This window comes from Nycticebus coucang, chromosome 6 (assembly GCF_027406575.1).
Source record: "Nycticebus coucang isolate mNycCou1 chromosome 6, mNycCou1.pri, whole genome shotgun sequence".
In the NCBI taxonomy this organism is placed as follows: Eukaryota; Metazoa; Chordata; class Mammalia; order Primates; family Lorisidae; genus Nycticebus; species Nycticebus coucang.
In genome coordinates this window covers 57,595,173-57,660,350 of record NC_069785.1, presented here as the reverse complement: position 1 = coordinate 57,660,350, position 65,178 = coordinate 57,595,173, and the positions used below count along the sequence as shown (strand labels likewise).

At 43.2% G+C, this 65,178-nt stretch overlaps 1 protein-coding gene, 1 non-coding gene and 2 pseudogenes across 3 annotated transcripts; 2 read left to right on the top strand and 2 right to left on the bottom strand.

Moving 5' to 3' along the window:
• The first annotated feature begins 9,397 nt into the window (after window positions 1-9,397).
• DNAAF4 (dynein axonemal assembly factor 4) lies at window positions 9,398-64,176 on the top strand. 2 transcript variants are annotated; one of them, XM_053593349.1, is made up of 9 exons: window positions 9,407-9,570; window positions 9,929-10,076; window positions 26,069-26,202; window positions 32,807-33,038; window positions 39,222-39,367; window positions 43,988-44,097; window positions 55,589-55,742; window positions 60,906-61,011; window positions 63,678-64,176. In XM_053593349.1, the coding sequence occupies exons 1-9, from the start codon at window positions 9,448-9,450 to the stop codon at window positions 63,785-63,787; spliced, it is 1,263 nt and encodes a 420-aa protein (XP_053449324.1). In that variant the 5' UTR covers window positions 9,407-9,447; the 3' UTR covers window positions 63,788-64,176. The 2 variants fall into 2 exon arrangements, with proteins under 2 accessions (XP_053449325.1, XP_053449324.1); XM_053593350.1 differs by lacking the exon at window positions 60,906-61,011 and having other exon boundaries at window positions 9,398-9,570; window positions 63,678-63,761.
• Window positions 41,126-41,260, bottom strand: LOC128589475 (small nucleolar RNA SNORA70). Its single transcript, XR_008381043.1, has one exon. It is a non-coding gene; the product is annotated as a small nucleolar RNA SNORA70 (small nucleolar RNA).
• Window positions 47,015-47,112, top strand: LOC128589528 (uncharacterized; annotated as a pseudogene).
• On the bottom strand, window positions 57,563-58,444 carry LOC128587329 (glycine cleavage system H protein, mitochondrial-like; annotated as a pseudogene).
• Window positions 64,177-65,178: the final 1,002 nt, after the last annotated feature.

Below are 65,178 nucleotides of genomic sequence, written 5' to 3'. Positions count from 1 at the left end.
TGTAATCCTAGCACTCTGGGAGGCTGAGGTGGGTGGACTGCTTGAGCTCACTCATGAGTTGGAGACCAACCAGCCTGAGGAAGAGGGAGACCCCCTCCCTCTAAAAAAACTAGCGAGGAATTGTGGTGGACGCCTATAGCCCCAGCTACTCTGGAGGTGAGGCAACAGGACAGCTTGAGCCCAAGAGTTTGAGGTTGTTGTGAGCTATGTCACCAAGCACTTTACCCAGGGGGGCAAAATAAGACTCTGTCTCAAAAAGAAAGAAAAAGAAAAAGAAAAGGAATCAACCTGAGCAAGAGCGACACCCTGTCTCTACTAAAAATAGAAAAAATGAGGCAAGAGGATCTCTCAAGCCTGAGTTTGAGGTTGCTAGGAGCTATGAACCATGGCATTACCCAGGGTGACAGAGTAAGACTCTGTCTCAAAAAAGAAAAAAAGCCAGGCACAGTGGCTCACACATGTAATCCCAGCACTTGGGAGGCCAAAGCGGGTGAATTGCCTGAGCTCACAGGTTCGAGACCAGCCTGAGCCAGAGCAAGACCTCATCTCTAAAAATAGCCAGCACTGTGGCAGGTGCCTGTAATCCCAGCTAATAGGGAGGCCGAGGCAAAAGAATCACTTGATCCCAGGAGTTTGAGGTTGCTGTGAGCTATGATGCCACAGCGCTCTACCAATGACAACAAAGTGAAACTCTGTCTCCAAAAAAAAAAAAAAAAGGTAACTGCTTTCCAAGACTAACCACATGTAGAAGGCAGAGTTTGGGAGGAGGGGAAGAAATGACAAAGCCCTACTGGTGGAACATAGGCCCGTGCCTCACCCCCAAGCACAAAGCAATAGTAGCACATCCCTAGGAAATGTGAAGCTTAGGGTACACGAAAGTAACTGTAGCTATGACAAACCCCCAAACCAGCTCAACCGAGACAAACCAAAACTGAGAATTCATTGCTACCAGACCTGTGCTACCCAAAAGATTAAAAAGACATTCTGCAGGCAGAAGGAGTGTATCAGAGAGGAAATGTACATCTACACCCAGAAATGAAGAGTGTTGGAAAGGGTAAAAATGAAGGTAAATATAAATTTTTTTTCGTATTTTTAATTGCTTTGACTCATACACATACGATTGATTTCTGAAAATGTTGCCAAGGTAATTCAGTGAAGAAGTAATACTCTTATGTAATCTAAATATTGTACTCTCATATTAATTTGAATAAAGCTTAAAAATATATATGGGCTGCACCTGTAGCATAGTGGGTAGAGCCACATAAACTGAGGTGCAAGGCTTGGTGCCTGTAGCTCAAGTGGCTAAGGCACCAGCCACATACAACAGCTGGCGGGTTCGAATCTGGCCCGGGCCTGCCAAACAACAATGACAACTACAACCAAAAAATAGCCAGGCGTTGTGGCGGGTGCCTGTACTCCCAGCTACTTGGGAGGCTGAGGCAAGAGAATCGCTTAAGCCCAGGAGTTGGAGGTTGCTGTGAGCTGTGACACCATTGCACTCTATCTAGGTATAACAGCTTGAGGCTCTGTCTCAAAAAAAATAAAAATAAATAAAATAAATAAATAAATAAAAATAAGGGTGGCGCCTGTGGCTCAGTGAGTGGGGTGCTGGCCCCATATACCAAGCGTGGTGGGTTGCAACCCAGCCCTGGCCAAACTGCAACAACAAAAAAATAAACATAGCTGGGAGTTGTGGCAGGCGCCTGTAGTCCCAGCTACTTGGGAGGCTGAGGCAAGAGAATCGCCTAAGTCCAAGGATTTGGAGGTTGCTGTGAGCTGTGATGCCATAGCACTCTACTGAGGGTTAATAAGTGACACTCTGTCTCAAAAAAAAAAACAGGGCGGTGCCTATGGCTCAGGGAGTAGGGCACCCGCCCCCCACCCCTCGTATACCGGAGGTGATGGATTCAAGCCCGACCCCAGCCCAAAACTACAAAAATAAATAAATAAATAAAATAAAAATAAACAATAAAAGAGCTTTGCACCTCCTCCTTGGGACTCCTGTCTTTGCTCACCATGTGTGTGACACGCCTGCTCCCCCTTCAACCTCCTCCTTCACAGGGCTCCTTGAAGTCTTCACCAGTAGCAAATGCTGGCACCAAGGTTCTTGTTCACTCTGCAGAACGGTGAGCCAAATAAACCTCCTTTCCTTATAAAGATACCTGAAAATATGCAACCATCTTTGGAGTTGGATAACAGGCAGAGGCTGGAAGAGTTTGAAGGGCTCAGAGGAAGACAATGTGAAGTAAAATAAGGTCTTTTCTCTGCCCAGCACGGTGGCTCATGCCTATAATCCTGGCACTCTGGGAGGCCGAGGTGGGTGGATTGCCTGAGCTCGCAGGTTCGAGACCAGCCTAAGCAAGAGTGAGACCTTTGTCTCTAAAAAACATAGCTTGGGGGTGGTGCCTGTGGCTTAAAGGAGTAGGGTGCTGGCCCCATATGCCAGAAGTGGCGGGTTCAAACCCAGCCCGGACCAAAAAAAAAAAAAAAAATGGCTTGGCATTGTCTGTAGGGGCCAGGACAGCTTGCATAGTCCCAGCTCCTTGGGAGGTGGAAGCAAGAGAACCACTTGAACCCAAGAGTTTGAGATTGCTGTGAGCCATGACAGCACTGCACTCTACCAAGGCAAGAAAGTGAGACTCTGTCTCAAAAAAATAAAATAAAATAAGATCTTTACCTCCATAGCTACTGCCTGGATCCCCCTCTTAGCTAAAGGAGACCCCAGAAATACCCTAAAGCTGAGTTGCTAGCCATGAGAAAGGTCAGGCAGGCCTCCTCTTCTTGGAGATATTCTTTATAACTCATTAACAGGCCTAAGGCTATGCAAGACAAAGCTTAAACTGCACCTGCAGGTGCCTGATTCACTTAACAGATCACTTGAGGCTGGTATAAGGTGGGGCTTGTCTCTCTTATGCCTAATGTTCCATTATTGGAATGGTGTGGCAGTATGTGAAAGTTATTTGCATCCTGTTGTTCAAGGTCATCACAGAGGTCTGATTTTTCTTCTTTCTTTCTTTTTTTTTTTTTTAGGAACAGAGTCTCACTTCGTCGCCCTTGGTAGAATGCCATGGCATCACAGCTCACAGCAACCTCCAGCTCTCTTGCCTCAGCCTCCTGAGAAGCTGGGACCACAGGTGCCTACCACAACACCCAGCTATTTTTTTGTTGCAGTTTGGCCAGGGCCGGCTTCAAACCCACCACCCTCAGTATATGGGGCTGGCGCCCTACTCACAGAGCCACAGGCACCGCCCAGAGGTCTGGTTTTTCACACCTATCTGCCTCCTGAGGGTACCTGTTATGTGGTGCACAGAGTTCATCACTGCTGCAGATACTGGTGTGCTGAGAGCTTATCAAAAAGTGATGTGAATTTTCAGAAAAAATTTGAAGAACCATCCAAAGTCAGGTAAATACAACTTTACAGCACTACATTTTATACTAGTAACTTTTTTCTGTTACTTCTCTACTCTTTATCCTATTGTACTGTAAAAAGAAAGTGCTGAAATTGTAATTGTTCTATTAGTTATGAATTTGACATTTTGCATGTTCCATTTTGGAGCACTGGGACTAGTAATGTTTTTTTACCTTTTTTTAGTTGAAATCATTTTCTAAGTCTCAAGGTGTCTCGAGCTCTAAGTTGACACGAAATAAGTGATCTGTTAGAGACAGACGACAGCAGAGAAGCAGGTGCTATAGAGACACACCATTCTAACATGCTACAGCACCTGTTTCTGATGCGGACTCAAGAGAAGAAGGTGGGAACAATAAATCATCCACCAGGGTCTTTGTTGCACACTCCTGCCTATCTTACTCAAGATGGGGTTCCAGTCTAGGAGGATCTCACCAAAATTTGCTGGAGTTTGGGTTTTCGGGCTGCTTTTGGGCTAGGGAGTTCTTTGTAGGCTTCCTTGTGGTTATGCAGGGATTCAAAGATACTGGAGGAGCTTACAGCTGTGGTGAGACTGGGATGGACCCATCACAAATGCTTGATCCAACCTTGATTCCAGAGTCTTCACAAATATTCACTGAAGATTTCCAAGATGTTTCAGAGGTATGTCATAACTTCTCCAAAACATTCATAAAGAACCTTAGTAGGGCGGCACCTGTGGCTCAGTGAGTAGGGCGCCGGTCCCATATGCCGGAGGTGGCGGGTTCAAACCCAACCCCGGCCAAAAACCACAAAAAAAAAAAAAAAAAAAGAACCTTAGTAAATTGACTCTCAACACTGGCACCAATTTCCCTCAGAAGGTTTTACCCAACAACAGGATAGCAGAGAAGGGATCTTCCAAGAGATCAGAGACGGCTTGTTTTCTGTTAACAGGAACGACACTGACATCTGTGGGGAAAGAAAGACTGGTAAGACTGAGATATCTTTTACTCAACAGGTTTTTTTGGCTTAAAAGAGAAATAACAGACATTGACTTAAGGGAGTTCAGAACGAATATGGAAGTGAACCATTCAAATGTGGCTCCAATTTCTGCATGTATCACAAGTGAGATCTTTCCGAAAATGCTAGAATAGGGAATTATGATACTGAGCTGATTTCACCATAAACCTTATTCTGGTACTTTTGTTTTTTGTTATTAATTTTTTGCAGCGAGTTGAGAAACCTACTCTTTGCTAGAATAGGCTGTATGCCAATAATTTTGGTAACTAAATAACTTCATATAGTTATTCTTTCTAAATATTTGCTGTCCTAAATTCCTAAAGAAATGTTTCCCTTTTGAAAATACTAAAAACTGGGCGGCGCCTGTGGCTAATAGGGCGCCGGCCCCATATGCCGGAGGTGGCGGGTTCAAACCCAGCCCCGGCCAGAAACTGCAAAAACGCTGTACACTTAGGCTAAAGTAGACTTATATATATATATATATAAAAAGAAAATACTAAAAACTAAGTTATTTTGTTGTATTGTGTTATAAATGGGGGGAAAAGGCCTTGCTGGAAGTACAATAAATTGACTTGTTTCACTAATAAAAACTTCCATTTCTCCTTAAAAAAATAATTTTGATAACATATGGTGTGTTTTGTGGTATCTTTTCTTGTATCTTTTTTTTTTTTTTTTCTGTTTCTGGCCGGGGCTGGGTTTGAACCCGCCACCTCTGGCATGTAGGGCCAGCACCCTACCCTTTTGAGCCATAGGCGCTGCCCCTTGTATCTTTTCCTTATTACCTCAATACTAGTAACTTATAAGGAATCTGTATAGCTTCAATGTATTTTAATAACTTCAGCATACTTTTTTTAACTTCAGTATACTTTAGCTCTACTTTTTGATTTGACCCAAAGATTCACTGATAGTGCTCAAATATTCCCATGTGTTTTAGAAACCTGAAGTTGGTGAGGTAAAACTCAACACCAAGAATTTGAAGCAGGCTGGGTGTGGTGGCTCACACCCGTAATCCTAGCACTCTGAAAGAATGAGACAGATGGATTGCTTGAGTTCAGGAGCTCGAGAACAGCCTGAGCAAAATGAGACCCTATCCTGTCTGTACTAAAAATAGAAAAAAAAAAAAAAAAGAAAAAGACTAGCTGGGTGCAGTGGCAGGGGCCTGTAGTCCCAGCTACTCAGGAAGCTGAGGCATGAGGATTGCTTAAGCCCCAGAGTTTGAGGTTGTTGTGAGCTATGATGACTCCATAGTACTCTACCAAGGGCGACAGTGAGACTGTCTCAAAAAAAAAAAAAAAAAAAAAGGAATTTGAAGCTTACAGCTTAATAATTGATTAGATTTTCTAGTTTTAAAAAAATGGCAATAAAAGGAAATTTTGATGTGCTGTATAGATAAACAATAAAATTGACATACGAGTATTAACCTGGATGGAGATGAAACACATCTTTCTTAGTAAAGTATCACAAGAATGGAAAAGCAAATGTCCAATGTACTCAATACTAGTGTGAAGTCAGCAGACAATCTAATATTAGTATTAGTATTGAGTACATTGGATATTTGCTTCTCCATTCTTATGATACTTTACTAAGAAGAATGTGTTTCAACTTCATCCAGGTTAATAAAAAAAGATGTAAAATCTCTATCTTTTTTATGGCTGCGTAGTATTCATGATATACATATACCATAGTTTTGTTAATCTGTTCCTGGGTTGATGGGCATTTAGATTGATTCCACGTATTGACAATTGTAAATTGAGCTGTGATAAACAGTCTAGTGCAGATAATGATAAAAGGATTTTTTTTCTTCCGGGTGGATGCCTAGGAATGGGATTGCAGGATCAAATGGGAAGTCTAATTTGAGTTTTTGGAGGATTCTCTGTATTTCTTTCCAAAGAGGTTGCATTAGTTTGCAGTCCCCCCACCAGTGTCAAAGTGTTCCTCTCTCTCCACCATGCCAGCATTGGATCTTTAGGACTTTGTGATATGGGCCATTTTCACTAGAGTTAGGTGATATCTCAGGGTGGTTTTGATTCGCATTTCTCTGATGGTTAGGGATGATGAGCATTTTTTCATTTTTTTTTTTTTTTTGAGACAGAGTCTCACTATGTCACCCTCCATAGAGTGCTGTGGCATCACAGCTCACAGCAATCTCTAACTCTTGGGCTTAAGTGATTCTCTTGCCTCAGCCTCCCAAGCAGCTGGGACTACAGGAGCCTGCCACAACACCTGGATAATTTTTGTTGCAGTTGTCATTGTTGTTTAACTGGCCCAGGCTGGGTTTGAACCCACCAGCCTCAGTGCATGTGGCTGGTGCTGTAATCACTGTGCTATGGGCGCCAAGTCCATTTTTTCATGTTTGTTAGCCGTTTGTCTATCTTCCTCAGAGAAGTTTCCGTTCATGTCTCTTGCCTAGTGACAGAAGGGATTGTTTGTTCCTTTTTTAAAAATTAATTTGAGTTCTCTGTAAATTCCAGTTTTGAAGTCTTTGTCAGATTCATAACATGCAAATACCTTTTCCCATTCTGAAAATTGTCTATTTGCTTTAACAGTTGTGTCCTTAGCAGAAGGTTTCTTTCTTTCTTTCTTTTTTTTTTTTTGAGATAGAGTCTCACTTTGTTGCTCTTGGTAGAGTGCCAGCTATGGTTGCTTATAGCAACCTCAAAGTCTTGGGCTCAAGAGATCCTCTTGCCTCAGTTTTTCATTTTAGTAGAGACAGGGTCTCTCACTCTCGCTCAGGCTGGTCTTAAACTTCTAGTTCAAGCAATCCACCCATCTCAGCCTCCCTTGCAGAAGCTTTCTTAAGCAATTATAAAATATGTCAGTGTAAATCCTACATATACTGTAGCAAAGCATTTGTTAGGTAAACCATAGAGTCTGCTAAAAATCACACCATTTATGAATTTAGAAAGAAAAGCTTTATTTCTTTTAAAGGGTTACAGCTGCAAGGTGGCCAACAATGGGAAGCACAGTCTTTGGCAAAGCCTGAAAACAGGCACTTTGTGGGATGTGAACAGAGATTTATGTTGAATGGGTTGGCCAGTATACATATTCAACAGGTTAGAGGAGGATCTATGAATATTTATGGTGGTGGTCCCAATTAACACATATTGAACAAACATACGTATTACATAGTGCCATGTTCACCTTGGGATGGAGATTTAATATATTACATTAATATATTATTTAATGTATTACAATTAGGCCCTATAAGTGCAAAGGTCTTTTCAGGACATAAAGGCAGTCAAGAGCACAGCCTCTGTAAACGGACCAGAACCAGTCATGGTCAGTGGTCTCTCTCATCAGAAGAAAGGTGTTGAAATCAGTCTCTCGTCCAATCAAAGATCTAGTTATGGCTTGTAGAACAGAGTGTTGGTTAGTCTGATGGTGCACTGCAATTATTTTAACATTGCATATCTTGAGGCCAGGGCTTATTTAGCTGCTGGAGAAAAAGATAAACCTTGTGGCAGTGACAACATGGTTTAAAGTGTAGGGGTGCATGATTTAACTCTTATCTGGTATGGCCTAATTAATAATTTGGTATTATTGCCACAATGTCTATTATGTCAGTCTTAAGATCTCTATCTTAACATTAATGCTGGTAAGTTGTTATGTCTCTAAACTGCAAATGAGAGAAGGTATACTGAGGTATGTCCAACCTCCCTGTCACGTCTAGGAACTCGGTTTTTAAGGATTCTTTGGCATCTTCTTAGCCAAGAGGTGGTCTGTTCAGTCCATTGGGGAGCATAGGATTTTATTTTTAGTTTACAGGTTGTTTTGCCCCAATTCTCAAGCCCTGGAGCAAACCCTATCTAGGTGTCTTGGCAGCCTTTCATCTTATGGGATTTAGAGGACTACAGAAATGTAGGCAAGCTCCCTGTAGCCTTGTGAACAAAAGTTCTCTGAACAGGAAGTTAGAGGAAGGGGGCTTTATTCCACTGAACAGTTTCCAAACCAGAGAAACCCAGCCATGAGTGTAAAACAAAGGTATGTTCCAGAGAACAAAGGGTAGGTTCATGTTTTGTAGCAAAAGTTCCTGCCCAGGCCCATTTATGGAAATGAAGGATTGAAGGTCCTTTAGTTATTTATGATTGGTTGAAAGAAGTGAGCTCTCAATGTCCTTTCATGTGAGCTCTGAAAATCCCAAAGTTGAACAAAGATATGGGTTTTGGAGGAACTTAAAAGTACACGAGTGATCTCTAGTCAGTAAATGGTCACTTGTCTCTATTTTAAATTTAGGTCCACTAAGCCAAGCAGAATCTCTCTTTGAAAGATTAGCATTCAGGTTCCCATTGGTTTAGAGTCTGTAGGAAGGAGAAATTTCTAAAACAGGAACATGAACATAGTGTTAACTTTTTTTTTTTTAAGTTTTAAAACGTCCACTTTATTCCATATAATGCTTAACCAAGTATCATGTAGAACTGAAGAAGAGATGGCCGGTGAAATCTGTTGGTAAAACACTCCAAGAAATGTAGTCCAATTTTATACATTTCCAGGCATGGCTAGACAAGTGTATCACCATGCAGAAATATGGGTATCACTACCACATTTTACATAAAAGGGAAGTATCAATAAACTTAAGAAATAGTAAATTCACTTGTCCCTTAAAATATGGGTATGCAATTGTTACAAAGCCACAGTAGCTCCCTCAGAACAAAGTAACTCAAGCCCAATGAGCCAATGGCAATGGGAACCGCGCTTGTTGCTTCTCATGGGTTCCGCCTTCTTGCGCCTTATTAAGCCCACATCCCAGGTTGCCGTCTCAGGCTTGAAGCACTTTTCTTTCTTAAGGGGAAGATATGGGCCTCCTTCTCTGTACGTTCGCTCAGACTGTAAAGCAGAAGGTAACCCCCAACATGAGGAATCACGCCTTTGCTCATCAGGGGCCTAGACAGTCACCGCCGAATCCGCCAGGTGGTGACAGAGGCGCTCCCAGAAGGCTCTGGGACCGCAGGGCGCCGCGGCCGGCCTGACCCGGAAGAAACTGGCGCTGGTAACCCCGGCTTCCCTAGCAACCAAGCCGGCGCGAGCAGCAAGCAGCCGCTCGGTCAGTGTGTGCAGCCGCAGGGATGCCCCTGCAGGTTAGCGATTACAGCTGGCAGCAGACGAAGACCACGGTCTTCCTCTCTCTGCCCCTCAAAGGCGTGAGCGTGAGAGACGCGGACGTGTTTTGCACAGAGAACTACCTGAAGGTAGGAACACGAGTCTTGCCCGCCGGGTCTTCAAGGGTGTGGTCCGAAGCTTCCGGGAGTGCGCCGCTGAGCACGCGCAACAGGTGCCTCCTTGCAAAGGAGCATCCTACACTTTAAATCCTATTTTCCAAAACAAAAACAAAAACGAATCCCTTACGGGTGACATCTCATCCGTAGACAGATCACTGAATCAAAGATTACCTTTATCCAGGGCTTCTTCATATGCCTTTCTAATCTTTTGCTACCTGAAATAAATGTAGTGAGCCTTTTTGAAAATTATTTTGGACTTTATCACATATTTCTTAGTGTGCTTAATTCCTGTACCTAACTTAGTTTCCGTTTTCACCCTTCCGAACAGGTCAACTTCCCTCCATTTTTATTTGAGGCATTTCTCTACGCTCCCATAGACGATGCGAGCAGCAAAGCAAAGATTGGGAATGACGCTGTTGTCTTCACTTTGTATAAAAAAGAAGCGTCCATGTGGGAGACTCTTTCTTTGACAGGCGGTAAGTTCTTTATTAAAAGATACTCGTCTGGGCTCGGCGCCGTTTGCTCAGTGGTTAGGGTGCGGACCACATACACTGGGGCTGGCGGGTTCGAACCTGACCCGGGCCTGCTAAACAACAACAACAAAATAACCAGGCGCGTCTGTAGTCCCAGCTACTTGGGAGGCTGAGGCAAGAGAATCGCTTAAGTCCAAGAGTTAGAGGTAGCTGTGAGCTGTGACGCCACGGCACTCTACCAAGGGCGACATAGTGAGCGTATATATCAAAAAAAATAAAAAATAAAAAAAAATATATATCCATCTGGTGGTGCTTTGTGTGTTTCATACTTTTTTTTTTTTTTTTTTGTAGAGACAGAGTTTCACTCCATTGCCCTCCGTAGAGTGCCGTGGCATCTCACAGCTCACAGCAACCTCTAACTCCTGGGCTTAGGCAATTCTCCTGCCTCAGCCTCCCGAGTAGCTGGGACTACAGACGCCCGCCACAACGCCCGGCTATTTTTTTTGTTGTTGTTGCAGTTTGGCCGGGGCTGGGTTTGAACCCGCTACCCTCGGTATATGGGGCCGGCGCCCTGCTCACTGAGCCACAGGGGCCGCCCCTTTTTTTTTTTTTTTAACAAGGATGGACATTTAATAGCACTTAAAACCAAAATGAATTAGATTACTTAATTTTGGAGGACCATTTCTTGAAAACAGTACATTCAAGCAGTTTCATACTTAAAAATATATATATATCATTTTGGGCAGCACGTGTGGCTCAGTGAGTTGAGTAGGGTTCCAGCCCCATATACTGAGGGTGGCGGGTTCAAACCCAACCCCGGCCAAACTGCAATAAAAAAAATAGCCAGGCATTGTGGCAGGTACCTGTAGTCCCAGCTACTTGGGAGGCTGAGGCAAGAGAATCGCCTAAGCCCAAGAGCTGGAAGTTGCTGTGAGCTGTGACACCGCGAGGGTGATAAAGTGAGACTCTGTCTCAAAAAAAAAAAAAAAAAATTCTCATTTGAAACAACTACATTGTGTAGGGATTTCCTTTTAACTCCTAGGTTTAATAGATCTATGAAATAAACTAACAACAGGTGGATTAATGGAAAAAATTATACAAGTTTATTAAATTTTTTTTTTTTTTTTTTTGTAGAGACAGAGTCTCACTTTATGGCCCTCGATAGAGTGCCGTGGCCTCACGCAGCTCACAGCAACCTCCAACTCCTGGGCTTAAGCGATTCTCTTGTCTCAGCCTCCCGAGTAGCTGGGACTACAGGCGCTCGCCACAATGCCCGGCTATTTTTTGGTTGCAGTTTGGCCGGGGCGGGGTTTGAACCCGCCACCCTCGGTATATGGGGCCAGCGCCTTACCGACTGAGCCACAGGTGCTGCCCATGTTTATTAAATTTTTTTTTGAGATAAAGTCACACTCTGTTGCCCAGGCTGGAATGCCATGGCATCACCCTAGCTCACAGCAACCTCAAACTCCTGGGTGCAAGTGATGCCCCTGCCTCAGCCTTCTGAGTAGCTGGGACTACAGGTGCCCATCACAGTGCCTGGGTAATTTTCTTTTCTTGTAGGGATAAGATCTTGCTCTTGGTCAGGCTTACCTCCAACTCCTGAGCTTAAGCCATCCTCCTTCCTCAACTTCCCAAAGTACTTGGATTACTTGGTGTCAGTCTCACTCTGTTACCCCCAGCTAGAGTGCTGGAGCATCATAGCTCACAGTATTCTCAAACTCCTGGGTTCAAGTGATCCTCTTGCCTCATCCTCCTGAGTAACTGAGACTACAGGAACTTGCCACAATTCCCAGCTAGTTTTTCTGTTTTTAGTAGAGATGGGGTCTCGCTCTTGCTCAGGCTGGCCTCCAACTCCTGAGTGCAAGCAATCCACCCATGTTTGCCTCCCAGAGTGCTGGGATTACAGGTGTGAGCCACTGTACCCAGGCTGTGAAATTCAATTTTTAATCTCCAGGACCAGGGCTGTGGTAGAATTTTTTTTTTTTTTTCCAAGATCTGGTATTCAGCTTAGAGAATACATAGCCAGGTTACTTTATTTCTTCAGTGAGTCCCAGACTACCTAAGGAGTTTTTAAGAATCAGATCCATGCTTTCCCACCCCTGCTTTCTTTTGTGACTCAGTGAGGCTGTGATGGGGCTTAGAATGTCATAAAACACACCCAGACTGTTAATGACTTCTTACCTAAGATTAAATGTAAGTATTTTTCATTTAGTTTGACTCTTGCTGATAATCTTAATTGTAAGGTAGATGGGACTAGAACCATCGTGTATTTTATCATTATAGTTTAATTACATAGTAAAATAAATGATAGATGGATAGCCGGGCATTGTGGTGGGCACCTGTAGTTCCAACTACATGGGAGTTTGAGGCAAGGGAATCACTTAAGCCCAAGAGTTTGAGGTTGCTGTGAGCTGTGACACCATGGCACTCTACTCAGAGTGACAGCTTGGACTCTGTCTCAAAACAAAAATAAAAACAAAAAAAACAGACAGATGGGAGCTAGTTGGGTGAAGGTGAACTCAAATTCTCAGGTGATTCTGATGACTGGCTAGGTTTGGGAACCACAAACTTAGATGCTTGTGTGTGTATGTCTCTCTCTCCTATGGTGGCCAATGAATTGCCCCAGAAAATGTTTTGTCTGCCATCTTTTTGGAATATAAAGAAAAGTCATATCAGAAAACCTGTTAACTCTTTCCCACAACATATCTTCTGACATGAAACACTTTCTTCTATGTCAAATTCCCTTAACCTGGTGGCAAACTTATCCAGGAGTGGAAAGGGAATTTTCTTTCCGAACCAAGATCTATTTTGTTCATCTGCTTTCATCAAAAAGATACTTGTTTCTCTTCTTTCATGGGAGACCATATGGGCAACTATTCCAAATTTTGACTCCTTAAACCAAGGATTGGCAAACTTCTTCTGTAAAGGACCAGGTTAGTATTTTAGACCCTGCAAGTCGTATGGTCTCAGTCACATCTACTCAGCTATACCATTGCAGTACAAAAGCAGCCATAAATTATTGGTATTGATGGAGACTGAAATTTGAATTTAATCTAATTTTTATATGTCACAAGATATTCTTTGGATTTTTTTCTCAGTCATTCAAAAATGTAAAAATTATTTGTAGTTTATGGGCAGTGGGAAATAAGGCAGCAGGTCAGCCATATTTTGCCAATCTCTGATTGAGACTAATCAAAATGGTCTATTTATGTTTTTTTTTTTTTGAGACAGCATCTCACTTTGTCACCCTGTGTAGAGTGCTGTGGCGTCATAGCTGATAGCAACCTCAAACTCCTGGGGTCAAGTGATTCTCTTGCTTCAGCCTCTCAAGTAGCTGGGACTATAGGCATCCACCACAATGCCTGGCCATTTTTAGAGAAGCGGGTCTCGCTCTTGCTCAGACTGGTCTCGAACTTGTGAGCTCAAGTAATCTACTCATCTGAGCTTCTCAGAGTGCTGGGATCAGAACAGTCTTAAAACTAACTTTTGGCGGTGCCTGTGGCTCAAGGAGTAGGGCGCCGGTCCCATATACCGGAGGTGGCGGGTTTAAACCCACCCCCGGCCAAAAATCACACACACAAAAAAAAAGGTAAAAACTAACTTGAATAATACCTTATGAAGATTGATTCTACTTAAGAAACCAAATTTGAGATTCCTTTAGAAGTCAAACTCAGGTTTACTTGTAATTCAGTGTGATTATTTATTTAATAATCTTTTTTCCCACAAAAAGTGTATGGAACTCCAGTCTTTACTCCAGAAGCTTGTCTGCTTGATCACAACATATTTGCTCCATGTTTTCTAAAGTTCCTTCTTTTTTAATCTTTTTTGAGACAGAGCCTCACTCTGTTGTCTTGGCTAGAATGCCATGGTGTCAGTTTATTTCACAGCAACCTCAAACTCCTCTGGCCTCAGCCTTCCAAGTAATTGGGACTGAAGGCATCAGCCACAGGATGCTGGGCTGATTTTTCTATTTTTAGTAGAGACTGGTCTCATTTTTGCTCGAGCTGGTCTTGAACTCCTGAGCTCAAGGAATCCTCCTGCCTCGGCCTTCGTGTTAGTTAGGATTATAGGCATGAGCCACCACAAGTTCCTTCTTTTTTTTTTTTTTAAAGAAATTATTTTAAACACTTTTATTTTTTATTTATTTATGCTGCAGTTTTTGGCCGGGGCTGGGTTTGAACCCGCCACCTCCGGTATATGGGGCTGGCACCCTACTCCTTGAGCCACAGGCACCGCCCACAAGTTCCTTCTTGATACACACTTTATTTCTATTAGGTGTGGAACATTTCATTTAGAAAGTTGATATTCTCATAATTATTTCTGCCCCTGAAGCTAATCCTGCTTCTAAATAGGAAGAGGGTTAGGGAGAGGCTACAGATCTAATTTCAGTCTTAATTCCTAACCAGAATCTTGAATGAATAAAAATTACGTATTTTTGCTTACCTCTATTTGAAATTTAACATTCTTTTCATGAATGTAGGCAACAAATAATAGTAGTGTCTTAGTCTGGATTGCTGTAACAGAATACGTAGTATCATAAACTGGGGAGTATGTAAATAGGAATTTATTTCACAGAGTTTCATAGGCTGGAAAATCTAAGATCAAGGTACTGGAAGATTTGGTGATTGGTAAGGGCTCAGTTTCTCATAGATGGCACTTTGTCACTGTGTCCCTTACATGGTTGAAGGAGTAGATCAGCTATGTGGAGCCTTCTCTATAAAGACACTGCATCTCAAAAGGCCTTACCTCCAAATACCATCATACTAGTAGTAGGTCTTTGTAATATGAATTTTTGGGGGGACACAAACATTCAGACCACAGTAAGTAGTATCAGTGAAAATCACAAATATGTTCCTATCATAGAGAGGTCTTTTATACTCAGCACTACTTTTATTTACTTAGAGACAGAGTCTCAATATGTTGCGTGGTGTCACAGCTCACAGTAACCTCAAACTCTTAGGGTTAAGCCATTCTCTTCCCTCAGCCTCCCAAGTAGCTGGAACTACAGGCACCCGTCACAACACCAGGCTATTTTTTTGTTGTAGTTGTCATTGTTGTTTAGCAGGACTGGGCCGGGTTCCAACCCACCAGCCCCAGTGTATGTGGCTGGTGTCCTAACCACTGAGCTATGAGCGCGTAGCCCTCGGCACTACTTTTAATTTTTATTTTTTTGTTTTGTTTTTATTAAATCATAACTATGTACATTGATGCATTTATGGGGTTCAGTGTACTGATTTGATATACATTGCGAAATGCTTACGTTGAAGTAGGTAACACATCCATCACAATTATACTTTTTTTTTAGAGACAGAGTCTTACTTTGTCACCCTTGGTAGAGTGCTGTGGTATCACAGCTTACAGCAACCTCCAGCTCTTGGGCTTGGGTGATTCTCTTGCCTCAGCCTCCCGAGTAGCTAGGACTACAGGCGCTCACCACAGTACCCGGCTATTTTTTTTGTTGTTGTTGCAGTTTGGCTGGGGCTGGGTTTGAACCCTCCACCCTTCGTATATGGGTCTGGTGCCCTACTCACTGAGCCATAGGCACCGCCCCATATACTCTTTTCTTAATAGTTTGAAATGTATCATGCACATTAGGTGAGATTCCCCCCAAATACCGTTTCACTTCCCTCCCCTCCCCTTTCACTTCCCTCCCCTCCCCTCTCTCTCTTCTTCTCTTCTACTTTCGGGACTGTAGTTATGTTTTACCATTCATATGAATGTGTAGGTGATTATATATTGATTTCATAATAGTATTGCATACATTGGATACTTTTTTTCCATTTTTTTTTTTTTAGAGACAGCGCCTCACTTTGTTGCCCTCGATAGTGTGCCATGGCATCACAGCTCACACAACCTTCACTCGTGGGCTTAGGCGATTCTCTTGCCTCAGCCTCCCAAGTAGCTGGGACTACAGGCACCTGCCACAAGGCCTGGCTATTTTTTTGTTGCAGTTTGGCTAGGGCCAGGTTCAAACCCGCCACTCTTGGTATGTGGGGCTGGTGCCCTACTCACTGAGCCACAGGCACTGCCCTTTTTTTTTTTTTTTTTTCCATTATTGAGATTCTTTACTAAGAAGAATATGTTCTAGCTCCATCCAGGTATACATAAAAGATGTGAAGTCTCCCATCTTTTTTATGGCTGCATAGTATTCCTTGGTATACATACACCACGATTTGTTAATCCATTCGTATGTTGATGGGCACTCGGGCTGTTTTCATGTCTTGGCAATTATGAATTGGGCTGCAGTAAACATTCTGGCACAAATGTCTTTGTTGTAAAATAATTTTTGATCATCTGGGTATATACCTAGTAGAGGAATTGCAGGATCAAATGGTGGGTCTACTTTTAGTTCCTTGAGTGTTCTCTAAACTTCTTTCCAAAAAGGGCATATTAGCTTGTGTTCCCACCAGCAATGTAAAAGCGTTCCCTTCTCTCCACATCCACACCAACATCTGAAGTTGGGATTTTATGATGTATCCTAATCTTACTGGAGTTAGATGATATCTCAAAGTGGTTTTGATTTGCATTTCTCTGGTGTTTAAGGATGATGAGCATTTTTTCATGTGTTGTAGGCCATGTACTTGTCTTCATCAGAGAAGTTTCTGTTCAAGTCTCTTGCCCACATAGAAATGGGGTTATTTGTTCTTTTCTTTCTTTTTCTTTTTTTTTTTTTTTGCAGTTTTTGGCTGGGGCTGGGCTTGAACCCACCACTTCCGGCATATGGGGCTGGTGCCCTACCCCCTTGAGCTATAGGCACCGCCCTGTTATTTGTTCTTTTCTTATTGATTAGTTTGAGTTCTCTGTGGATTCTAGTTATCAGACCTTTCTCAGAAGCATAACCTGCAAAAATCTTCTCCCATTCTGAAGGTTGTCTGTTTGCTTTACTTACTGTGCTCTTGGCTGTGCAAAAGCTTTTTAGTTTGATCAGATCCCAGTAATGTATTTTTGGTGTTGCTTCAGTTGCCCGGGGCGGGGGGTGGTCCTCCTCATAAAATATTCTCCCAGGCCAATTTCCTCAAGTGTTTTCCCTGTACTCTCTTCTAGTGTTTTTATAGTTTCATGTCTTAAGTTTAAATCTTTTATCCAGTGAGAATCAATTTTTGTTAATGGTGAAAGGTGGGGATCCAGTTTTAGTTCACCCGGCACCATTTGTTAAATAGAGAGTCTTTCCCCCACTGAATAATTTTTTTTTTTTATAAAGATGAGATATTTATTTCTGTTTCAGTCTTGAGTTAAACAAAAGTACGCCTTTTTTATTAAATCATAGCTGTGTACTTTTGTGCAATCAAGGGGTACAATGTGCTGGTTTCATATACAATCTGAAATATTCTCATCAAACTGTTCAACATAGCCTTCATGGCATTTTCTTAGTTATTGTATCCCACTGAATATTTTTGATAGGTTTGTCAAAGATCAGATGATGATAAGTAGCTGGATTCATCTCTTGGTTCTCTATTCTGTTCCATAAATCTACCTCTCTGTTTTTGTGCCAGTACCATGCTGGTTTTTTATTTTATTTTATTTTTTTGTGACAGTCTCACTATATCACCCTTGGTAGAGTGCCATGGCGTCGCAGCTCATAGCAACCTCCAGCACTTGGGCTTAAGTGATTCTCTTGCCTCAGCCTCCCAAGGCTGGGACTACAGGCACCTGCCACAATGCTCGGCTATTTTTTGTTGCACTTGTCATTGTTCTTTACCTGGCCTGGGCTCCAACCCGCCAGCCTCGGTGTATGTGGCTGGTGCCATAACCGCTGTGCTATAGGCACTGAGCCAGTACCATGCTGTTTTGATCACTACAGATTTTATAGTATAGCCTGAAGTCTATTAATGTGATACCTCCTAGTTTGTTTTTATTTCTGAGTAATGTATTTGGTATTTGAGGTTTTTTCTGATCCCATATAAAATGAAGCACTATTTTTTCAAGCTCTTTAAAGTATGACAATGGTGCTTTAATAGGGATTGTATTAAATCTGTAGATTGGTTTGCGTAGTATGGACATTTTAACAATGTTGATTCTTCCCAGCCATGAGCATGGTATGTTTTTCCATTTTTTAACATCTTCAACTATTTCTTTTCTCATAGTTTCATAGTTCTCTTAATAGTCATTTTTCATGTCCTTTGTTAGGTAAATTCCCAGCTATTTCATCTTCTTTGGCACTACTATAAAAGGAATAGAGTCCTTGACTATATTTTCAGCTTGACTATTGTTGGCATAATAAAAGCTACTGATTTGTAAGTATTGATTTTGTATCCTGAGACACTGCTGTATTCCTAGATCACTTTTCTAAGAGTTTTGTAGTTGAGTCCCTGGGATTTTCCAGGTATAGGATCATATCATCCACGAAGAATGAGAGTTTGATCTCCTCTGACCCTATTTAGATACCCTTGATGGACTTCTCTTGCCTGATTGCAATGGCTAAGACTTCCATTACTATGTTTAATAGCAGTGGAGACAGTGGGCATCCTTGCCTAGTTCTTGATCTGAGTGGAAATGTTTTCAATTTTATACCCTTCAATATGATATTGGCTTGGGTTTGCTGTAGATGGCCTCCACTAGTTTAAGAAATGTCCCTTCTCTGCCTATTTTCTTAAGTGTTCTGATCATGAAAGGATGCTGGATCACATCACTGTCATCACACTAGCATCACTGCCATCACACTGACATCACAAGGAATGAAAATGGGTCCTGAAAATTCTTCTGATGGATTTCTGAAGGTCTACAAAGTTGGACCTACAGATTGATTCATCCTCTAATCTTTGTCTTTATGTTTATCTTCATGGATAACCCTATCATTAAGTTCCTCTTTTTCGGGGCGGTGCCTGTGGCTCAGTGAGTAAGGCGCCGGCCCCATATGCCGAAGGTGGCGGGTTCAAACCCAGCCCCGGCTAAACTGCAACAAAAACAAAAAAATAGCCGGGTGTTGTGGCGGGCGCCAGTAGTCCCAGCTGCTCGGAAGGCTGAGGCAAGAGAATCGCATAAGCCCAAGAGTTAGAGGTTGCTGTGAGCCGTGTGACACCACGGCACTCTACCCGAGGGTGGTACAGTGAGACTCTGTCTTTACAAAAAAAAGTTCCTCTTTTTCACTTGAACAAGGGGTGAAATTACCAAAGATCCTTTAGACAAATTATAGTCAGGCTTCTGACCCTTCTTCTAAGCCCATCTGTATACATCCTTATAAAATTCAGTTTTTGTAAATAATGCTGCAAAGATAGTGAGTGTAGCAAGAATCTCCATGCTTAATACCTGATCTCTTTGAATATCTGATCAAGATTCTCCACTCTCTGTTCTTTGTATGTATCTAACCACTCTGGCTTGCTCTCAGCAGAAATCTTGTTAAGTTGATTCAACCAGAATTTCTCCTAGACTTAATTTCTCCTCTTACTAATTTTCCTTTCACTGACTCCTTCTTGTTCCTTGGCTGCAAATCTCCACTTGTTCCTGCATTATTTAGAATGCAGCCCAGTTCTATACTGGAGTCTTTTTTCTCCTGTGACAACAGTCCTGACTAAAATTCATCTTTAACATGTTAACTTTTATCCTCTCATTTTCTTTTTTTTTTTTTTTTGTAGAGACAGAGTCCCACTTTATGGCCCTCGGTAGAGTGCCGTGGCCTCACGCAGCTCACAGCAACCTCCAACTCCTGGGCTTAAGCGATTCTCTTGCCTCAGCCTCCCGAGCAGCTGGGACTACAGGCGCCTGCCACAACGCCCGGCTATTTTTTGGTTGCAGTTTGGCCGGGGCCGGGTTTGAACCCGCCACCCTCGGTATATGGGGCCGGCGCCTTACCGACTGAGCCACAGGCGCCGCCCTATCCTCTCATTTTCTTAGACACTACTTTAGTGCCTAGCCAGATGATACATTCTTAGAAATTATATTTTCTTTCATATTTAGGATTTTCACTATTTTCTGCCTCATTTATTCTTGAACATTATCTTCATCCTTTGTTAGTGTTATGAGTGCATCAATAATTTATAATGAAATCAGGGCAAGTTGGTGGAAAAACAAATAAACCAGTGCCCTTCTTTTGATGTTTGGATTATGTTTAAATAAAATAAAATATGTATGTGTATATATTAAATGTATATATGTATTATATATTATATTTATGTGTATATGTATTATGTATAAGTATGTATGTGTACATGTAATATATAATAGATGTACATGTATCTGTATTACATGAGTGTATATTTTAAATATGTATATATGTATTGTATGTCTATGCACATTTGATGATAGTTAAGTGTTGTAAAATTGTCAACCATCTTTAACAATTGTTCAGTTGTTTAATTGACTGAAAGAATATATATGGGTATTAGTTGTAAAAAAAAAAGAAAGAAAGAAAGGATGCTGGATATTATCAAAAGCTTTTTCTTGGGCGGTGCTTGTGGCCCAGTGGGTAGGGTGCCGGCCCCATATACCGAGTGTGGCAGGTTCGAACCTGGCCCTGGCCAACTACAACCAAAAAAACAGCTGGGTGTTATGGTGGGCACCTGTAGTCCCAGCTACTAGGGAGGCTGAGGCAAGAGAATCACCTAAGCCCAGGAGTTGGAGGTTGCTATGAGCTGTGACACCATGGCATTCTGCCGAGGGTGATAAAGTGAGACAGAGTCACTAAAAAAAAAAAAAAAAAAAGCTTTTTCTTCATCAATGGAGAGAATCATATGATCTTTGTTTTTTATTTTATTGATGTGATGTATTATATTTATAAATTTGTGTATATTGAACCAACCCTGTAACCCTGGAATAAAACTAGCTTGATTATGGTTTATAATTTTTTGATGTGTTGTTGAATTCTGTTTACTAAGATCTTATTGAATATTTTTGCATCAATATTCATTAATGATATTGTTCTATAATTTTCTTTCTTTGTTGGATCCTTTCCAGGTTTGGGGATCAGGGTGATATTTGCTTCATAGAATTTGTTAGGAAGTATTCCTTCTTTTTCTATGCTTTAGAAAAGGTTGTATAATATAGGCACTAGTTCCTCTTGAAAGGTTTGATCGAATTTGGATGTGAAGCCATCTGGGCCCGGACTTTTCTTTTTTGGGAGATTTTGTATTGTTCATGCTACTTCAGTGATTGGTATAGGTCTATTCAAGATTTCTAATTCTTTCTGGTTGAATCTAGGAAAGTGGCATGCTTCTAAGTTTTGGTCCATTTCCTTCAGATTTTCATGTTCCTGGGAATAGAGTTTTTTGTAGTAATCATTGAGGATTTTTTGAATTTCTGAGGTGTCTGTTATTTCTCCTTTATCATTTCTGATAGATGATATTAGAGATTTTACTTTTCTGTTTCTGGTTAGGCTGGCCAAAGGTTTATAAATTTTATTAATCTTAAAAAAACTAACTTTTTGTTTCATTGATCTTCTGAATGATTCTTTTGTTTTCAATTTCATTTTTAATTCTGCACTAATTTTGGTTATTTCTTTTTTTCTCCTGTTGAGTTTGGGGTTAATGTTATTCCATTTCTGGTTGCTTGAGATAATCCATTAAGTTGTTGGCTTCCTCTTTTCTGATCTCTTTTTCTTTTTCTTTTTTTTGAGACAGAGTCTCAAGTTGTCATCCTGGGTAGAGTGCCTTGTGTCACAGCTCACAGCAACCTCAAACTCTTGGGCTTAAGCAATTCTCTGACCTTAGGCTCCCAAGTAGCTGGGGCTGTAGGCACCCGCCACAATGTCTGGCTATTTTTGTTGTTGTTGTTGTTGCAGTTGTCATTGTTGTTTGGCAGGTCCAGACTGGATTTGAACCTGCCAGCTCTGGTGTATGTGATTGTTGCCCTAGCTGCTGAGCTACAGGTGCCGAGCCTCTTTCTGTTTTCTCGATGAAGGCTTCCAATGCTATAAATGTCCCTCTTAATACAGCTTTTGTTGTATCCCACAGGTTTTGATAACTTGTGTCTTCATTATCATTTTGTTTCAAAAATTTGGTGATTTCCTTCTTAATCTTGTCTTTGACCCAGCTTATCATTCAGCCTAAGGTTATTCAGTTTCCATGACTTTGTTTGAGTATGAAGATTGCTGTTGCTGTTGAGTTCAACTTTTATTCCATAGTGGTCCAAGAAGATATAAGGAATACTTTATTTTTTTCTTTTCTTTTCTTTTTTTTTTTGTAGAGACAGAGTCTCACTTTATCACCCTTGGTAGAGTACCGTGGCATCACACAGCTCATAGCAACCTCCAGCTCCTAGGCTTAGGTGATTCTCTTGCCTCAGCCTCCCGAGTAGCTGGGACTACAGATGGCCTGCCCCAACGCCTGTTTTTTTGTTGCAGTTGGCTGGGACCTGGTTTGAACCCGCCACCCTCAGTATATGGGGCCAGCGCCCTACCCACTGAGCCACAGGCACTGCCCAAGAATAATTTCTATTGTTTTAAATTTGCTGAGGTTAGACTTGTATACTATGATATGATCAATTTTGGAGGATGATCCACGGGCTGATGAGAAGAATGTATATTCAGTTTTATTGGGATTAAATGTTCTGTAGAGGTCTGTTAAGTCCATTTGTTCTAGGGTCAGGTTTAAGTCTAATGTTTCTTTGTTTAGTTTCTTCTTGGAGGATCTATCCAAAATTGTCAAAGAAGTGTTAAAATCACCAACTATTATAGCATAGGAAGATATCAAGTTGTTCATATCCATTAGGGTTTGCTTTATAAATTGAGCATTCTGGTAGGGTGCATAAATGTTAATTATCAAAATCTCTTTATGTTGGGTGTTTCCCTGGACAAATGTGTAGTGACCATCCTTATCTTTCTTTATCTTTGTCAGTTTAAAGCCAATTGTATCTGCAACTAAAATTGTAACCCCTGCTATTTTCTAGTTTCCATTTGCCTGTATTATAGATGTCCATCCCTTCACCCTGAGTCTATTTTTATGCTTTAAGGTAAGATGAGATTCTTGTATGCAGTAAATATCTAGTCTGGGTTTATGTATCCAGTCAGCCAGCCTGTGCCTCAATTAATGTGAATGGACAATTTAACCATTCACATTAATTGAGAGAATTGATAAGTCTGGTTGTGTTTTGGGTGTTATGTTTTTTGGATGTCCAGTGGGCATTTTTAATCCTTTCACCACTGTGGAAGTTGGGTTTTGTTCAAAAATTTCTGAGTGAGCTTACTTTGGTGGTAGAGCATTGTGCTGGTCATTGTGGAGGATGGGTCTGAGAATATCCTGGAGAGCTGGTTTAGTTATGGCAAATTTCTTCAACATGTGTGTTTCATTAATGTATTTGATTTCTCCATCACAGATGAAACTCAGTTTAGCTGGATAGTACTGCTTTTGTTGTATCCCACAGGTTTTGATAACTTGTGTCTTCATTATCATTTTGTTTCAAAAATTTGGTGATTTGTTTTGAGAGATTGAAGGTCGATGACCATCCTTTTCTGGCTTGAAACGTTTTTGGTTAAGAGATCTGCAGTCATTCTGATATTTCTCCCTTTGTAGGTGATATTTTTCTTACATCTGGCTGCTTGCAGAATTTTCTCCTTCGTCTTAACTTTGGCAAAGTTAATCACAATGTGTCTAGGAAATGCTTTATGTGAATTGAATCTTGCTGAGGTTCTGAAATTGTCTACTGTCTGAATTTCTTTTTTTTTTTTTTGGCCGGGGCTGGGCTTGAACCCGCCACCTCCGGCATATGGGACCGGCGCCCTACCCGTTGAGCCACAGGCGCCGCCCTACTGTCTGAATTTCTATATCTCTTGCAGTGCTTGGGAAATTCTCCTCCATAATCTCTTGGAGTAGAGCATCTGTACCTTTAGAACCATCCTCTTCTCCTTCAGGAATTCCTATAAGACAAATGTTTGAAGGTCAACCTTAGAGTGTTCCCGGGTGGACAGCCCCAGACATGAGTTCCAATTAAATTGTCTCATGCTGTGAAAACCCTTCTCAACAGAGAGGGATCCAAGGGTCTCCAGCAACACAATTGGAGCCAGGGATCCACATCCCCACCTGCCAGACTCAGTCCACATTGTTGTCTGCTTCTCTGCTCACAGGCCCAGTTGGAGCCGGGGACCACACCCCCACCCATCAATCTCAGTCCATACCCAGCAAGCCTCTGCTTGCCAGACCAATTGGAGTCAGGGGGCTTCGCCCCCACCCGCCCGTCTTAGTCAACATCCAGCTAGCCTCTGTTCTTAGGCTCTGTTGGAGTCAGGAGACCATGCCCTTGCCCTCAGGTCTCAGTCCACACCTGGCAAGCCTCTGCTAGCAGGGCACAACCCGAACTGAGGGTCAACAACACCACTGGCCGAGCAAAGTCATAACCAGGGCACTGCTCCTCCTCCCACTGAGTGTCCCTTTCTTCCCACACCCTCTTTCTTCTCCCACTAGTCACAGATCTGTCTTGATAGTTTGGCGGTCCATGCTATGCCCAGATCTCTCAGAAAAAGACCAAACATTCTGCACTCTGCAGGGGGCAGAACTTCAGACTGCCATGTGAGGGGGAAGGGTGGACTGGGAGTTTGGAATTGTGGGGGAAAATATCTGTTCAATTATATGCCTGATGGGGTGGTGTCTAGGTTCATAAGTTGGACCTCCCTGTAATTTGTTTTCTTGAATGCTCTTCCTTGGAGTTACAGCTTGCTGAACTTCTTTCTTGGCTCAACTCCCCACCTTGGCTTCATGGAGTCCAATTCTGTCCAGTTTTTCTCCCTCTGGTCAAGAGCCTTTGCCAAGGGTAGCTACCAGTTGGCCATCTTCCCAGAATTCCTCAGCACTACTTTTAAATTATAATATTTATTAAACTTGTTGCTATATATTATTTAAATAATAAAGTACGCAATACATCAGAATTTTAATCTTTAATATTTTGTAAGTATTTTAAGTTTCTTTGTAATATTGTATATTTTATTTTATATGTTTTAAAATATTATGAAGGGATTTAGGCTTCACTACATGGCCAAAGAGTTTTCTGTACAAAAAATGTTAACAACCCATGCCTAGGGCATGATTTATTTTCCTACCCAGTCTCCCTAATCTGTTCTCTGCTACTTAACCCTATCCACCTCCCCAAGTTTTCTCCTTTCCCTTATGTTTTTTTCCTGCTTAAAGACTAGCTTCTTTACCTCAGGGCCTGATCTTCCTTAAGATGATTTACCCACTAATGGATCACAGCCTGCAGTTTGTGGAACATTGAGGCACAATGAATATAAAAATAATTATGAAGGGTAAAGATCTATATATATAAAACATGTCATTTTTCTTTGCAGTTTTTCCTAGGGCTGGCCCTATACCCTTCCATATATATAAATTACCACTTTATGTTTGTGAAGATGACAGATCATTTCAGGTGATCTCAACCCATCGTCTCTTCTAGGAGACTCCATAGTGATTATTTATTGTTATCAAGTTTATAAGCAAATAGCCCTTGTTTCTCAACAGGGAAGAAGAAGATAAATGTGTTCTTATGCTCCCTCCCCCCCGTCCTCAGCCTCTCCCTCATATTTTCCTCTTCCCTCTCATTTCTTCCTCCTCTTGTATCCCTCCCCATCCCTTTCTCGTCTTCCACAATCCACCCACCGATTCTGTAGTAATTCATTATTATTACACTTAATTGCTTACCTTTTAATGTTAGCTTCTTAGGCCGTTTAATATTGAAAGTTGTTTTCACTTCTTGTGGTCAAAATAACTCATTCTTTTTTTTTTTTTTGAGACAGTCTCACTATGTCTCACTTGGTAGAGTGCTGTGGCATCATAGCTCACAGCAACCTCAAACTCTTGGGCTTAAGCAATTCTCCTGCCTCAGCCTCCCAAGTAGCCCAACAGATGCCCACCCCAATGCCTTGCTATTTTTTGTTGCAGTTGTCATTGTTGTTTTAGATGGCCCCGGGCCGGGTTCAAACCTGCCACCCTCAGTGTATGTGGTTGGCACCGTAACCACTGTGCTATAGGTGCTGAGCCGAAGTAACTCATTTTTGATCAGTATGTCAAGTAGTTTTCTCATAACTCAAACAAATTTATCATAATCCTAATTGAGCAATATTTCTTACCCTTTAGTTGACAAAGAAATGATGCAAAAAATAAGAGAGAAATCTATTTTACAAGCACAAGAGAGAGCAAAAGAAGCCACAGAAGCAAAAGCTGCATCAAAGCGGGAAGATCAAAAATATGCACTAGATGCCATGATGAAGGTAAGTTGGGATTAATAGGCAAGTCCTCTAAAGAGATAGTACTGAACTACATAAGGATAATTTTGTTCCAACCACTGAACTTCCTCAGAACTTTATTCATACTTTAGTTATAGGACTTACTATGTTATATAAGCTATTGCTACTTACATGTGTTTTTGAAAATCTGTATGAAAGTTGAGGATGTCAGAGTTGGATGATTGATTCAGGGAAAGGGTTCTATTTATAGGGAAGTAAAAATCATAAAGTTTCTGTGGTATAAGTGTTTAACTTTTCTCATCTTGGAGTAATGGACATGGTTATCTAAAATAAGAAAAGCATAGGTTAAACACTAAATGTTGGCAAATTAATTTCTTTTTAACTGTTAAGGCTTTAAAGTGAAAACTTTAATCAGCAATTTTTTTTTGAGATATAATTCACATGCCATACAATTTATCTATTTAAAACATACAATTCAGGCTTGGTGCCTGTTGCTCAGTAGCTAGGCGCCAGCCACATACACTGGAGCTGGCAGGTTCGAACCTAGCCCGGGCCTGTCAAATGATGACAACTATAACCAAAAAATAGGTGGGTGTGGTGGCTGGCGCCTTAGCCACTTAGTCCCATCTATTTGGGAGGCTGAGGCAAGAGAATCCCTTAAGCCCAAGAGTTTGAAGTTGCCGTGAGCTTTGATGCTTATAGCACTCTACTGAGGGCGACATAGTGAGACTCTGTCTCAAGAAAAAAAAAAAAGCAGGGCGGCGCCTGTGGCTCAGTGAGTAGGGCGCCGGCCCCATTTGCCCAGGGTGGCGGTTCAAACCCAGCCCTGGCCAAACTGCAACAACAAAAAAAATAGCTGGAGGGCGGCGCCTGTGGCTCAGTCGGTAAGGCACCGGCCCCATATACCGAGGGTGGCGGGTTCAAACCCGGCCCCGGCCAAAACTGTAACAGAAAAATAGCCGGGCGTTGTGGCGGGCGCCTGTAGTCCCAGCTACTCGGGAGGCTGAGGCAAGAGAATCACTGAAGCCCAGGAGTTGGAGGTTGCTGTGAGCTGTGTGAGGCCACGGCACTCTACCGAGGGCCATAAAGTGAGACTCTTGTCTCTACAAAAAAAAAAAAAATAGCCGGGTGTTGTGGCAGGCGCCTGTAGTCCCAGCTGCTCGGGAGGCTGAGGCAAGAGAATCGCGTAAGCCCAAGAGCTAGAGGTTGCTGTGAGCCTGTGACTCCACGGCACTCTACCCGAGGGTGGTACAATGAGACTCTGTCTCTACAAAAAAAAAAAAGCATACAATTCAATGGTTTTGGTATATTCAGACTTGTGTAATCACCAATTTTAGAGCATTTTCCAGCACCTGTAGCACAGTGGTTAAGGCGCCAGTCACATACACCAAGGGTGGCAGGTTTGAACCCGGCCTGGGCCTACTGGATATGAATGAAGAAAGCAAACAGCCCAAAGTTTTGCTGATCTAACACCACAGAAAGAGGTAACATTAAAATAAAGGTTGGAGCTCGGCGCCTGTGGCTCAAGTGGCTAAGGTGCCAGCCACATACACCTGAGCTGGTGGGTTCAAATCCAGCCTGGGCCGCCAAACAACAATGACAACTACAACCAAAAAATGGCCGGGCGTTGTGGCGAGTGCCTGTAGTCCCAGCTACTTGGGAGGCAGAGGCAGGAGAATCGCTTGTGTCCAGGAGTTGGAGGTTGCTGTGAGCTGTGATGCCACAGTACTCTACCCAGGGTGACAGCTTGAGGCTCTGTCTCAAAAAAAAAAAAAAAATAATAATAATAATAAAATAAAATAAAATAAAGGTTGTCTTGGCGCCCATAGCACAGTGATTATTGTGCCAGCCACATACACTGAGGGTTGCATGTTCGAACCTGGCCTGGGCCAGCTAATCAACTGCAACAAAAAAAAATAGCCAAGCGTTATGGCGGGTGCCTGTAGTCCCAGCTATTTGGGAGGCTGAAGCAAGAAGATCTCTTAAGCCCAGGAGTTTAAGGTTACTGTGAGCAGTAACCCCACAGCACTCTACCAGGGTGACAGCTTTAGATGCTGTCTCAAACAAACAAACAAACAAAAAAAGACAATGCTTTATTAAGCCAGACATTCATTCAAGATTGAAAGAACTATAGATTTCCTCTTCTTCAGAAACTTGGTTTAGGAACTGAGAGAACATTATTCTCCTATTACTTACATTTGCTGTCTATATTAAACTAATATCCCATAGTATGTGGCATCCTTTTTTTGAGCAGTACAAAGCACTTAAAATCCAATTCCTTCATGTACATTGATTATTCCTCTGGCCTTATGAGTTTTTCTATTATTATACATTCCTCCTTTAAGTTGTATCTTCCCTGTGTTAGATGACTTTTCTTTAAAAGCTCTTTAATTGTTTAACATTTGTCTCTGTGTCATAATAAAAAATATTTCTCTCTCCCTCACCCTCCCCTTCTTGGCACAAACTCCTAAAACCATTATAATTTCCTGAGTGATAGGGGTGCTAGGTTCATCTTTTGTTCTATTATTTGGACTTTGACACAAATTGTTACTAATTCCTTGGAATTTTCTGGGTGATAGGAATGTCTTTTGTCCTAATGAGGCAACTCTTAGTGGGCTCCTGATGAAGGCTGGTCACCAGAAAAACCAAGGTATGATTAGAAGCCTGTCACTTTCAGCCCTACCCATCATCCTTTGAGAATGAGAAAGGGGCCGGAGATTGAGTTAATAATCGTACCTACATGATGAAGTCCCCATAAAAATCCTGGGACTATGGGTTTGGAAAACTTCTGGCTTGCTAAACACAGGGAGAGTGGTGCCCCAGGTGAGGGCATGGAAGCTGTGTTCCTTCCCCTGTACCTTGTCCTATACATCTTTTCCATTTTGTTCTTTTTATATTATAAAAGGAGTTGAATCCTATTATTAAAAAACAGGTAGACACAAATAAAGTATTTTTCTAAGTCCTGTATGCCATTCTAGCAAAATGAACAAACCTGAGGAGGGGATTTTAGGAATCCTTGGTTTATAACTGGTTGGTCAGAAGGACCAGAGACTGGATTTATGATTGGCTCCTAAGTAGGGACAGTCTTGTGGGACTGAGCCTATAACTCGTGGGATCTGATGCTAATTCCAGGTAGGTACTGTCAGAATTAAAAGATATAGCTAGGATGGAAGAATTGGTCAGTGTAGGAAACGCCACACATTTTGGTGACTAGAGTGAAGTATGGGATAGGCGCAGTGGCTCACACCTGTAATCCTAGCGCTCTAGGAGGTGAAGGTGGGAGGATTGCTCAGGCTCACAAGTTTGAGAACACCCTGAGCAAAAGTAAGACCCCCATCTCTACTAAAGATAGAAAAAAACCTAGCTGGGCATTGTGATAAGCGCCTGTAGTCCCAGCTACTTGGGAAGCTGAGGCAACAGGATCGCCTGAGCCCAGGAGACTGAGGTTGGACTGTGAATGATGATGATGCCATGGTACTCTGCCTAGGGTGACAGAGTGAGACTCTGTCTCAAAAACAAATGAACAAACAAACAGGAAGTGAAGTATGAAGTGCTGTGAGAGTATAAAAAGAGTAAACGGGGTATTTTCCTGTACAGTTTCTCTTTGATATATGTAATCTCTCTTTTCCCTCTATCATAAGCTTTGTGTTATTTCCTTCTTCGTATTTTTCTTGTCATTGTAGTTGCATCTGAAGCCTTTCTTGATCTCTCCTCTTCATCACCATTCCCTGAAGAGTTAGAGTATATCTGTGTCTTTAATATAGTTAATTATAAATTAAAATTATAGATATAGTTCCCTTAACTACATCTTGGCTACAATTATAGGACTTTCCTATTATATTTGGTTATAAGAGCATTTTTCTTAATTAATACTAAGTCTTATATGGTTTTTAAAACTTTATATAAAATTTATTTTTCTTGGCGGCGCCTGTAGCTCAGTCGGTAGGGCGCCGGCCCCATATGCCGAGGGTGGTGGGTTCGAGCCGGGCCCCGGCCGAACTGCAACCAAAAAAATAGCCGGGCGTTGTAGCGGGCGCCTGTAGTCCCAGCTACTCGGGAGGCTGAGGCAAGAGAATCGCCTAAGCCCAGGAGTTGGAGGTTGCTGTGAGCTGTGTGAGGCCATGGCACTCTACCGAGGGCCATAAAGTGAGACTCTGTCTCTACAAAAAAAAAAAAAAAAAATTATTCTTCTTGAGAGGTCAGAAGAATAACCTAACCTTGTCTAACTCTTCAGATACTTTCCCCTTTTTTCGTGTGTTGGGGCAGAGAGGAAAAAAGGCAAACATATTATTAAGCTGGGTAAAATCATCATCTTCTCTTTTTAGATTGTGGCTTCCTCTCTGGCTGACAGTCACTGTTCATCTCGCCTTATTGTCAGGCATTTAAATGTTGTTTCATTGCCATGGTAGATTCTTTCTGGCCCAATCTATTGGCAGCTCACTGACAGCTGTCTGAACTTAGAATATGAAGTAATTAGCATCTTTTGTGCCTGGTCAAAGCCTAAGTGAAATTTTGGGACTATAGGAAATTTCCATTCAGCATCCTATGAAATTAAAGTCAGTGCCTCTCAGTTCAATAGGAAAATAATCAATCTTTCCAGAAAAGGGTATTATGTCAAGTAGATATAGAGTACCTATCAGTGCAAAGCTTCCATACCTATATTATTAGATTTGTGTTTTAAAACAATACAACCTCTAGGAACTTTCATCCCAGTATATCCATATTCTAACCATACCAGATATACTGTTTAAATGTAAATTAATTTAAATTTACATTAATGGAACTTACGTAAAATTTAAAATTCAGTTCCTCAGCCACAGTAACCACATTTGATGTGTTAGTGGCTAGTGTACTGGATAGCACTAAACATTTTTTTTTTTTTTTAACAGAGCCTTACTTTGTTGCCCTCAGTAGAGTGCTATGGCGTCACAGCTCACAGCAACCTCCAGCTCTTGGGCTTAGGCGATTCTCTTGCCTCAGCCTCCTGAGTAGCTGGGACTACAGGCACCTGCCACAAGGCCCGGCTATTTTTTTGTTGCAGTTTGGCCAGGGCTGGGTTCAAACCCACCACCCTTGGTGTATGGGGCCGGCACCTTACTCACTGAGCCACAGGCACTGCCCCAGCACCAAATATTTTGATCATTGAAAAAAGTTCTTGGGCTGGACATGGTAGCTGTAATCCCAGCACTTGGAAGGCCAAGGCCAGTGGATTGCCTGAGCTCACAAGTTCGAGACCAACCTGAGCAAGAGTGAAACCTTGTCTCTAAAAAATAGCCAGGCCCTGTGGCATGCACCTATAGTCCCAGTTACCAGGGAGGCTGAGGCAAGAGAATCACTTGAACCCAAGAGTTTGAGGTTGCTGTGAACTAAGATGTCCCGGCACTCTACCCAGGGTGACCAAGTGATACTGTGTCTCAAAAAAAAAAAAGAACTTTTTCTTTTTGGGAGAAAAAAGAAAAAGTTGGGACCAAGACCCCATCTCTCTCTCTCTTTTTTTTTTTTTTTTAGTGTCAGAGTCTCACTTTATCGCCCTAAGTAGAGTACTGTGGCGTCATAGCTGACAGCAACCTCCAACTCCTGGGCTTAAGCAATTCTTTTGTCTCAGCCTCACAAGTAGCTGGGACTACAGGCGCCCGCCACAACGCCCGGCTATTTTTTTGTTGCAGTTTGGCTGGGGCCGGGTTTGAACTTGCCCCCCTTGTATATGAGGCCAGCACCCTATCTACTGAGCCACAGGCGCCACTCCCAAGACCCCACCTCTAAAAAAAAAAAAAAAAAAAAAAAACCTGGCTTATTGTATCCTCAATGAATCCCCAACAATAAAAAAAAAAAAAAGAAAAAGTTCATTGGAGACCTGAGATTCAAACTTGTGTTCCGTGACCTCTAAATCAATGATTATTACTAAATCATTTACTATTTTCCTTTTTATTTTAATTTTTTTTTGAGATCAAGTCTTACTTGTCACCCTTGATAGAGTGCTGTGGCATAGCTCACAGCAACCTCAAACTCCTAGTTCAAGAGATCCTCTTGCCTCAGTCTCCTGAGTAGCTGAGACTATAGGCACCTGCCACAATGCCTGGGCAACTTTTTTAGAGATGGCGTCTCAAACTCCTGAGCTCAAGCAGTCCACCTGTCTTGGCCACCCACAGTGCTAGTATTATAGTGTGAGTCACCATGCTTGGCCACCATTTTCCTTTTTAATTAATAATTCACTACTTTGCTATAGATCCAATGGCGAGAGTTTAGAAGTATGAGTAATTGGCTCAGCGCCTGTAGCTCAAGTGGTTAAGGTGCCAGCCACATACACCAGAGCTGGCAGGTTCGAATCTGGCCCAGGCCTGCCAAACAATGACAACTACAACCAAAAAATAGCTGAGCATTGTAGCAGGTGCCTGTAGTCCCAGCTACTTGGGAGGCTGAGGCAAAAGAATCGCTTAAGCCCAGGAGTTGGAGGTTACTGTGAGCTGTGACACGATGGGCACTCTACCCAGGGCAATAGCTTGAGGCTCTGACTCAAAAAAAAAAAAAAGAAGAAGAAAGAAGTATGAATAATTAATTGTTAACAATGAATCTTATTTAAAGAAGTGTTGCTTTCATGTGTTTTAAAAAATTTGGTAATTTTTTGCAGATTGAAGAAGAAGCAAGGAAAAAAATAGAAGATATGAAAGAAAATGAACGCTTAAAAGCCACTAAAGAATTGGAAGCTTGGAAAGAGTGTCAAAGAAAAGCTGAAGAACAAAAAAGAATTCAGAGAGAAGAAAAATTACGTAAAAAAGAAAAGCAAATTGAAGAAGAAAGAAAAAATGTAAAACATAAAAGTCTTACTAGAAATTTAGCATCTAGATATCTTGCTGCAAAAGGTATAATGATTAATGTTTTCTAGAAAAGTAAGTTCTGTTAATAAAGTATATATGATACTTAAAAAAAAATAAATCTGGCTCGGCGCCTGTGGCTCAAGCGGCTAAGGCGCCAGCCACATACACCTGAGCTGGCGGGTTCGAATCCAGCCCAGGCCCGCCAAACAACAATGATGGCAATCGTGGGGTACAATGTGCTGGTTTTATATACAAAATAGCCGAGTGTTGTGGCAGGCGCCTGTAGTCCCAGCTACTTGGGAGGCGGAGACAGGAGATTCGCTTGAGCCCAGGAGTTGGAGGTTGCTGTGAGCTGTGATGCGATGGCACTCTAGCCAGGGCGACCGCTTGAGGCTCTGTCTCAAAAGATAAAAAATAAATAAATAAATAAATAAATCTGTTGGCTTGGCACCGGGGAGCACAGTGGTTATGGTGCCAGCCACATACACCGACGGTGATGGGTTCAAACTCGGCCTGGGCCAGCTAAAAATAACAATGACAACTGCAACAAAAAATAGCTGGGTGTTGTGGAGGGTGCCTGTAGTCCCAGCTACTTGGGAGACTGAGGCAAAAGAATCTCTTAAGCCTGGGCGGCGCCTGTGGCTCAACGGAGTAGGGCGCCGGCCTCATATGCCGGAGGCGGTGGGTTCAAACCCAGCCCTGGCCAAAAACTAAAAAAAAAAAAAAAAAGAATCTCTTAAGCCCAAGAGTTTGAGATTGGTGTAAGCTGTGATGCCACGGTATTCTACCAAGGGCAACATAGACTCTGTCTCCAAAAAAAAAAAAAAAACCAACTTGGAAAGTGTTCATTTATGATAGTCTCCAGGGCAGCGCCTGTGGCTCAGTGAGTAGGGCAACAGCCCCATATACCCAGGGTGGCAGGTTTGAACCCGGCCCCATCCAAACTGCAACCAAAAAGTAGCCGGGTGTTGTGGCAGGTGCTGTAGTCTCAGCTAATTGGGAGGCTGAGGAAAGAGAATTGCCTAAGCCCAAGAGCTGGAGGTTGCTGTGAGGCTGTGATGCCATGGCACTGTACCAAAGGGTGACAAAGTGAAACTTTTGTCTCTTAAAAAAAAAAAAGAGCTGTGATGCCATGGCACTCTACCAAGGGTGACAAAATGACACTCTTGTCTCTTAAAAAAAAAATGATAGTCTTGGGTGGTGCCTGTGGCTCAAGGAGTAGGGTGCCCGCCCCATATGCTGGAGGTGGTGGGTTCAAACCCAGCCCCAGCCAAAACCTGCAAAAGCAAAAAAAAAAAAAAAAGCAAAAATGATAGTCTTGAGTAGGACTTCCATTCTTTTGGGACAATCTTCTCCTTCAGGGATCCCTATTATTTGTATGTTTGAATGCTTCATGGAGTCTCATAGTTCTCTAAGCACCTGTTCTGCTTTCTGACTACCTGGGTTAACCTGAAAATTTTGTCCTCTAGCTCTGAGGTTCTTTCTTCTCTTTGGTCTAACCTATTTTTGATACTTTCCACTGTATCTTTACATTCCCTGACTGTCTCCTTCATTTCCTTAAGCTCCTTCATATCCTTCCTGTATTCCATATATCTCTCATCTGACTTTTGGTTCTATCTTTCCATTTTCTCATCTGTTCCCTTTCTTTCTTTTTTTTTTTTTTTGCAGTTTTTGGCTGGGGCTGGGTTGGAATCCACCACCTTCAGCATATGGGGCCGGCACCCTACTCCTTGAGCCACAGGTGCTGCCCATCATCTGTTCCCTCTATTATCTTTATCATCCAGAAACTTCCTTCCTGTCAAATCTTTTCATTCTTTTTTTTTTTCTTTTTAGAGACAGAGTCTCATTTTGTTGCCCTTGGTAGAGTGCTGTGGTGTCACAGCTCCCAGCAACCTCCAGCTTTTGGGCTTAGGCGATTCTCTTGCCTCAGCCTCCCAAGTACCTGGGACTACAGGTGCCTGCCACAGCACCTGGCTATTTTTTTGTTGCAGTTTGGCTGGGGCTGCTTTCTAACCCGCCACCCTCAGTATATGGGGCTGGCGCCCTACTCACTGAGCCACAGGTGCCGCCCAAATCCTTTAATTCTTTATCGGTGGAGTCTTTGGCAGCAGCTGCTTCATGATCCTTTGTGGGAATTGCTCTGTTTTTTTTTTTTTTTTTTTTTTTTTTATTAAACCATAGCTGTGTACGTTAATGCAATCGTGGGGTACAATGTGCTGGCTTTATATACAATTTGAAATATTTTCATCAAACAGGTTAACATAGCCTTCACAGCATTTTCATAGTTATTGTGTTAAGACATTTGTATTCTACATTTAGTAAATTTCACATGTACCCTTGTAAGATGCACCGTAGGTATAGTCCCACCAATCACCCTCCCTCCACCCATCCTTTCCCCTCCTGTCCCCTCCCTATCCCCTTTCCCCATATTCTTGGTCTACAATTTGGTTATAGCTTTCATACGAAAGCTGTAACTTGGTTTCATAGTAGGGCTGAGTACTTTGGATACTTTTTCTTCTGTTATTGAGATACTTTAAAGAATATGCTAAGAAGAATATGTTCCAGCTCCATCCATGTAAACATGAAAGAGGTAAAGTCCCCATCTTTTTTTAAGGCTGCATAATATTCTATGGTGTACATATACCACAATTTATTAATCCATTCATGGGTCGATGGGCACTTGGGCTTCTTCCATGACTTAGCAGTTATGAATTGGGCTGCAATAAACATTCTGGTACAAGTATCTTTGCTATAATATGATTTTTGGTTTTATACGCAGTAGAGGTATTGCAGGATTGAATGGCAGGTCTATTTTTAGATCCCTGAATTTTCTCCAAACATCTTTCCAAAAGGAACGTATTAGTTTGCATTCCCACCAGCAGTGTAGAAGTGTTCCCCTTTCTCCGCATCCATGCCAACATCTCTGGTTTTGGGATTTTGTGATGTGGGCTAATCTTACTGGAGTTACGTGGTATCTCAAAGTAGTTTTGATGAAAAAATATTCAACAAGATCCTAGCAAACAGAATCCAGCAACACATCAACAAATTATACACCATGACCAAGTGGGTTTTGTCCCAGGGTCTCAAGGCTGGTTCAATATACTTAAATCTATAAATATAATTCATCACATAAGCAAATTAAAAAACAAAGACCATATGATTCTCTCAATTGATGCAGAAAAAGATTTTGATAATATCCAGCATCCCTTCATGATCAGAACACTTAAGAAAATTGGTATAGGGTGGCGCCTGTGGCTCAGCGAGCAGGGCGCCGGCCCCATATGTCGAGGGTGGCGGGTTCAAACCCAGCCCCTGCCAAACTGCAACAAAAAAATAGCTGGGCGTTGTGGCGGGCGCCTGTAGTCCCAGCTACTCGGGAGGCTGAGGCAGGAGAATCGCCTAAGCCCAGGAGTTGGAGGTTGCTGTGAGCTGTGTGACGCCACGGCACTCTACCGAGGGCAATAAAGTGAAACTCTGTCTCTACAAAAAAAAAAAAAAAAGAAAATTGGTATAGAAGGGACATTTCTTAAACTGATGGAGGCTATCTACAGCAAACCCACAGCCAATATCGTATTGAATGGAGTTAAATTGAAATAATTTCCACTCAGATCAGGAACCAGGCAAGGTTGCCCATTGTCTCCACTGCTTTTTAACATTGTAATGGAAGTCTGTTTTGGTTTTTCAAGTTGCCCGAATTCTTCTGTTCATTCCTCCTCGTGTGTTATTTCTACCTGTTCCTTTGTTTGTCCTCTTTTTTCCTTGTCACTTCCTCCTTTGCTTCACATTACTTTTTCTCAGAGCTTAGGTCAAAAGGAAGAGAAAGGTAAGCACAAGCAGGGATGAACAAGAGAAAAAGAAAAAAAAAGAAAGAGAAAAAGAAAAGGAAAAGAAAAAAGGGAAGAGGGATGAAAGAAAAGAATTGAAGAACAGGAGAGAATTAGGATAGGAAAAGAGAATGAGAGTGATAGAAGAAATTTTTTTTTTGAGACAGCTTTTTTTTTTTGAGACAGAGTCTCACTATGTTGAGTGCTGTAGTATCACAGCTCACAGCAACCTCCAACTCTTGTAATTCAAGGATTTTGAGGGCCTCGGCTGGATGGGTTTCTCAAAATCAGGAGCTCCTTTCAGACTCAGCATAGCCAATCTCTTTCTCGTGACCAAAAATACAGGAGTCCCTGCTCTTGATGAAAGTAAAAATGGAAGTTCAGAATAGAACCAATGGTGGCGCCTGTGGCTCAGTGGGTAGGGTGTTGGCTCCATATGCCGAAGGTGGCAAGTTCAAACCCGGCCCTGGCCAAACTGCAACAAAAAAATAGCCAGGCGTTGCGGCGGGTGTCTGTAGGCCTAGCTACTCGGGAGGCTGAGGCAAGAGAATTGCCTAAGCCCAGGAGTTGGAGTTTGCTGTGAGCTGTGTGATAACACAGCACTCTACACAGGGCAATAAAGTGAGACTCTGTCTCTACCAAAAAAAAAAAAAAAAAGGAATAGAACCAAACAGGGCCAGGCGCGATGGCTCAGACCTGTAATCCCAGCACTTGGAAGGCTGAGGCAGATGGATTGCCTGAGCTCATAGGTTCCAGACCAGCCTGAGCCAAAGTGAGACCCACCCTGTCTCTGAAAAATAGCTGGGTGTTGACTCAGTGTCTGTGGCTCATTGGCTAGGGTGCTGGCTATAGACACTGGAACTGGTGGGTTTGAATCCAGCCCAGGCCCACCAAACAACAATGACAACTACAACCAAAAAATAGCCGGGCATTGTGGCAGGCTCTGGTAGTCCCAGCTACTTGGGAGGCTGAGGCAAGAGAATCACTTAAGCCCAAAAGTTTGAGGTTGCTGTGAGCTGTGACACCACAGCACTCTACCCAGGGCAACATGGTGAGACTCTGTCTCAAAAAAAAAAAAAAAAGAAAACAGGCTTGGCGCCTGTGGCTCAAGTGGCTAAGGGGCCAGCCACATACACCTGAGCTGGCGAGTTCAAATCCAGCCCAGGCCCACCAAACAACAATGACGACTGCAACCAAAAAAGATATAGCTAGGCGTTGTGGCTGGTGCCTGTGGTCCCAGCTACTTGGGAGGCTGAGGCAAGAGAATGGCTTAAGCCCAGGAGATGGAGGTTGCTGTGAGCGGTGATGTTACAGCACTATATCCAGGCCCACGGCTTGAGGCTCTGTTTCAAAAAGAAAAAGAAGGGGAGGGCGGCGCCTGTGGCTCAGTGAGTAGGGCGCCGGCCCCATATGCCGAGGGTGGTGGGTTCAAACCCAGCCCCGGCCAAACTGCAACAAAAACATAGCCGGGCGTCGTAGCGGGCGCCTGTAGTCCCAGCTGCTCGGGAGGCTGAGGCAAGAGAATCACATAAGCCCAAGAGTTAGAGGTTGCTGTGAGCCGTGTGACGCCACGGCACTCTACCCGAGGGCGGTACAGTGAGACTCAGGCTCTACCCCCCCCCCCCAAAAAAAAAAACAGACATGAAAGAAAAAGAAGGGGGCAGTGCCTGTGGCTCAAAGGGGAAGGGCGCCGGCCCCATATGCCAGAGGTGGCGGGTTCAAACCCAGCCCCTGCCAAAAACTGCAAAAAAAAGAAAAAGAAGAAAGAAAGAAAAAAACAATAAATAAGTAAATAGGGTAGAGCCTGTGGCTCAGTGAGTAGGGTGTTGGCCCCATATACCGAGGGTGGCGGGTTTGAACTCTGCCCCGGCCAAACTGCAATAAAAAAAAAAAAAAAATAGCTGGATATTGTTGTGGGTGCCTGTAGTTCCAGCTAGCTACTCAGGAGGCTAAGGCAAAAGAATCGCCTAAGCTCAAGAGCTGGAGGTTGCCGTGAGCTGTGATGCCATGACACTTTACCGAGGGTAACAAAGTGAGGCTGTCTCAAAAAAGAAAAGAAAAGAAAAATCAGTTTTAGGGGTGGCGCCTGTGGCTCAGTGGGTAGGGCGCCGGCCCCATATACCGAGGGTGGCAGGTTCAAACCCGGCCCCGGCCGAACTGCAACCAAAAAATAGCCGGGCGTTGTGACGGGCGCCTGTAGTCCCAGCTACTCCGGAGGCTGAGGCAGTTGAATCGCTTAAGCCCAGGAGTTGGAGGTTGCTGTGAGCCGTGTGAGGCCATGGCACTCTACCGAGGGCCATAAAGTGAGACACTGTCTCTACAAAAAAAAAAAAAAAAAGAAAAATCAGTTTTATTATTAACTCTAAATTGAGAAATAATTGACTTGCTACCATTATTTTTTAAGGGAGAAATTTAGAAAATATGTTTTCTCAGAAGTTAAAGGAAGACAATTTTCCTGCTCCTCGCTCTGTTGGCAATATTAAAATCAACTTTACCCCTCGAGTATTTCCTACTGCTCTCCGTGAGTCACATGTAGCAGAAGAAGAAGAGGTAGATATTTTTTCTTTACTTATGATTACCACAAGTGAAAACGCTTTATTTTTATTTTATCTATTGAAACTCGTACTGGTTCTGAATTCCTTAAGTGTTTATTACATTAACAATATTACTTCATGAATATATTTTAGCATTTCCTTATAAGAAATATACATTGAAGATTTTTTTGGCTCCAGAAAACTGACAAGAAAACTTACTGATATTAATATATGTGCAGCATTGTTGCTTATTCCAAGAGATAAACTGTTCCATTTGTCCTTTATTGTATGAAATACATCATTTTCTGTAATAGATTTATGAACTTTTAGATCAGTATTTTGAAAAGATGTGGAAACTATTAATATACTATAATTATTACTAATATTAAGCATTTCTTTTTCTTTTTTTTTTTTTTTTTTTTTTTTTGTGGTTTTTGGCCGGGGCTGGGTTTGAACCCACCACCTCCGGCATATGGGACCAGCGCCCTACTCCTTGAGCCACAGGTGCTGCCCAATGTTAAGCATTTCTAATGTGACATTTTAGAGTTAATATGTTTCATTCATTTATAAAATATTGAGCCATGGAGTTCAAATACTGTATCTTTAGTTATATAAGAAATAAGAATTGGTAGGGTGCAGTGTCTTGCACCTGTAATCCTAGCACTTTGGGAAGTTGAAATGGAAGGATTGCTTGAACTCAGGCGTTCAAGACCAGTCTGAGCAAGAGGTAGATACCATCTCCAGTAAAAATCGAAAAATTAGCCAGGTATCATGGCATGCACCTGTAGTCCCAGCTATTCAGGACGCTAAGGTGGAGGATCACTTGAGCCCAGGAATTTGAGGTTGTAGTGAGCTAAGATGATGCCAGTGCACTCAACCCAGGGTAAAAGAGCAAGGCTCTGTCTCCAAACAAAAACAAACAAAAAAACCTAAGAGGTGTGAATGAATCCTCTTTCAATTTAAAAGTTATAGAAATAATTGAGGATCCTTAAGATATAATGACAATTGGCTTAGTGCCCCGTAGCTCAGTGAGTAGGGCGCCGGTCACATACACCGAAGCTGGCAGGTTTGAACCCGGCCCTGGCCTGCTAAACAACAGTGACAACTACAACCAAAAAATAGCCAGGTGTTGTAGTGGGCATCTGGTAGTCTCAGCTACTTGGGAGGCTGAGGCAGAAGAATTGCTTAAGCCCAAAAGTTGGAGGTTGCTGTGAGCTATGACGCCATGGCAGTCTACTGAGGGTAACATAGTGAGACTCTGTCTCAAAAAACAAACAAACAAAAAGATATAATTATGAATATCAACTTTTTTCTTTTCTTCTTCTTCTTCTTTTTTTTTTTTTTTGGACAGAAAGAAGGATTTATTATTGGTAGGTGCAGTTGATAGACAACACAATGTAAGTCCTCACGAGTGCAGGCCCCACCCGCCACTTGTCCAGGGGCCCACGATTGGGGATGCATTTGACCCCACTGCCATCTGGAATGAGCCGCTTCTCAGCCACCATGTCTTCAAATTCATCTGAGTTAAACTTGGTAAAACCCCATTTCTTGGAGATGTGAATCTTCTGATGGCCAGGCAACTTGAACTTGGCCCTGTGAAGGACCTCAGTCACATGCTCCTTGTTCTGTAGTTTAGTGCGGATGGACACGATGACTTGGCCAATATGAACCCTGGCCACAGTGCCCTGGGGCTTTCCAAAGGCACCATGCATATCTGTCTGAAACCAAGATTGGGGACAGCACAAAGTCTAACACATGAACATGTATTGGAAAGGAATGTCTCCAAGGTTCCTTAGAGCAACCTATACAAGCAACAGGCTGCATATTACCAAGGAGGCTGCTGTTTGCAGCTATTACACACTCAACTTTTTTCTTATTATTAAATAATATATTCTATTTTCATTTGTAAAATTATTTCTGTAATTATATAATTTTACTTAAAATCATATGCATACTTTTCAATACAGAAAAACAAAAATATTATAAGCAAGACAAGTAAAATAATAATTATATGATTCCCAGAAGGGATGAAATTTGGACTAGAAACTTTTATCTCTTTGAACTCAATCAGCTAGTGAGGTTTAAAAAAAAGTTTTAAAATGGCCGGGTGTGGTGGCTCATGCCAGTAATCCTAGCACTCTGGGAGGCCCAGGAAGATGGATTGCCTGAGCTCATGGGTTTGAGACCATCCTGAGCCAGAGCTAGACAGCCCCACCCCTGACCCCAGTCTCTAAAAATGGCCCAGGGCGTTGTGTCAGGTGCCTAAAGGCCCAGCTACTTGAGAGGCTGAGGCTAAAGAATCACTTGAACCCAAGAGTTTGAGGTTGCTGTGAACTATAATGCCATGGCATTCTATTGAGGTGAAACTCTGTCTCAAAAAAGAAAAAATAAACAAATAAAATGTATAGGGTGGCGCCTGAGGCTCAGTGGGTAGGGCGCTGGCCCCATATACCGAGGGTGGCGGGTTCAAACCGCCCTGGCCAAACTGCAACAAAAAAATAGCCTGGTGGCGCCTGTAGTCCCAGCTACTTGGGAGGCTGAGGCAAGAGAATCGCCAAGCCCAAGAGCTAAAGGTTGTGCACTGTATGACGCCACGGCATACTGAGGGCAATAAAGTGAGACTCTGCCTCTACAAAATAAATAAATAAAATGTATAAATATTGAGGCTGGGTGCAGTGGCTCATGCCTGTAATCCTAGCACTCTGGGAGGCCGAGGCAGATGGATTGCTTGAGCTCATGAGTTTGAGACCAGCCTGAGCAAAAGCGAGATCCTGTCTCTACTAAAAATAGAAAAACTGAGGCAAGAGGATCGCTTGAGCTCGAGTTGGAGTTTAATGTGAGCTATGACGCCATGATTGTTTACCCAGGGTGATGGCTTGATACTCTCTCAAAAAAATAAAATAGGCTCAAGCAGCGAAGGTGCCAGCCACATACACCTGAGCTGGCAGGTTCAAATCCAGCCTGGGCCCGCCAAACAACAATGATGGCTTCAACCAAAAAATAGCTGGGCGTTGTGGTGGTGCCTGTAGTCCCAGCTACTTGGGAGGCAGAAGCAAGAGAATCACTTGAGCCCAGGAGTTGGAGGTTGCTGTGAGCTGTGATGCCACAGCACTCTACCCAGGGTGACAGCTTGCTGCTCTGTCTCAAAATAAATAAATAAATAAAATAATAAAATGTATAAATATTGAAAATTTAAAATCACCATCATCAAAGGCAGCACCTGTGGCTCAAAGGAGTAGGGCACCGGCCCCATATGCCAGAGCTGATGGGTTCAAACCCAGCCCCGGCCAAAAAAAAAAAAAAAAAAAATTCACCATTATCAAATAGCACATTAATTTTCTTGGGCTGTTTTAAGCCAACTATCATGGGTGGCGCCTGTGGCTCAGTCGGTAAGGCGCCGGCCCCATATACTGAGGGTGGCGGGTTCAAACCCCGCCCCAGCCGAACTGCAACCAAAAAATAGCCGGGCGTTGTGGTGGGTGCCTGTAGTCCCAGCTACTCGGGAGGCTGAGGCAAGAGAATCGCTTAAGCCCAGGAGTTGGAGGTTGCTGTGAGCTGTGTGATGCCATGGCACTCTACCGAGGGCCATAAAGTGAGACTGTCTCTACAAAAAAAAAAAAAAAAAAACTATCATGATTGAGGTGCTTAAACTCAGTGACAGTAATTTGTTACAGTGCTAGAAGCTGGGAAACCCAAGATCAGAGTATCAGCTTGGTTGGGTTTTTGGTTGGGGCACTCATCCTAACCTTCAGAGGACTGCCCTCTTATAGTGTCCCCCTGGGTGAGGAGGCCCTGTTCTCTTTCTCTTATTATAAGGGTATTAATCCCATCAGGAGGGCTCTACCTTTGTGACCTCATCTAAGCCTAACTTCACAAAGGCTCCATCTGCAAATACTAGCCAATTAATGGTTAGGGCTTCAACCTTAGACTTTGTAGGGGAGTCCATAGTAAATAGTATTTCTATCCACTAGAGGGAGATGGAAACTGTAAAAGAAACTATCAGTAAAAGTGAAATATTTGGGCTTGGCGCCTGTTGCACAATGGTTATGGCGCCAGCCACATACACTGAAGTTGGAGAGTTCAAACCAGGCCCAGGCCAGCTAACCAACAATGACAACTGCAACAAAAAATAGCCAGGCGTTGTGGCAGGCACCTGTAGTCTCAGCTACTTGGGAGACTGAGCCAAGAGAATTGCTTAAGCTCAAAGAGTTTGAGGTTGCTGTGAGCTGTGAGCCATGGCATTCTACTGAGGGCAACATAGTGAGTGAGACTCTGTCTCTAAGTAAGTAAATAAATAAATAAAATCATTCATTACAAAATAAATAGGGCAGCGCCTATGGCTCAGTGAGTAAGATGCTGGCCCCATATACCGCAGGTGGAGGGTTCAAACCCAGCCCCACGCCAAACTGCAACAACAACAACAAAATAGCCCAGTGTTGTGGTGGGCACTTGTAGTCCTAGCTACTCCGGAGGCTGAGGCAAGAGAATTGCCTAAGCCCAAGAGCTGGAGGTTGCTGTGAGCTGTAACATCATAGCACTCTACTGAAGGCAGCAGAGTGAGACTCTGTCTCTAAAATAAATAAATACATAAATAAATAAAAATTTGTCTCCATTTAAGACTTCATTCTCATTTCAGTGGCTGCATAAACAAGCGGAGGCTCGAAGAGCAATGAATACTGATATTCCTGAACTTTGTGATTTAAATGAAGAAGAAAAGAACCCAGAATGGTTAAAGGACAAAGGAAAGTAAGTTGTTCTGGGGTGGGTGTGGTGGTTCACACCTGTAATCCCAGCACTCTGGGAGGCCTAGGCAGGTAGATTGTTTGAGCTCACCAGTTCAAGACCAGCCTGAGCAAAAGTGAGATCCTGTCTCTAAAAATAGCTGGGGATCTTGGCACCTGTAGCACAGTGCCAGCAGCAGCCACATACACTGAGGCTTGCAGGTTCAAACCAGCCCAGGCCAGCTAAACAACAATGATAATTGCAACAAAAAATAGCCAGGTGTTGTGGCGGGTGCCTGTAGTCCAAGCTACCTGGAAGACTGAGGCAAGAGAATCATTTAAGCCCAAGAGTTGGAGGTTGCTATGAGCTGTGACACCATGGCTCTCTACTGAGGGTAACACAGTAAGACTGTCTCAAAAAAAAAAAAAAAAAAAGGGCAGTGCCTGTGGCTCAGTGGGTAGGGTGCCAGCCCCATATACCAAGGGTGGTGAGTTCAAACCTGGCCCTGGCCAAACTGCAACAAAAAAATAGCCGGACGTTATAGAGGGCGCCTGTAGTCCCACTACCCAGGAGACTGAGGCAAGATAATCACTTAAGCCCAAGAGCTGGAGGTTGCTGTGAGCTGTGATGCTACAGCACTTTACTGAGGGTGACAAAGTGAGACTCTGTCTCTAAAAAAAAAAAAAAAAGAACCTGGGGGTTGTGGTGGGAGCTTGTAGTCCCAGCTACTCAGGAGGCTGAGGCAAAAGAATCACTTGAACCCAAGAGTTTGAGGTTCCTCTGAGCACCCCATGGCACTCTATCCAGGGTGACAGAGTAAGACTTTGTCTCAAAAATAAAAGGAAAGTAAATTGTTTGAACTCTGGCCATGATATTTATAATGTTATCACATTCTCTAGATGTTTTAACCTATGTTTGTATGGATGTGTGTGTGTGTGTTGTTAGGGAAAGATAATTTAAATAAGCAAGTCAAGTACGTAGGGCCTCCATATTTAAGAAGTCAGGTAATGTAAAAGGTAAGGTTCATATTTTTATTTTTTTATTTAGATGTTATAGAAATGAAAAAAGGTCACACCAGGCAGCACCTGTGGCTCAGTGGGTAGGGCCCCAGCCCTGTTTCAGGAAGATGAGGCCCAACAGAGGGAAAGAGCACCCAAACACCACGTTTAAGAGGAAGGACTTTATTCACCAGCCCGGAGCTTATAGCATAGACTTCCAAATGGCCACGCTCCCCGACTGGCTTGGTCTTCCCATTTTTATCGACAGTCTAAAAGGTCCACCCCACAAGTACCCCTCTCATTGGCCAGTTTGAATCAAGTGGGAGATGCTGTTCCAGTCCCCACAGAACTACAGGATTTCACAGAACTTGGAAATTTCCAAGTTCCAGGAAGTTAAATTTACAAATTCCCAAGAGCTATGTCCCCGTGGAGAGGACCCTGCAAGTGTATCCTTGTGGTCTCATTGAGAAGACCTGTTCTCCTAGACCTCACCCTTCTTGCGTATCCTCTTTCAGCCCCATATACTGAGGGTGGCGGGTTCACACCTGGCCGGCCAAACTGCAAAAAAAAAAAAAAATAGCTGGGTGTTGTGTGTAGTGGGTGCTTATAGTCCCAGCTACTGGGAGGCTGAGTCAAGAGAATCGCCTAAGCCGAGGAGTTGGAGGTTGCTGTGAACTGTGACACCATAGCACTCTACCAAAGGCGAGGAGACTCTGTCTCTAAAAAAACAAAAAAAAAAAGAGGCTCGGCGCCTGTGGCTCAAGCTGCTAAGGCACCAGCCACATACACCTGAGCTGGCTGGTTAGAATCCAGCCCTGGCCTGCCAAACAACAATGACAACTATAACCAAAAAATAGCTAGGCACTGTGGCGGGTGCCTGTGGTCCCAGCTACTTGGGAGGCGGAGGCAGGAGAATTGCTTGAGCCTAGGAGTTTGAGGTTGCTGTGAGCTGTGATGTTACAGCACTCTACCTAGGGTGACAGCTTGAGGCTCTGTCTCAAAAAAAAGAAAAAAAAGGTCATACCGTTTGGAGAGCTTATTAAAGTCTCTTTTTCAGGCTCAGCACCTGTGGCTCAAGCAGCTAAGGCACCAGCCACATACACCTGAGCTGGCGGGTTCAAATCCAGCCTGGCCCACCAAACAACAATGACGGCTGCAACCAAAAATCCCCCAAAACAGCCAGGCGTTTTGGTGGGTGCCTATGGTCCTAGCTACTTGGGAGGCAGAGGCAGGAGAATTGCTTAAGCCCAGGAGTTTGAGGTTACTGTGAGCTGTGATGTCACAGTACTCTACCCAGGGTGACAGTTTGAGGCTCTGTCTCAAAGTAAATAAATAAAATCTTTTTCAATTACTTTAGCACTTAACCTTCTTGATTTCTCCCTTAAAAATAGGCTTTTTTGGGTGCTGCCTGTGGCTCAGTGAGTAGGGTGCCATCCCCATATACTGAGGGTGGTGGGTTTGAACCCAGCCCTGGCCAAATTGCAACACAAAAATAGCCGGACATTGTGGTAGGCGCCTGTAGTCCCAGCTACTCGGGAGGCAGAGGCAAGAGAATTCCCTAGGCCCAAGAGCTGGAGGTTGTTGTGAGCTGTGACACGATGGCACTCTACTGAGGGCAACAGAGTGAGACTCTGTCTCTAAAATAAAAAAAAAAAATAGGCTTTTTTGCCAGGTGCAGTGGCTCACGCCTATAATCCCAGCACTCTGGGAGGACAAGGTGGGTGGATTGCCTGAGCTCACAGGTTTGAGACCATCCAGAGCAAGAGTGAGACTGCACCTCTAAAAATAGCCGGGCCTTAAGGATGGCACCTGTAGTCCTAGCTACTTGGGACGCTGAGGCAAGAGAATTGCTTAATACCAAGAGTTGGAGGTTGCTGTGAGCTGTGATGCCGGGGCACTCTACCGAGGGCAATATAGTGAGACTAGGTCTCAAAATAAATAAGATCCTTTTGTAGTTCATAAGCGTGATGATTGGGTTTTCATGCGCATGCGTGAGATGTTATGCATCTTGTTGCGACGTTGGCACATTACTCATCTGACATGGAAAAAATAAATAAAAAGAACTAAATAAAATAAAGTAAAAATTAAAATAAAACAACAACAAAGAAAACAAACTCCTCTTAATGATAAGCAGAAGTTTTGGGAGAAACAGAGGGAAAGGTGTTCATTTTAGGCCGAGTTGACTGTATGAGCAAATGCTTAAAGATAAATAATGTAGGGCGGGACATGGCGTCTCATTGCCTGTAATCCTAGTACTCTGGAAGGCCTATGTTGGAGGAATGCTTGATCTGAGGAATCTTGAGATCAGTGTGCATAGGGCAAGACCCTGTTTGTACCAAAAATAGAAAAATTAGCTGAGCTTGCTGATGTGTGCCTGAAGCCTCAGCTATTTAACTGGGTTAAGGGATGCCCAGACAGCTGAAAATCATCATTTTGGTGTATGTCTATGTGTTTCCAGGAGAGATTAGCACTTGAATCAGTAGACTGAGTAAGGAAGATCACCCTTACTACTGGGGGTAAACATCATCCAGTCTGTTGAAGACCCCAATAGAACAAAAAGGCAGAGGAAAGGCAAATTCACTCTTGAATCTTGAGCTGGGACATTCATCTTCTGCCCTTGGACATCAGCATTCCCAGATCTTGGCCTTCAGATTGAGGACGTACGCCACTGGTTCCTGTAGTTTTCAGGCGTTTGGGCTAGGATTCAAGAACTGTAATACTAGTTTTCTTTGGCATCCAGCTTGCAAATAGATGGCAGATTATGGGACTTCTCAACCTTCGTAATTGTGTGAACCAATCATTCATAGTAAATCTCTTTCTGTGTATCTATATATGTTCTATTGGTTCTTTTTCTCTGGATAATGGTGACAAGCACAAGTGCTTGTACCTATTATGGCCTAATTTGTTGTTTTACTTAGTATTCAGTATACTTTTTTCTCTTTCCCTTCTGAGTGCTAAATTGTAATGATTGCTGCACCTTCACTAAGGTATACTGATACTTGGCCTTAGAAACTCTTTTTTTTTTTTTTTTTTGAGACAGAGTCCCTCTCTATGGCTCAGGCTAGAGTGCTGTTACGTCATAGCTCATAAAGTGCGAGAATTACAGGTGTGAGCTGTTGTGCCTGGCCTGTCTTTGAAATTCTTGAGATACCCAAGAATGTTTTCTACCGTTCCTATTGCCCACAAACAGAGCTATTATCTGTTGTTAGACTAAGTATTGCTCCCTGCTCCCGTTGCTGTTTCTAAGCCCCACTAGTCCCGATCTCTATCATAATTCTTTCTTTGCCCTTTTGTTTACTTCTCTCTACACTGCTTTCTCAACATTCCTGCCTCTGGCTTTTCTCACATTCAACTCTTATGCAAAATGTTTGGCTCATTTTGCAATTGCCAATCAGAATGTTAATTTTCAAAGGCCGCAAATTATGGTAAAAATGGTAGGCATGTCTGCATTTATTTGTCCTGTCTCTTTTTTTCCTCATTGTATTCCCAGGACCGTAAGCACTTAATGACTGGGAACTTTTGCTTAATTCTTTCACTGACTTTGCCTTATTTAGAGCATCATGGAGACTTAATAGTTATTAGCTTTTCTGCTTAAATTTTGTATTCAAAGTCTGTTCCCCTTGAGACAGAGGTTAAAATTTTTTTCTCTTTCATTTTGAACTTTGACTATTTTTTTTTTTTTTTGACAGAGTCTCATGCTGTCACCCTGGGTAGAGTTGTGTGGTGTCATAGCTCACAGCAAGCTCAAACTCTTGGGCTCAAGTGATCCTATTGCCTCAGCCTCCCAAGTAGCTGGGACAACAGGTGCCTGCCATAACATTTGGCTGTATTTTCTTTTTTTTTTTTTTTTTTTTTTGTGTTTTTTTTTGGCCAGGGCTAGGTTTGAACCCGCCACCTTCGGCATATAGGACTGGCGCCCTACTCCTTGAGCCACAGGCACCGCCTTATTTTCTTTTTTTTTTTATAGAGACAGAGTCTCACTTAATGGCCCTTGGTAGAGTGCCATGGCATCACACAGCTCACAGCCACCTCCAACTCCTGGGCTTAAGCGATTCTCTTGCCTCAGCCTCCCGAGTAGCTGGGACTACAGGCGCCTGCCACAACACCCGGCTATTTTTTGGTTGCAGTTCAGCCGGGGCGGAGTTTGAACCCGCCACCCTTGGTATATGGGGCCGGCGCCTTACCGACTGAGCCACAGGCGCCGCCCTGTTTTTTGTATTTTCAATAGAGATGGGGGTCTCAATCCTGCTCAGGCTGAGGCACTCCTGAGCTCAAGCAATCCACCTGCCTCGACTTCCCACAGTGTTAGGATTATAGACATGAGCCACCATTCCCAGCCTGAACTTAGATTGTTTTTGAGTTCGGAACTATTTTTTTTTTTTTTTTTTGAGACAGAGTCTTATTTTCTCGTGCTCAGTAGAGTGCCCTGGCAAAATAGCTCCCAGCAACCTTAAACTCTTGCGCTGAAGCTATTCTCTTGCCTTAGCCTCCCGGGTAGCTGGGACTACAGGTGCCCACCACATCGCACAGCTGTGGGGTCTTGCTCTTGCTCAGGCTGGTCTCGAACCTGTGAGTTCAGGGAATCTACCCACTCTGGCCACCCAGAGTGCTAGGATTACAGGCGTGAGCCACACACCTGGCCTGAGTTCGGAACTATTCTGAAAGCCATAAGCAAAATTTTGGATTCTTCTAGTAGTATTCAGTATACAGTATTCAGTATACACTTTTAAGGAGTGTAATGTGTATTTAGATTTATGTTTTTTTTTTGAGACGGAGCCTCAAGCTGTTGCCCCTGGGTAGAGTGCCATGGCATCACAACTCACAGCAACCTCCAACTCCTGGGCTTAAGCGATTCTCTTGCCTCAGCCTCCCAAGTAGCTGGGACTACAGGCACCCACCACAACACCCAGCTTTTTTTTGGTTGTAGTTGTTATTGTTGTTTTGGCAGGCCTGGGCTGGATTCGAACTGACCAGCTCTGGTGTATGTGGCTGGCGCCTTAGCTGCTTAAGCTATAGGCGCTGAGCCTATGTGTTTTTTTTTTTTTTGAGATAAAATAAAAACTATGTTGCCTCAATAGAGTGCTTGGCATCACAGCTCATAGCAACCTCAAACTCTTGGGCTTAAGTGATTCTTTTGCCTCAGTCTCCTATAATAGCTGGGAGTACAGTTGCCCACCACAACGCCCAGCCATTTTTTGGTTATAGTTGTCATTGTTGTTTGGCAGGCCGGCTTGGGTTTGAACCTGCCAGCTCTGGTGTATGTGCCTGGTGCCCTCGCTGCTGAGCTACAGGCGCTGAGCCTAGATTTATGTTTATTTATTTCTTTATTTATTAATTTGAGACGGAGTCTCAAGCTGTCACCCTGAGTAGAGTGCTGTGGTGTCACAGCCCACAGCAACCTCAAACTCTTGGGCCCAAGTGATTCTCTTATCACAGCCTCCCAAGTAGCTGGGACCACAGGCAGTGGCCACACCTGTCTATTTTTTGGTTGTAGTAGTTATTGTTGTTTGGTGAGTCCGGGCTGGATTTAAACCCACCAGCTCCAGTGTATGTGGCTGGCACCCTAGCCACTTGAGCTATAGGTGCCGAGCCATATTTATGTTTTGATATATATAAATACTTTCGATTTTTTTTAAAACTGATGTTTATTTTCTGCCAACCTTATTTCCATCTTGTTTAAGAGCTTGTGAAAGAGGCTGGGTACGGTGGCTCACACTTGTAATCTGGCACACTGGGAGGCTCAGGTTGCTTGAGCTTAGGAGTTCCAGATCAGCTTGAGCATGAGTGAGACTTGTCTCTACTAAAAAATAGAAAAACTAGCTGGGAGTTGTGGCGGGTGCTTGTAGTCCCAGCTACTTGGGAAGCTGAGGGAAGAGGATTGCCTGAGCCCAAGAGAATCACCTGACCCCAAGAGTTTGAGGTTGCTGTGAACTGTAACACCACAGCACTCTACTGTGGGCAGAGAGTGAGACTCTGTCACAAAAATAAAATAAAATAAAATAAATAAATAAATAAATAAATAAATAACAGCTTAAGTTAGATGTCTTAATGGCAGTGGTTCTCAACTTTCCTAATGCCGCAATGTACTTTCATTGTTTTTGTTTTTTGTGACAGAGCCTCAGTGTGTCATCCTGGGTACAGTAGTGTGGCATCACAGCTCACAGCAACCTCCAACTCCTGGGCTTAAGTGATTCTCTTGCCTCAGCCTCCCAAGTAGCTGGGACTATAGGTGCCTGCCATAACACCTGGCTATTTTTTGGTTGTAGTTTTATTGTTGTTTGGCAGGCCTGGGCTGGATTCGAACCTGCCAGCTCAGGTATATATGGCTGGCACCTTAGCCACTTGTGCTACTGGCACCGAGCCATATATTTTTATTGTTAAAAGGGGTCTCCACCCACAGGTTGAGAACTGCTGCTCAATGGTGTCATCTTAGCTTTTACTCATAAGGTACTGGCTACTTTTATAGGTCTACTTTCAACATTATTGTGTCATTGTGTTTAATATTCTCGAGTAGCAAAGTATGCAGTATAATAAAATGGAAATGAATACAGAGTGTTATTTATTTATTGACACAGTCTCACTCTGTCACTCCAGGCTAGAGTGCCATGGCATCAGTCTAGCTCGTAGAAACCTTAAACTCCTAGGCTCAAGCAGTCCTCCTGCCTCAGCCTCCCCAGTGACTGGACCATAGATACCCACCACAACACTGGCTAATTTTTCTATTTTTAGTAAAGTTGGGTCTCAAACTCCAGAGCTCAAAGACTCAAAGAATTCGTCCATCTGGGCCTCCCAGAGTGTGCTTAGGATTACAGGTGGGAGCTATTATGCCAGGCCACAAGATTTTATTCATATGGCACTTTTTTTTTTTTTGAGACAGAGTCCCAGTACGTTCATCGCCCTGGGTACAGTGCCATGGTGTCAGAGCTCATAGCAACCTCAAAGTCTTGGGCTTAAGAGATTCTTTTTTTTTTTAGACAGTCTCACTTTGTGGCCCTCAGTAGAGTGCCGTGGGTGGTGTCACAGCTCACAGCAACCTCCAGCTCTTGGGCTTAGGCAATTCTCTTGCCTCAACCTCCCGATTAGCTGGGACTACAGGCGCCCGCCACAGTGCCTGGCTATTTTTTGTTGCAGTTTTGGCTGGGGCTGGGTTTGAACCTGCCACCCTAGGTATATGGGGCTGGTGCCCTATTCACTGAGCCATAGGTGCCACCTGACTTAAGTGATTTTTTTTTTTTTTTTTTTTGTAGAGACAGAGTCTCACTGTACCGCCCTCGGGTAGAGTGCCGTGGCGTCACACGGCTCACAGAAACCTCTAACTCTTGGGCTTACACGATTCTCTTGCCTCAGCCTCCCGAGCAGCTGGGACTACAGGCGCCCGCCACAACGCCCGGCTATTTTTTGGTTGCAGTTTGGCCGGGGCTGGGTTTGAACCCGCCACCCTCGGCATATGGGGCTGGCGCCCTACTCACTGAGCCACAGGAGCCGACCGCTTAAGTGATTGTTTTGCCTCAACTTCCCAAGTAGCTGGGACTATAGGTGCCCGCCACAATGTCCTGTTATTTTTTGTTGCAGTTGTCATTATTGTTTTAGCTGGCCTGGACTGGGTTCGAACCCACCAACCTTGGTGTATGTGTTGGTGCCTTAACCAACTGTGCTACAGGTACCAAGCTATATGGCACTTTTATTTTTTTATTTTTTGAGACAGAGTCTCATGCTGTTGCCCTGGTAGAATGCTGTGGCATCACAGCTCACAGCAACCTTCAACTCTTGGGCTTAAGCGATTCTCTTGTCTCAGTCTCCTAAGTAGCTGGGATTACAGGTGCCCGCCACAACACCTGGCTATTTTTTTGGTTGTAGTTGTGATTGTTGTTTGGCGGGCCTGGGCTGGATTCCAACCCTCAAGCTCTGGTGTATGTGGCTGGCACCCTAGCCACTTGAGCTACAGGCGCCAAGCCTATATGGCACGTTTATATTTGGCAAAGTATTTTCTATTTTCCTGTTTATGCATTTTACTCAAAATTTTGTAAGTGGAGATTACACATGAAAAACAAAAAAGAAATCTTATGTTTTAAATAAATACTTTAGGCCAGCCATGGTGGCCATACACCTATAGTCCTAGCTACTTGGGAAGCTGATGTGGGAGGATCATTTGAGGTCAGAAGTTTGAGGATTCAGTTAGGATAGTTCACTTCACTCCAGCTTGGGTGACAGAATGAGATCTTATCTCTTAAATAAATAAGTAAATAATAATACGTTCTTTATTCATACTCATTTATTTGAAGAGAATTTTGGAAAATCTGAACTGAAATAGTATATCCATTGCAAGGTATCAAAAACCCAATTCAAACTGGCTTTATGTTAAAAGGAATTTATTGTTGGGGCAGTGCCTGTGGTGCAAAGGAGTAGGGCACTGGCCCCATATGATGGAAGTGGCGGGTTCAAACCCAAACCCAGCCCCATCCAGAAAAACAAAACAAAACAAAACAAAACAAAACAAAAAAATATATATATATGGCGACGGCCTCATATGCCGAGGGTGGCGGGTTCAAGCCCAGCTCCGGCCAAACTGCAACAACAACAACAAAAAAATAGCCGAGCGTTGTGGTGGGCGCCTGTAGTCCCAGCTACTTGGGAGGCTGAGTCAAGAGAATCGCCTAAGCCCAAGGATTTGGAGGTTGCTGTGAACTGTGTGATGCCACGGCACTCTACCGAGGGCGATAAGGTGGGACTCTGTCTCTACAAAAAAAAAAATATATATATATGTATATATAGTCTCATGTGACTGAAAAAGGTATTTTGCATTTCAGGTAAAGCTTGATCTAGCAGCTTAACTGTATCATGAAGGACTCTGTTTCTTTCTGCCTTTCTATTCCTTCCAGATTGCCATCATAGGGCGGGCAGGGTGGCTCATGCCTATAATCCCAGCACTTGGGAGGTCGAGGTGGGTGGATTGCCTGAGTTTACAGGTTCGAGACCAGCATGAACCAGAGCGAGACCTTGTCTCTAAAAGAAAAAACAAAAACATGCGGGCATATTGCCATCATATCACCATTATTTTATTTTATTATTTATTTATTTTTAAGAGAAGTCAAGTGCAATAGTGTGAAGTGGGGAAAGAGTAGAAGAAGGAGTTCAATCTGTAACTGACTGTGAACCATCAAATGAGATAACTCACTACCTAAGGACCAGCCCATATCACCTTTATTTTATTTTATTTTATTTATTTATTTGAGACAGTGTCTCACTATGTCGCCTTCAGTAGAGTGCCATGGTGTCATAGCTCACAGCCACCTCCAACTCTTCCGTGTAAGCGATTCTTTTTTATTTTTTGTAGAGACAGAGTCTCACTTTACTGCCCTCGGTAGAGTGCCATGATATCACAGGACTCACAGCAACCTCCAGCTCTTGGGCTTTTTTGCGATTCTCCTGCCTCAGCCTCCCGAGCAGCTGGGACCACATGCGCCCGCCTCAACGCCCAGCTATTTTTTGGTTGCAGTACAGCCAGGCTGGGTTTGAACCTGCCACCCTCGGTATATGGGGCTGGCGCCCTACTCACTGAGCCACAGCTGCCACCCTCTTTTTTTTTCTTTTTTTTTGAGACAGAGCCTCAAGCTGTCACCCTGGGTAGAGTGCTGTGGCATCACAGCTCACAGCAACCTCCAACTCGTGGGCTCACGCAATTCTCCTATCTCCACCTCCCAAGTAGCTGGAACTACAGGTGCCTGCCACAACACCCAGCTATTTTTTTGGTGGCAGCCATCATTGTTGTTTGGTGGGCCCGGGCTGGATGCAAACCCGCCAGCTCAGGTGTATGTGGCTGACGCCTTAGCCACTTGAGCCACAGGTGCTGACAGTAAGTGATTCTCTTGCCTCAGATTCCCAAGTAGTTGGGACTACAGGCGCCCAGCACAATGCCTCACATTTTTTTTTTTTTTGCAGCTTTTGGCCAATGCTGGCTTTGAACCTGCCACCTCCGGCATATGGGGCCGGCGCCCTAGTCCTTTGAGCCACAGGTGCCGCCCCCGGCTATTTTTGTTGTTGTTGCAGTTGATTAGCTGGCCTGGACCAGGTCCAAACCTGACATCCTTGGTGTATGTGGCTGGCTCCGTAATCACTGTGCTACAGGCGCAGAGCCAACCTTATTTTAATGCTACCTCTTCCTGTGGTGTTAGATCAGCGAAACTTTGGGCTGTTTGTTTTCTTCATTCATATACAGCAGGGGGGAGAAGTTTTCTCTACTTTTTCTTCTCCAACTTTGACACCAAAGTCACAGGTTTCATTCTGAGTAGATCAACATAGGTCAGGAGCCCATCCCCAAGTCAATCATTGCAGCAAGGACAATGGAAATATGCTTACTGGTTAAAATTACTAATTACTACCTGTGAAGGTGGGGGTCAGGTCCATCCATTCAAATCTTGGGCTGGCATATGTGAAGGTGATGTAGTCAGTGCAGATGTTATTTCTGTGTTTCTGTTTCAATATGATAATTTTTTTCTTTTCTGTTTTTGTCTCATTAGCAAATTGTTTGCAACAGAAAACTATTTGGCAGCTATTAATGCATATAACTTAGCCATAAGACTAAATAATAAGATTCCACTACTGTATTTAAATCGGGCTGCTTGCCACCTAAAACTAAAAAACTTACACAAGGCTATTGAAGATTCTTCTAAGGTATGTCTATCTTTTTACATATGGTACTTTCAAATTATCCTCCTTTTATTGGTTTAAATGATGTTCTTTTTCTGTTAAATTTAAATAATTGAGATGCAAGGATTTTTTTTCTTTCTTTCTTTCTTTTTTTTTTTTGTAGAGACAGAGTCTCACTTTACTGCCTTTGGTAGAGTGCCATGAAGTCACAGGACTCACAGCAACCTCTAGCTCTTGGGCTTCCACGATTCTCCTGCCTCAGCCTCTCGAGCAGCTGGGACTACAGGTGCCCGCCATAACGCCCGGCTATTTTTTGGTTGCAGTGCCGGGGCTGGGTTTGAACCCGCCACCCTAGGTATATGGGGCCGGCGCCCTACTCACTGAGCCACAGGCGCCACCCTCTTTTATTTTTTGTTTTTTTTTGAGACAGAGTCGCACTATGTCTCCCTGGGTAGAGTGCTGTGGTGTCACAGCTCACACACAGTAACCTCCAACTCCTGGGCTTAAGCGATTCTCTTGCCTCAGTCTCCCAAGAAGCTGGGACTACAGGTACCTGCCACAATGGCTGCCTATTTTTTCTTTTTTTTTTATGACAGAGTCTCACTTTGTCACCTTTGGTAGAGGTGCTGTTGCATCTCAGCTCAGCTCACAGCAACCTCCAGCTCTTGGGCTTAGGTGATTCTCTTGCCTCCGCCTCCCAAGTAGCTGGGACTACAGGCGCCCACCACAACGCCTGGCTATTTTTTGTTGCAGTTTGGGGCTGGGTTTGAACCCTGCACCCTCAGTATATGGGGCTGGCGCCCTACTTACTGAGCTACAGGGGCTACCCATGGCCAGCTATTTTTTGTTGTAGTTGTCATTGTTTTTAGCAGGCCCGGGCTGGGTTTGAACTCACCAGTGCCGGTGTATGTGGCCAGTGCCCTAACCACTGAGCTACATGCACCAAGCCAAGAGATGCAAGGATTTTTTTTTTTTTTTTTGAGACAGAGTCTCACTTTGTTGCCCTCAGTAGAGTGTTGTGGTATCACAGCTGATGGAAACCTCCAGCTCTTGGGCTTAGGTGATCCTCTTGCCTCAGGCTTCTGAGTAGGTGGGACTACAGCTGCACGCCACAATGACCAGCTATTTTTTGTTGCAGTTTGGCCGGGGCGGGTTCGAACCCACCACCCTCGGTATATGGGGCCAGCACCCTACTCTCTGAGCCACAGGCGCCGCCCTTTTTACTGATTTTTTTTTTAAATAGAAAAGGAACTGGTTGTTTTGCGATTTCAAATTAAATTAGAAATCAACTGTTAACTGTGTTGTCTTGGTGTATACACTTCCTGGTTGAAGGACACAACTACAACTCAGACTTTATTTTTTTATTGAATATTTTATTATTTTGCTGCAAAGCTGTTGCTCACTGTATAAAAATAGCACCAGCAAATGCAGTGTATTACAAAATTAAGATAATATCACTGTACAACCAAGAAAAACTTCTCCACTTCCAGTTAATTCCAATGGAAAGATCATTAAATATTCAAACTCAGAGCTCGGCACCTGTGGCTCAAGCTGCTCAGGTGCCAGCCACATACACCTGAGTGGGCAGGTTCGAATCCAGCCCGGGCTCGCCAAACAACAATGATGGCTGCAACCAAAAAATAGCTGGGTGTTGTGGTGGCACCTGTAAGTCCCAGCTACTTGGGAGGCGGAGGCAGGAGAATCGCTTGAGCCCTGGAGTTGGCGGTTGCCGTGAGCTGTGATGTCACAACACTCTACCCAGGGCAACAACTTGAGATTCTGTCTCAAAAAAAAAAAAAAAAGTATTCCAACTCAAATCCTGGTATGGATGTAAGCAAGTTATAGTACTGTAGTAGGCTTATGTCACATAACCACCACTAAGTAAAGACAACTATGCTGGAGTAAGTTATTTCACACTGGTTTATTTAGGAGTTCCACTTTTACTCCTCAGTAGATTTTACATCTCTCTCATATGCTTCTTCACTCATTAGTTCATCTCGTTCTGAAGGGTTATTCAGGGTCATCTTGATCAGCCAACCATCTTCATAATAAGCTTTGTTGACAAGTCCTGGATTTTCTGCCAGAGCTTTACTAATTTCAATTACTTCTCCTTGTTTGTTTAATTTTGTCCCAACTTAAGGTAGACTACAGTAAACAACGTCTCCCAAAGCTTCCTGGGCAAAATCGCTGATTCCCACTGTTCTAACACCATTCTCTGCTGTCACCCATTCATGTTTCTCTGTGAATTTACACACTGGGAGCACAGCGGGACCCGTGTGCAGCATCCGCCTGGCACCTGCTCTCAGCCACTAGGACCACCGTGGGCAGGGCAAGGCAGGCACAGAGGCCGACTGCAGGCTGCAGGCCATAGCCCGCAGGGTCCACGCCACTCGCAGTGCCATTTTCACAGGGGCCTTTTTTTTTTGAGACAGAGTCTCAAGCTGTCGCCCTGGGTAGAGTACCATAGCCTCAGCTCACAACAATCTCCAACTCCCGGGCTTAAGTGATTCTCTTGCCACAGCCTCCCAAGTAGCTGGGACTACAGGTGCCTGCCACAATGCCCGGCTATATATATATTATTTATTTATTTCAGTTTTTGGCGGGGGCCGGGTTTGAACCCGCCACCTCCAGTATATGGGTCCGGCTGGGCTGGATTCGAACCCTCCAGCTTCGGTGTATGTGGCTGGTGCCCTAGCCGCTAGGGCTACAGGCACCGAGCCTACAGCTCAGACTTTAACCTTACAAAAGCAAACTATGTAACCAAATCGTATGTACCTCCCATATTAATCTGAAAATTAAAAAAAAAAAAAAAGAAACTGCTGCCTTATTGCCTTGATGTATCAGTTGAAATTCCCTAGGAAATTAGTAAAGTATTTTCAGTTGTGCTCACCCCTGTTTTTCTTTCTTTTCTTTATTATAATTTTTTGGAACAGAGTCTCACTCTGTAGCCTTGGATAGAGTGCCATGGCATCATAGCTCACAGCAACCTCAAACTCCTGGGCTCAAGCCATCCCCTTGCCTCAGCGTCCCAAGTAGCTGGGACTACAGGCACTGGCCACAATTCCTGGCTAGATTTTCTATTTTTAATAGAGATGGGGTATCCCTTTGCTCAGGCTGGTCTTGAACTTCAACCAATCCACAGGCCTCAGCCTTTTTCTTTTTTTTTTTTGCAGTTTTTGGCTGGGGCTGGGTTTGAATCCACCACCTCTGGCATATGGGGCAGGCGCCCTACTCCTTTCAGCTACAGGCACTACCCTGCCTTTTTCTTTTTCTTTTCTTCTTTTTTTTAGAGACAGAGTCGCTCTCGGTATAGTGCCGTGGCGTCACAGCTCACAGCAATCTCCAGCAAGATTCTCTTGCCTCAGCCTCCCGAGTAGCTGGGACTACAGGCCACAGTGCCTAGCTATTTTTTTTTTTGATGCGATTTGGGCCAGGTTCGAACCTGCCACCCTCGGTAAATGGGGCTGGCGCCCTACCCACTGAGCCACAGGCACCGCCCAGGCCTTTTTCTTTTTTCTTTTTTTTTTGAGACAAAGCCTCAAGCTGTCACCCTGGGTAGAGTGCCGTAGTGTCACAGCTTACAGCAACCTCCAACTCCTGGGCTCAAGCGAGTCTCCTGCCTCTGCCTCCCAAGTAGCTGGGACTACAGGCACCTGCCACAACACCTGGCTATTTTTTTTTGTTGTTGCAGCCGTCATTGTTGTTTGGCAAGCCCAGGCTGGATTTGAACCCTCCAGCTCAGGTGTATGTGGCTGGTGCCTTTGCTGCTTGAGCTACAGGTGCCGAGCCAACCAGGCCTTTTTCTTAATAAAGTTTTGCAAACTTAAAGCAAAGTGGAAGGAAGAATACTTGGTGTTTCCTTTTTGTCTCTAACCCTTGCCTAGTAAAAGGTTATTTCTATAATCATTTTCTCATTTTCGGGGTAAATTGGAATGTTCTAATTTCCATTACTAATGTTTCATGTAGATATCTTAAACTTGGGTAGCTTTTTCTTTTTTCCATGTCAAGGTAACTTCTTTTGAGGGAATATCATGTACAAAATCTCTTATGTGGCTCCTTGAGATTTGAGGATATGGAGGACATACCAAGTCCTCATAGTTAGATCTCATAATATTTTTATGATCCAGTTTTTCTTTGACTAGCACAATACAAATATTTACTGAATAAATGAGTAAACTGAACCACCTAATCTGAATACAAAAGCCCACAAATGTTATGTAATCATTCTTGTTAGTAACAGTAAAGCTGTAGAAATTTCAAATAAGTTTGGGAAGGTATGAATCCCATAGAGGAGGAATTGAAAAATACAAGTTAGTGGGCAGCGCTTATGGCTCAGTGAATAGAGCGCTGGCCCCATATGCCAAGGGTGGTGGGTTTGAACCTGGCCTTGGCCAAACTGCAACAAAAAATTGCTGGGCATTGTGGCGTGCACGAGTAGACCCAGCTACTTGGGAGGCTGAGGCAAGTGAATTGCTTAAGCCCAAGAGCTGGAGGTTGCTGTGAGCTGTGATGCCAGAACACTCTATCCAGGGCGACAGCTTGAGGCTCCGTCTCAAAACAAACAATGACAATTGCAACCAAGGGATGGCCAGGCATTGTGGTGGGCACCTGTGGTCCTGGCTACTCGTGAGGCTGAGGCAAGAGAATCACTTAAGCCCAAGAGTTTGAGGTTGCTGTGAGCTGTGATGCCATAGTACTCTACCAAGGGTGACATAGTGACACTCTGTCTCAAAAAAGAGTAAGTTCCTTAATGGCCAGTGCCTGTGGCTCTGGGTAGGGCGCTGTCCCCATATACCGAGGGGACAAACCCAGCCCTGGCCAAACTGTAACAAAAAAATAGCTGGGCGTTGTGGTGGGTGCCTATAGTCCCAGCTACTCGGGAGGCTGAGGAAGAGAATCGCCTAAGCCTAGGAGTTCGAGGTTGCTGTGATCTGTGTGACACCATGGCAGTCTACTGTGGGTGATAAAGTGGAAGTCTGTCTCTACAAAAAAAAAAAAAGTTCCTTAAGTTGTTCAACATAAATACTATATAGATATTCAATAGTTTCCTATACCAGCTAAGCCAAAATTGAGGTGTATGAGGGCTTGAGGATTATTTTAAAATTGGAATTTTGCCATGCTTTTGCTCAAATTTAAATTAGGAAGTTATGTCTTTTTATTAATTATGTATGCATATATATTTGTAAGGCCCTGGAATTATTGACACCACCTGTTGCAGACAATGCTAATGCAAGAATGAAGGCACATGTACGACGTGGAACAGCGTTCTGTCAACTAGAATTGTATGTAGAAGGTAAGAAATAGATAGAAATCTTTTAAAAAGTTTCAAGTTACACTCTGAAAATAATGTTATTGGGATTCTTTAAGATCCTGAGTTTTTAGGACTTCATTGTTTTATGTTCTTAGCATTTAATTTATTCTTTGTAACAGGGCATTGTGGCCCAAACCTTTAATTCCAGCACTTTAGGAAACTGAGGTAGGAGGACTGCTTCAGGCCCGGAGTTTGAGACCATTTGGAGCCACATAGCAAGATCCTGTTTCTTTTTCTTTTTATTTAAGACAGAGTCTCACTTTGTCATCCTGGGTAGAGTGTTGTAGAATCAAAGCTCACAGCAACCTCAAACTCTTAGGCTCAAATGATTCTCTTGCCTCAGGCTGCCAGTAGCTGGGACAATAGGTGTCTGCTTCAATGCCAGCTATTTATAGAGTTGGGGTCTCACTCTTGTTCAGGCTGGTCTCAAACTCCTATGCTGAAGCAATCCACTGGCCTCAGCCTCCAAGGGGGCTATTTTATAAGGGTGAGTCACTGGCTATCCTATTTCTTAAAAGAAAAAAAAAAGGGGCGGTGCCTGTGGTTCAAAGGGGTGGGGCGCCAGCCCCATATGCAGTGGCGGGTTCGGACCCAGCCCTGGTCAAAAACTGAAAAAAAAAAAAAAAAAAAAATGAAGAAGAAAGAAAAGAAAAAGAAAAATTAGCCAGGAGTCCCAGCTACCTGGGAGGCTGAGGCAGGAGGACTGCTTGAGTCCAGGAGTTTAAGACCAACCTGAGGAAGAGTAAGACCCCCATCTCTTCTGAAATAGAAAAAATTAGCTGGTTGGGTGGCGCCTATGGCTCAGTGGGTAGGGCGCCGGCCCCATATACCAAGGGTGGTAGGTTCAAACCTAGCCTTGGCCAAACTGCAACAAAAAAATAGCCAGGCATTGTGGTAGACGTCTATAGTCTCAGCTACTCGGGAGGCTGGGCTGAGGCAAGAGAATAAGAGAATCGCCTAAGCCCAGGAGGTAGAGGTTGCTGTGAGCAGTGTGATGCCACGGCACTCTACCAAGGGTGATAAAGTGAGACTCTGTCCCTACAAAAAAAAAAAAAAATTAGCTGGTCATTGTGGTGGGTGCTTCTATAGTCTCAACTACTTGGGAAGCTAAGGCCTGAGGATCACTTAAGCCCAAGATTTGAGGTTGCTGTGAGCTTTGATGATTCCAGGGCACTCAACCCCAGGGTGACAGAGTGAGACTGTGTCTCAGAAAAAAAAACAAACACAAAAACATCATCTTTGCAATATCTATAATGTATCTGACAAAATAAAAACTGCTTTTGAAGGTTATATTTTAACAATTCATTATAGGGCTGGGCGCTGTACCTCATGCCTATAATCCTAGCATTCTGGGGGCTGACAAGGCACTCAACCCAGGGCGACAGCTTGAGACTCTGTCTTAAAAAAAAACCCAAAACAAACAAACAAAAAAAACCAAGATGTGAACAATAAGGCGAGGTGCAATGGTTCATACATGTAATCCTAGCATTCTGGGAGACGGAGGTGGGTGGATTACTACCAGCTTGAGCCAGAGAGAAACCTCATCTCTAAAAATAGCCGGGCATTGTGGCAGGCATCTATAGTCCCAGCTACTTGGGAGGCTGAGGCAAGAGAATCACTGGAGCCCAAGAGTTTGAGGTTTAAGGTTGCTGTAAGCTACGATGCCCAGGCACTCTACCAAGGGCAGCAAAGTGAAAGTCAGTCTGTCTCCAAAAAAAAAAAAAAAAGAAAAAAGAATATGTGAACAACAAGTTTTGGTTTAGGAAATTCTGTATTATCAGACAACTTTTCTATAAAAAGATATGTGGGTCAGGTGTGGTAGCTCACTCCTATAATCCTAGCACTCTGGGAGGATGAGGCAGGAGGATTGCTTGAACTAAGGAGTTTGAGACCTGAGCAAGAGAGAGAACCGATCTCTACTAAAAATACAAAAATTAGCAGGGCGTGGTGGTACATGCCTATAGTCCTAGCTACTCAGGAGGCAGAGGCAAGAAGATCTCTTGAGCTCAGGAGTTTAACACTCTACCCAGGGCAACAGAATGAGACAGAATGTCTCAAGAAAATAATAATAAAATTGGGTGGCACCTGTGGCTCAGTGAGTAGGGTGCTGGCTCCATATACTTAGGGTGGTGGGTTCGAACTTGGCCCCAGCCAAACTGCAACCAAAAAATAGCTGGGTGTTGTGGCAGGCACCTGTAGTCTCAGCTGCTTGGGATGCTGACGCAAGAGAATCACCTAAGCCCAAGAGCTGGAGGTTTCCGTCAGCTGTGATACCACGGCATTCTACTGAGGGTGACAAAGTAAGACTCTTGTCTCTAAAATAAAAAAAAAAAAAAATTAAAAAAAATAATAAAATAGAAAATTTATATAGAAATAAATGTGATATAGCTGGGCATTGTGGCAGGTGCCTGTAGTCCCAGCTACTGGGGCTGAGGCAAGAGAATGGCCTAAGCCCAAGAGCTGCAGGTTGCTGTGATGCCACGGCATTCTACAGAGGGCAACAAAGTGAGACTCTGTCTCAAAAAAAAAAGTGTAATATATATATATGTATTATATATATACACATATATAGTCTATATATAAATACAGTCTAGATAAATACTTATAAAATACTGATTTTATTGATCATAATTGCTATATAAATGTAGGCCTACAGGATTATGAAGCTGCACTTAAGATTGATCCATCCAACAAAATTATACAAAATGATGCTGAGAAGATTCGGAATGTAATTCAAGGAACAGAACTAAAATCTTAGTGACTACTAGACGCAAGTAGGTATTTTTTTTTTAAGTTTTTCAGAAGTAACTGGAGGCATTAGGAATCTTTGTATATGTTATGGTTAATTATGTAGAATCTATTTCTGTTTATTGAGTAGAGGGTAAAATATAAATCTATAGAAAATGAAATGTTTGGCTCTAATTATTTCTGAATAATTAAATCAAAATAAGACTAATGTATTTTAATTCTATACTTGTCAGTGCATAACTTAATTATACATTTTTTTTGGTTAATGAATTACACTTGCACCTGTAACAATTATTTGTTGGTCTAATTACCAGGACACTTATTGATTAATATTTAACAAGCTAGAATTTTAAAATAAAAGATTGTGTTTATAAAATATTTCTATTTGTATTAAATATACTATTTGTCTCAGCGGTTGACTTTGGTAAAATAAGTATTGATAGGTTTTCACTTAGTTTCCAAATACACAGAAACTATTCTTCCTTTAATACTTATCCACCGAGAGGCGCCTGCGGCTCAGTGAGTAGGGCACTGGCCCCATATACCGAGGGTGGCGGGATTAAACTCCACCCAGTCTGGCCAAACTGCAACAAAAATAACCAGGCGTTTTGGGGGCACCTGTAGTCTTAGCTACTTGGGAGACTGAGGCAAGAGAATCACCTAAGTCCAGGAGTTGGAAGTTGCTGTGAGCTGTGATATCACAGCACTCTACCAAGGGCGATAAAGTGAGACTCTGTTTCTAAAAAAAAAAAAAAGAAAAGAAAAAATACTTATCCACCATCTATTGTTCTATTGTTTGAGGTTAGATTAGTTCAGCCTAGTAAACCAACTCTTTGGAAAACCTTATCTTTGCCTGGTGAGGTGGCTTATGCCTGTAATCCTAGCACTCTGGGAGGCCAACGTGGGTAAATTGCCTGAGCTCAGGAGGTCAAGGCCAGCCTGAGCCAGAGAAAGATCTCATCTCTATGGAAAAAAAAAAAAATAAATAAAATAGCTGGGTGAACTGGGTGTTGTGGTGGGCACCTGGAGTCCCAGTTACTTGGGAGGCTGAGACAAGAGAATTGCTTAAGCCCAAGAGTTTGAGTTTGTTGTGAGCTGTGACGCTATAGCACTCTATCAAGGGTGACATAGTGAGACTCTGTCTCAAAAAAAAAAAAAAAAATAATGACCCTATTCTTTTTTTTTCTAATTCAATGCCTGTTTTTATCTTGGCTTAAAATGACAGAAATTTATTCTGTCATAATTCTGAAGGCCAAAAGTCTGAAATCAAAGTGTTGGCAGCATCATATTCCCTTAGGATGTAGGGAAGAATCCTTCCTTACCTCTTTGAGCTTCTGGTAGCTACAGGTTTCCTCAATTGTGGCAATATAACTTACGTTTTTGCTTTCATCTTTACGTAAC

What these genes read in the sequence shown, in the direction of transcription:
- DNAAF4 (XM_053593349.1), top strand. Translation starts at nt 9,448, where the DNA reads ATGCCCCTGCAGGTTAGCGATTACAGCTGGCAGCAGACGAAGACCACG. An exon ending in TGGTTAAAGGACAAAGGAAA is followed by an intron (nt 44,098 to 55,588) that starts GTAAGTTGTTCT and finishes TTGTCTCATTAG; the next exon opens with CAAATTGTTTGCAACAGAAA. An exon ending in ACTAGAATTGTATGTAGAAG is followed by an intron (nt 61,012 to 63,677) that starts GTAAGAAATAGA and finishes ATATAAATGTAG; the next exon opens with GCCTACAGGATTATGAAGCT.